The 53,769-nt window shown below is 48.3% G+C and overlaps 2 protein-coding genes across 3 annotated transcripts; both read right to left on the reverse strand.

The window, feature by feature from the left end:
• Positions 1-8,799: 8,799 nt before the first annotated feature.
• RCC1L (RCC1 like) lies at positions 8,800-22,823 on the reverse strand. The gene is made up of 11 exons (XM_072640134.1): positions 22,417-22,823; positions 21,027-21,156; positions 19,599-19,727; positions 18,657-18,723; positions 18,001-18,052; positions 16,716-16,800; positions 16,098-16,279; positions 15,527-15,614; positions 14,700-14,873; positions 12,920-13,005; positions 8,800-9,374 (listed from the first exon to the last, which is right to left on the reverse strand). Exons 1-11 carry the CDS (start codon positions 22,750-22,752, stop codon positions 9,297-9,299), a joined length of 1,407 nt encoding a protein of 468 aa, XP_072496235.1. The 5' UTR covers positions 22,753-22,823; the 3' UTR covers positions 8,800-9,296.
• A 7,979-nt stretch (positions 22,824-30,802) lies between these two features.
• On the reverse strand, positions 30,803-47,277 carry NCF1 (neutrophil cytosolic factor 1). Of its 2 annotated transcripts, none has more exons than XM_072640136.1 (11): positions 47,106-47,274; positions 45,963-46,043; positions 43,913-43,988; positions 41,971-42,136; positions 40,958-41,013; positions 39,516-39,638; positions 37,992-38,099; positions 34,034-34,151; positions 32,973-33,080; positions 32,708-32,853; positions 30,803-31,342 (listed from the first exon to the last, which is right to left on the reverse strand). In XM_072640136.1, the coding sequence occupies exons 1-11, from the start codon at positions 47,175-47,177 to the stop codon at positions 31,224-31,226; spliced, it is 1,173 nt and encodes a 390-aa protein (XP_072496237.1). In that variant the 5' UTR covers positions 47,178-47,274; the 3' UTR covers positions 30,803-31,223. The 2 variants fall into 2 exon arrangements, with proteins under 2 accessions (XP_072496237.1, XP_072496238.1); XM_072640137.1 differs by having other exon boundaries at positions 31,003-31,339; positions 47,106-47,277.
• Positions 47,278-53,769: the final 6,492 nt, after the last annotated feature.

Here is a 53,769-nt window from a genome sequence, read left to right on the forward strand (position 1 = left end):
GAATGGGGCAGTCTGAGCTCAAGAAGGAAGGATCACTCCCTAGCCAAGTGTCTGTAGTCAGACCGTGACATGTAATGGACAGGAAGTTACAGGGGAAAGGGAGAGGGAGGAGCGTGCAGGTGAACACCAAGCTAGGGCCCTCTCTACTTTTCTGCCTTCCAGGAGTCAGTTTCCCCAAGTGGTCCTACCCAATTTCCATGGCTTCTAGGATGTTCGGTATCAGGCCAGAAGCAATGGGATAGGTTAAGAGCTTGTACCTGAGACAGCCTAAGTTCTCCATTGAGGTTCTGGGGATATGATTGACTTGGTGGACTGTCTAGAAAGCCATGGTTCCATAGCCTGGGGTAAAGTTCCAAGACCCTCTGGAAAGGCTCTGTGGGCCAGGTTCTCTTCTCAGCTTGGGGCATGGTGTGGATTGATGACTGGCAGAAAATACCTTGGTTGACAGATGGACTGAGAACTCATTGATCAGAGGGTAGGAAAATTGGTCTTTAAAAAGTAGCGGGATGGGCAGAGGAAAGGAAGAGCCAAAATCTGCCCTCTTGGAATGGGAGGGATGTCAATTTGTTGTCTGAAAGTTAGCAGCAACCAGAGAGGGTCCTCTTGTGAACATTTGCCTTCTGGGAGTAACCAAAATGATGGTTTTCTATCTGAATGGAAGGATGGGTGTGTGTGTGTGTGTGTGTATGTGTGTGTATGTATGTGAAGGTATCTGGATGAAAGTGTGTGGGTGTGTGGAGGTGTCTGGATGGGGGGGTGAAGGTATCTGGATGGATGTGTATGTGTGAGTGTGTAAAGGTATCTGGATGGATGTGTGAGTGTGTGAAGGTATCTGGGTGCGTGTGTGTGTGTGTGAAGGTATCTAATCCACTCAATATTGAGGGACAGACCTGGCTAGATGTTTGCTTATCGGTGCAGTTTACAGAGTGTGTGACCAGTAATGTCATGGACCCCTCTGTCCTTGGGCTCGGAGGCCCCCACCCATCTTGTCTGCCTGCTGCCCCTGGAATGCTCGGTACATTGTGCGTGGCTGTGTGCACCTTCTATCTCTCTGATGGTTGCACTTAGTTTTGTTTGTTTGTTTTCCAAATAAGTACTGTAGCAGGACCAGAAAGGACACAGGAGGGGGACAGAAAGGAAGGGATGCTGAATGTCCTTAGGGGTATCAGCCCTGGCTGGTGGTGTTACCTCATCCCTCTTTCAGATGCCCTCTTTTTAGAGCCTGGGGGCCGTTGTTACTTTGAGCCTGTGGAGAACGGGACACTCTGTCCCCTGCGCCAAGTACGGTGCCTGCCCATCCCCTAAACCCATCCCTCCTCACATGGAGAGCATGGACCTCTTCAAGACTTCCATCCCATCTTTCAGCCCCAAACCAGGCAGAAGACCTTAGCTTCTTCTGGTAGCTCAGGCCAATGAGGTATTTTCTTTTTCTAACGCATCATGTCTCCTCCTACCATATTAAGAGTGCAAAGGGACAAGGGAAGAACATTCTGGAACATCTGGTCTGGGGAAGAGGGAACAACTGATTCCCTTCTATTGTGATATCATTTGGCAGGATTGAGGGCCAGTTGTAACCTGGTCAGCTCCTTACCTTGCCTTGGACCCCAGAAGAGCAGTTCCCCACCCCCTCCCCATAGCCACCACTACCTTCTCCATCTCTCCCTGCTCTGGAATGCTACAGAACCATGGTCCAGGTGTAACCCCAGCAAAACCTTGGACAGGGAAACAGGCATGGCCTGGAGCCCAGAAGTCGCCACCAAACAAGGCCCAGTGGGAATAACATATTTGGGGAAGCTACTGGGCATGGGTAATAACAGTGTAAATTCTCTTATGTGGAAGGCCCTGGGGCCCTCAGAAGGGCTTGGAGGGTTCACAAACACTGCTGCCACCAGAAATGAAGTGATGCAGAGGTGAGGGGTGAGGGGCAGGAGAGCTCACGACTGTTGGGTGACCGGTCGCTCTCTCTCTGTTCTCTGACTGGTGTCCCGTCCATCCCCACCCTATCCCCCCATTCCTAGTTCTTTTATGTGTTGTCCCTCCCTCTTTCTGAAGATGCCGGCCCAGAGCACTTGGCTAGGACCATCCCTGAGTCACCCAACAGCTACACCACCAGCATCAGCCACTCTGGAGCACCTTGGCCTTGTGGTTGGGATGGATGGGAATATTGGTGGGGTGAGGGAGTGGGGGAAGCCACGAGGCTACTTCGGGGTTCCCTCTCCTCCCTCCAGTGTCCTCCCATTTCTTTGGAGGTCTTGGGCAGAAGAGAAACAAAAATCCTGGAGATTCACGTACTGTACAATGGAGAGAGAAAGAGGAAAAAAATACCTAATGTCCCCAAACAAATGACAGTATATTTTGTACTTTGTAAAGTGTTAATTAAAACAGAGAAAAAAAGTTAACCAAACATTGTCTTTTTTGTACAGATCAAACCGATTGAGAGAAAGCAAGGTGTGACAGGGTCTTTCCAAGATGCCCCCTTGCCTCCTTCCCTTTGCCTGCTCTCTAGACCCACCCCACCCCCCAGACAAGGAAATGAATCAGTGCTCTGGGAGACCCAGAATCCGAGGTCTAGACAAAGAAGGGACTTCAGAGCCCCTCTAGTTCAGCTGAGGAAACTGAGACCTAGTGAGCAAAGTGATGTGCCCAAGGTCACACAACGCCACTTAGCAGTAGTCAGGATCCATGTTTCCATCTGCTCCAGTGGGCTTTCTGGGACTTGGAATCTGATGGAAGGAAGAAAAGATTCCTGAATTGTCCCTGCCCTGGGCATCATCTTACCATGCCCTTTGGGGTTCTAGAGCAATGGAAAGATGGACTTCAGAAGTCATCCAGTCCAACCCCATTGCTTTTACAAATGGGAAAACTGAGGTCCAGAATGATTTATCTGAGGTTATTCAAGTAGTAAGTGGCAAAATCAGGAGTTGAACCCAGGCCTACTGTGCTCAGAGTGCTCCTTCCTAACTAAATAACCAGTTCCTCAGGTTTACTTCCTATTATATAAATAGTGACAGAGTGAACTCCCAGTGAGAAAAGGCCTGCCAGGGCAGTCAGCTCTACATATGAAAAGTTGCCTGGGGCACTGAGGGGTTAAGTGACTTGTCTAAGGTCACACAGGCAGCGTGTCAGAGCAGCAGTGATACAGGCATCTGATATCCAGTTTTAAGGTTGATGACAGCCCAGTTGTTTGATTTGTCATTTGGACCTCACAGCAAACATGGAGAGTCAGCAGTATTGTTATTAAACTCAGCAGATTTTAAGGTTAGGAGTAAGCATGCTGTCCAAGGCCATGTACTCTGTCCTCCTGGGCCTACTTTTATAGAGAAGAAAAGGGGCTCGGGGAGGTGGTGACCAGGTGACCAGATCATGGACCATGGTCACAAAGCTCTGCATTAGAGGTGGCAAATAACTCAGCCTCTCTCCTGATTCTGAACCTACATCGTGATGCTGGGGAGATGAAGACATCCTCTTACCCATCCTCAAGCGACTTTATTCACCTACCAGATCTGAATTCTCAAATCAACAAGTATTTGGTTCAACACAGTAAGACTTTTGAGACACCCAATGGTAATACTCCAATGGCCCTGCCAGGTCCTAGGGATAGAGGGAAATATACCTTGTGTTCTATTGGGGAAAGCAATATGTACATAGAAAAACATATACCAAATAAATGCCAGGTAAATAAGGAAGGAGAGAAATAGAGACCAAGAGGGAGGGAGAAGAAATCAGTGCTGATGGAATCCCCGAGAATTCTGTAGTTAGATCAGTCTAGAGCAGTGACTGCAGGCTTGGAGTCCTCACACGTCAAATCTTTTCACAACAATACCAAGACATTTTCATTTCTAATATGATAAATAGTGCTAGCTCTGAGTTGTGATAAAAGTTCTTGGGTAGGAGGTCCTCAACATTTAAGAGTGTGAAGGGCTCCTGTGACCAAAGAGATGGAGAAATTCTGGTCTGAAGGAAGGAGGGGAAGTAGAAACCAGAACAAGTTGGGACAGATTTTGGAGGAGTCTCTTTCTCAGGGGAGTGCAGCAATATTTAAGGAAGGGAAAGCCAATCCCTGAGTGCAGGATGGACATGGAGGAAGGCAAAGAGGCCAGCCACGATGCCATAGGAAGGAGAACAAGGTGAGAGCCTCCCAGCCGCACACTGAAACCTCAAGAATCTAGCAGTGGATGAAATGAACACCCAAGGCCTTTTCATAATTCAGTGCTTTTGGGAAGATGAGAAAATCAATGAGGGGTTTTAGGTGGATCTTCTTCCTAGATAGTCAAATCAGAGAATGATAGATCTGGAAAGGAGGTACATGAGGCCCAAATGACATGCCCATGTCACTTAGCCAGAGAGCATCAGGCTTCTCCCTCAGGCGTGGTCCATGGCTGAAGCTGGCTTATTCCCATCTCAGGGCAGTCACTAGATGTCATGAATGCCGTGTTATCCTATGCATCATGCCCCAGCTATAAGGCAGTTCTCCAAGCTGTCATTTCTAAAGCTGAGTGATTTCATCCCTTCTCTTGCAAGCCCTGCCTCAGGGGTGTCAAACAGAAAGCTCTCTGCCATGTGGCAGAATCAGATTAAAATGCAATTGGGGTAACTGGGGACTATTAAATAAAATAAAAATACAATAGGACATAGATAATGTTAGTATGTGATTTTCTAAGTCAATATGCAGCAGCCAGGATTCCTTACCTGAGTGGGTTTACAGAGGAAGTAAATTGTTAAGGTTAGGGGTGGGAGGAGGAAGAGGGATTGGAAACTGTAGGATCCAACTATGTAGAGTGAAGGCAGAACTGGGAGGACGTATAGATGACTTCTGGCTCTGAATCCAAGGTCTTTTTCGCAGTACAATGCTGCCCATTAAACACACTCTTTAGGCCCTCTTTCCCAATTCATAAGACCACTGGTTGGTTGGGCCCTGGCTATAAACTATTCCCAGGATTCCAAGGGAAACCCTGTTGGGGACTGTCCTCCAAAACATTAGCTCATTAGCCCCAACCAGTGTGCCAGTAGAATCAGATCTTTAGTAAAAGCATTTATTCAAATGTCACTACAGTAATTATAAATGACACACACAGCCCTCCAACAGGAGGGTTACACTCCCACAAATACACCCAGAGTCCAAGAAGAATGGACCAAGGGGCATGTATAGGGAACATGACACCGACAAACTTTTCTATCCTACAAAATTCCTTTTCTTGTGATAGGAAGTGGTGTGTGTGTGTGTACAATCAACAAAATAATCAAACCCTGATTTATAATGCCTGCAGATTTCTAAAGTGTAAATGTTGACTGAAAATCTAGCAACAGACTCTTTAAAATAGATTCCAGCACACCCCTGGAAAGACACATACATACACACATGCATATGTGCGTGTAAATAAACATAGCCCTTGCCTTTGTGGAGTTTTCAAGCTTGTAGGCTTACAGCATAGATGATTGGATGGATGGATGGATGGATGGATGGATGGATGGATGGATGGATGGATGGATGGAAGGATGTGTGTGTTTGTCCTTCGTTGCCAAAGAAGACCATGCCATCAGAGAAGTAATGACATGACTTGCACTTGACTTTGTTTTGAGTGAGGGAGGGCTGTGCAGGTCACCAGCTTCACTTCTCCTCCAGAGCCATCTGAATCCAGTGACCAGGTATTCATCAGGATGACTGGAGATGACTCAAGATGAGGCAATTGTGGTTAAGTGACTTGCCCAAGGTCACACAGCTAGTGAGTGTCAAGTGTCTGAGAGGAGATTTGAACTCAGGTCCTCCTGACTCCTGCACTGCACCACTAAGCTGCCCCATAGATGGAAAGATGGATGGATGGATTTACATATATGTATGTGTATATATATATATACACAATTAAAATAAGACATGGTTCCTTGCCTTTGGAATTTTCAAGCCACCAGGCTTTACTCAGCACACAGACAAAATGTGTCTTGGATGATGCTCCTGGTGAGTGAAGCAAACAAGTGAGAATTTAACAGTCAGCAGCAGCAAACTCCCACTTAGCACACACTAAGTGCTTAATAAATGCTCTATCTCTATAGTCTGTCCAACTATAGTTCTGCCATGGAACATGTACCAGAAGCTGGCGGGTCTATTAAAGTGGCACAGTACAGGAGATGCACTGATAGTTCATGGCACTCTATGCCCATTTAGATGGATCCAGTCCCTTTTAGATTGGGGTTCAATTTAGATTGAGGGGTGTCATAGATCCCCCTTAGCTGTCCAGTGAAGCCAAGGAGTGCCCCCTTCTCAAAATGTTTTACATGCATAAAATAAAATACACAGTATTACAAAGGAAAACAATTATAGTGAAATTTGGTTATTTCCAAGTTCACAGGCTTTCACAATCTCTGCTCTAAATGAAGGCCAAGGCACAAATTCGGATGCCCTCCTCTCCTGTAACCTGTCCCTACTCCCCCAACCAGGCTTTGTTGGCAGTTTGTAGACAGAACAGGAATGAGGTTGTCAAGCGATCTGGGTGTTTCTCCATCTTTTGTCTGTGCTGTTCATTGGACTTGCTGTGTGAAGGCTACTATAAATCACCTGATAGGCCACAGGCTGCCAGCTGGGGCTGGATATAAACTGATTATGAGTGGCATGGGTGGAAGTGCCCATATAACCCAGGAGGTACTGAGCACACTTCATGAAGTTTTAACTCAGACATCGACTGTTTCACCAATGGAAACTTGTAGCCCACAGATACAGGATGGCTTTTTTTTTTCACCACAAAAATTAAAGTGGGTCAAGGGGCCAGACTGGCTTCTACATAAGCGATGACTTAAAAAAAAAAACAAAAATCTAAGAAAAGACATGTTGGAAGTTTCAGGTACTTTTCAGAGTAAAAGAAGGTGTTTTATGAAGTGTGATGAACTTTTGAGAGTCAAAGATCACAGAAAAGTCAGAGCTATCGATAAACATTGAGCACCTACTATGTGCATTGTGCTAAATGCTCAGGTTACAAACACAGATAGAAACTGATAGGTCTTGCCCTCAAGAAGCTTATAATCTAACAAAAGCCAAGACTCAAAAGGAAGCTGCAAAGAGGGGTTGGCAGGGGCAGGGGAGATGCCCAAACACAAGGGCATGAGAGAGGTCCAAAGAAGCCCTAAATCAAGGTAGCTGGTGGTAAATGGGGGAAGACTGTGAAGACTCTTAGAGGCCTTGAAACCCATGGCCCTGCTCCCCAGCCAGAGCTGGAGAAAATCTGAGGGATCATCAGCCAGTTCTCCCCTTGGCTACTTGTATAACCCTGGGCAAGTCATTGAATTTCCCCAGGCCTCAGTTGATTTATCTTTAAGACTAGATAGCCTTTGAGGTCCTGTCCTGCTCTAAATCCTGAGATCCTGGCCCAAAGGAGGAAATACAACACAAAGTCATACAGGTGTTTGGAGAGCTTTAGACTCCTTGCCATAAGAAATTTATTGAAGTTCATTTGGAAGATACCAGCAGATTCTTTGGGTCTCCAGTTCCCTGCACAGCGTAGGTGCTTAATAAATGCTTACACATAGGCTGTAAGCTCCTTGAGTCTTTGTCTACCCATTGCCCAGTTTAAGCCTGACACACAGTAGGTACTGAATAAAAGCTTGTTGACTGATTGTAAACTGAGGGTAGGGACTGCCCCCTTTTCGTCTGTACCTCCAGGATCTGGCACCCAGTAAAGGCTAATGGATCCATGGACTCGTGGCTAGAACCCTCACCCTCTCACACAGCTCTGCCCAGCCCATGGCCATGGGCAGCATCTTGGAGCAAACTCGGATTTCCATCTTACTGCAGGTTCAGCCCCTCACAGAACAAAGAAAAGGAGAGGCAGGCTTTGGTTTGTGTTTCCCGTTTCAGGTTAACGCTCTGCAGAGGGAACAACGTCCCTGGTGATGAGGGGTTGATCGCATGTGGCTAGTGGAGATGACCTGTTAACAAATCAAAATGAGGAGACCCCGCTGGCCGGAGCGTGGGGGCTCCCTAAGTGGCATCATTCTCTTTCCTGCCATTAACCTCTGCCAGGGTTGCAACACAGACCTTCAGAGGGGGCTATTCAACTTGGCAGACTGAACTGTAAAATGTTTTTTATTTTTCTTTCATTATAATCCCAAATTTGTGCCTCTGTTTCCAGAGTTTAACATTTCATGGCCAGTTTCCAAATGGCCAGGTGAATCAAAGCTCTCTGCTGGTGGCTAGAATTCCAGTCCCTTGTCCCAGTGAACATTTCCTTGTTTTCCATAAGCAACTAACAAATGACACATTTTGCTTTATTCAAAAAGTAAGAGAAAAGGCTTCCTTACAGGCACAGTTAGTGAAATTCTTTCCATAAAGTTACACTTGTGGGTTGAATTTTTTTCTCCCAAGCAAAGCTCACTTGAAGGGGATTTGGTGGGGGGCTCATGCCCTGCTGCTTGTCCTGGGGGCAGGGGGTGGAGGGTGGGGAGAGACATTTAACTGAGCTCCTGGGCTCAGACAGCAGCAGGGAACCCTAAGAGCATCATCAAGACATTCCCAAGAGAGCAGGGTCTGAAACAGTCTGTCCCTCCCTCCCTCCCTCCGCAGAACAAGGACGCACAGGAGGGGTCTAGTCTGTCTACCCACAGCTAGGTCTGGGCCGGCCTCAGGGATGCCAGGTCAGACACAAATGAAGTAATCGCCGAGAACATGAGGCTCTGGCAGCCTCACCAGGGGCCATGGAAACCCCAAGTCAACTGTGAATTCTGCGGGGTCATCTCTTCCTGATCAAACACACTCAGCAGGGCCCAAGGCCAGTTTCTGCTCCACCGGCCAGAACACCAGAAAGTACTGCTGTGTCCATAGAAAGCTGTCATTTTATTTGCTTGATAAAAGTTGAAACATATGAATGGGGAGATCTGGCGCCAGCGGCCCTGCCTCCCTCTCCACTGCTGCAGGGCTGTTGTTGGTGCAGTCCGCCCAGCACCCTGCTGCCAGGGAGGGCCACAAAGAGCCCCAAACTGGGAGTCTGTACATATGACCCTTGGCATGGAAGGAGTTTGCCGTAAATGTGACCCTGAGAGAAAGGAAGGTGGGGGCTGCATCCTCACCCCCACCACACAAGCATGTGCACACACTGGCCTAACAGACTCCACCCAGAGGGATTCCCCTGATCTAGTCACTGGCTGGAGCACAGAAGCATGATCCAGGGGCCCAAACCCACCAAGTCCGACTGACTAGGTGATGGGATGCAGCTCAGAGAAGGCAGAAGCTCAAGGAGAGAGGGGCTGGCTTGTCTCCGAGAGCACCGAGGGCCAGGGGGCTGTGCTTCTGGAACCCAGGGGAGGTGGCAGGCTTAGATGAATGACTTCGCCAGAGTCACCATGTGATCCACCCCACAGGCCACTTGTACTGGCTCCCCTGGCATCGTCACCTAGAAAACAAGACCCAAAGTAGGGGTGAGGCTGGCTGGGAAATCAGACCTGGGAGGGCCCTTGAGCTCATCTCACCCTCCCCCCCCCCCCGCCCCCCCCCCCCCAGCCACTCACCCATTTTACTGATGACAAAAGGGATATCTAGGGAAGCAATTTGCCCATAGGCCACCCAGAGGTCAGAGCCAGGATTTGACCCTGGGTCTTCTGACTCCCCATTCTGGACTCCTAGCACAGCTCCACAGCTCCACTCAGCCTTGTTCCCCTTGAGCTCCTAAGCTAAGCTACTATGAACAAGACAATGTGTGAAAGGGCTAGGTTCCAAGCTGTGAGCCTGTGTTTGCTCCCCTCACCCCAAAGCACATGCTCCCTGGACACCTGGACACTCATGCCAACAAAGCTCCCCTTACTCAGAACCATCCTCACACAAATCAGCAAAACCCTCACAACCATCAGCCTCAGTATGGTAGAGTCACCCTCTCAACCATAGCCCCAGAAGCCATCTATCACCCGGCTTCAGAAACAACCTGCCTCCCTCCAGCACAAAGAGCTGCCCCCAGGGAGGCTTAAAGGCTCTGAGCCCCCCTCCCCAAAGCAGCCCCCAGGGTACTCCTGACACTAGACCTTCAATGCTCTGCCCCCACCCCAATCAAGCCCAGATTCAATGGAGGCCAGCATCCTTGCCAAGAGGATGCTTCTGACAAATGGAGACACAGTCCACCTCCAAAGCCTCTCACCCCCGGTTACAGCTCTCACTCCATCTCACTCTGGTCTTTAAGCAGCTACCATAGGAATCTGTAGCATTTTACAGAAATGATAAGGCTTTGTTGAGCCAGGGGGAAACCTCTGACACAGGATGCTCTGTCTGTCCAGGGGCCAGGCCCTCAGATGGGACTCCTTGTACCTCTGGGGATGTGCTGCTAAAGCCAGACTCCATGAAGCTGCTTGGGGCCTCTGGCCATTAAGCAAACAAATCCTGGGAACCGAGACTTGGGCCTCTGAGGGCTTTGTCTTCCTTCCCATAAATGACTGAGAAAAAGTGAGTCAGAAAAGCAATTCCAACACACACACACACACACACCTGCTCTGGTCAATGGGGGACAGTTTTCATATGAACTCTTGGCCACCTCCCCATCACCATCAAAAGAAGCCTTTATTTACCTTCTCGCAGGAAAGCATACTCCTGTCTTTGCTAAGTGGACCCACTAGCTACCTGTGCTAACATCCCAATGCCCTTCACCCCCAAATCTAGAGTCCTGATCATTAACACCCAAAAAGCCTGGTCTGCAAGCAGGATCTCCTTCTCCATGTTGGTCCATCACCGCTCCCCCCCAAAGACAGCCTTAGCTATGAACTCCTCAGTGGGTATGACAAATGAAGGGGTGCCCTTCTAAAAGCCCCTGGCTGGGAAGAAGCTCTGGGTTCACTGGAGATCTGCCAGTCCAAAGTGCCACACATTTTCCATTCCTCTAACAGAGCCTGAACCAAGGTCACCCACACTGGTTTTGTCTTCTCTGATGGCAAGGTCCACTTGTCCAACTTCTCCACTAAACTAAGCTTTACTATGGGTGCTGAAAAGGTTTTACTGAAAAGGGACAGTTCAAAGTCCCAAGTGGCCCTTGTGTGATTGATGTAAAAGTCTGGGTAGAGTTAGCAAGGCTGTTCCCTGACTCACAATTACAAAGACAAACTCCTGACTGGAGAGCAGCTCCATCACTAAGGAGCCAGAGCCCAGGGCCAGGCACCCAGGGGGATTTCCAATCTTGGCCACCCCTTGACATATGGACCCCCGCTCCACCACACTCCTTCCTTCCTACAAAGGAGCCCCTGAAAGGCAACACCAACTGGGAGTCATGATCACTTTTCAACAGGCACCTACATCCTGGCTGATCAGTGCAATCCAAAGGTCTGGGCTGTAGGGACACCCATAAAAGGAAGAGGGGAAAAGGAGGGTTCAGAGGAAAGAAAACCAGGCGATCTCCGTATTTATCCTTCTAAAATTTAAGTGCTCAAATCTTAAATCAGTAAGAGAGGGATTTGCCCCCAAATCTTATAACCATCAGAAACACCAAAGTTAAAAAAAAAGAGACCAGATGTTTGAAAGTCTTCAGTTTTCCCTCCATGTAAGTCAGTAAATGACATTTTTCAAAAATTCATACCTAAAGTTGGATTTCTGATCAGACTCCAGTTTTGAGAAGATAATCATATTTCACAGTTCCAAAGGGCACAGCAAAAAGCTGTCTTAGGAAAGAAACCGTTTCTTAATTTAATTAGGTGCCAACACAGTTGGACTTAAAAGCCCATGTGACAGTGAGCTTCATTTTACTCCCAAGAAAATGAGTGAAGGGAACTGCAAAGGTCACACTGTAGATGTGAGGGAGGCCCAAGCGTTCTGCCTGCAGCTCCAAGAGACTTCCCACTATGCCCCACAATTATCAAGGCTTATCTGTCCTCCAGGGAGGGGCTATGTGTGTGTGTATGTGTGTGTGTCTGTGTGTGTGTTTGCGCCTGTGTGTGTGTCTGTGTATGTGCGTGTCTGTGTGTGTGTCTGTGTCTCTTTCAAAGAAAAATAAAACTAACCCATCCATGTTTTTTGCACTCTTCTGCACTGGGGCCCCCGTAGCTTTGGACAAATGAGTCGGGCCCTGCTGGGTTTTCCAGGCGTTGTGACAAACACTGAGTAAGAACAGAAACCTAAGTTCCCTTTGCCCTCCCATGAGCTGATGCCTCCAGACACTGGAGAGTGGTGTTCTTCTGAAAGGGAAATCTGTATCTCGGGCCCCTTAAGAGCCACATTCTCCTATGCCTCTGCATGTTCATTTTTTACACCCTATATATTCACAGAAGCCTTTCCCATTTTTCACACAGCCCAACTTGAAGTAGAGCCCCCATCCACCAAAAGCTCCAAGGACAATGTCAAGATCCCTTCTCCCAAGGACCATCCCACACCTAAGAGAGGCCCTGAGGATCTCCGGCTTTGCACATATCACATACCCCCGTCTCCTTAAATAACCTTACAAAGATCCCCCCCACAAGCCTGGCCCTGGCCAGCCAGCTCCAGAGCTGCCCCACTTTCCCCTTTGAAGCTAAGGTCTGCTTTTATTCCCTTCTGTGTGCTTCTCTAGCCAGACTCTGCCCAGGCTTTGTCTGCCCTGCTCCTGGAGTATAGGCTGGAAGAATGGGATGCCTGGGCAAAGGCCATTTCTTCCAACTGAGCACCCAGAGACCAGCCAGTGAGCCACAGAAATTAAGGACAATGGGACAGGCGCCAGTCCTCAGGCGGGTGTCCTTGGGCGGGGCTGTTGAGAACAAGGGAGCAGGACGCCAGGTGGGGTTAGCACCATCTGCCAATGGGCCTTCATCCACCTCTGCCTTGACTGTCTCCCTGTCAGCATCTTAGCAATCCTGGGGGCTCACTGTGAACTGAAGGTCAGAAAAGGCCTGGCACAAACTGGCTCACGGGGCCCATGGGGTCTGGAGGTTGCTACTGCTGCTCTCTCAGTGACCTGCCCCCCGCCCTCCACCACCAAGGGCAGGCCAGGCTTACCCTCCATGGGAAGTACTGATCTTCCAGGCGGCCAATTCCCAGGCAACCTCGGATGTTCTTACCCCACACAAACAGCTCTCCTTTGTCTGCAAAGAAAAGATACCATTGGCTTGGGGTGGCCCCAAGAGCTGGCCTCGGAGCACAGAACTGGGGACAGAAGGCTTTCCAGAACCAGCACAATTCAAGCAGACTCAAGTCTAAAGAGGCCTCAGGACAGAAGGAATCTTAAATACCAGTTTTTACAGGCCACGATTGTTTCTTCCCACAACAGTCCCCTTTAATGGAAAAGCCTCACAGAATGCTCCTTCACACGAAAAGAAACAAGAACACAAACCCTCTTCAAGACCAGGGTTTACACTGAGGGCCGAAGGAACGGGCCAGCTGACGACCTGGGTGGCATTGGCATCATCTCCAACTGGCAGAGGGGTTGCTCTGCAGCATCACAAACACCCAGCATCCCACACATTCCACTCCCCAAACTAAGTCTAAGACCCTGGGTCCTAGCTCCTCCATGGTCTCTCTTGGCCCAGCCTCCTCGATGAGAGTCTCCAGAAAGCTCGCTGCCCGTTTTATCTGCATCTCTGAGGACCCTCCTCTGCATAAGGCTGGAGGGCTGGCAAAGCCCTGGTGGGTAGATACTCAAGCAGCCTCCCTGCCTCTGCGGCCTCAACAAAAACCTTCATAGCCCAGCCTGGCATGCGCAGAGACAGTGATTCAGGGGGGCTGGCAGCCCCCAAAACAAGGCCACGAGAAAGGAAGGGCCTTGACCTTGGCCCCGCCACCCTGGTGCCTGGATGCTACTTCTCAAGCCTCTGGGAGCCCAGCCCAGAGCTGGTAGGGACATTAGAGGCTGGCTGATCTACACCTGACAGGAGAAGATACTGAGGGACCTGCCCAGATTTAGTAGATGTCTGAGTCAGGATTCAAACCCACATTTTTCTAACTCCAATGGTACTCTCTACAAACAGAAGAAGCCAGGGCCCCCAAGCACAAACACTGTTAACCATACAAGCTGTGCAGTGTGTCCTGCGCATTCTAGGCCAGAGGAAGGCTACTCCAAAATAGGATTTCACTTGCCAAGAGACCCAAATCAGGAAACACCTAACCAGAAGTGATGGCAGGGGCAGCAGACAGGGCATGGTGGGGCTCTGCCTCTCTAAGCCTCCATTTCCTCATCTGTAAAATGAAGGGGCTAATTAGCCCCACTGATCTCTAAAGCTCCTGTCAGTGCTGAATCTGAGGATCTCGGGGATCCAAGTGATTTTTTAAAAATCCTTTACACACACGAAGGTAAAGCCTTGACTTTCCAGCCTTTGCTTCTGTCATTGTGTTTTCTGGTCCATACTTCTACATAAACGTGAACGTCCACCTCGCTGGGCCCAAAGGGCTCCCCTTTCTTCGTGGTGTCAGCTTCGGATGAAGCAGTTCAGTCTGACCAAACCACTTCTCTACTGCCCCCCCAGGGTCGATTCTTGGTGAATCTGTGTGTCTGGGAGAGCCATCCCCAGGCCACTGGATGTTGGAGCCATCCCCGCCCTGGGATACACATGCAGACACACAAAGCCATTTTTACATGAACCTAAGTAAACTAAAGCCCTTTTTGGAGAAAAACATGTTGTGACCCAAAGCTAAGTGGCGATGACTTCTGGGTATGCCCCTCAATCAGGTGGACCACAGCTTCCCACCTATTGAGGGCTCAGAAATCTGAGACCTGGCTCTCAGGCTAGAGGGAGACACCAAAGAGGGCACTGGTCTCATTTGGCTTTGCTTCATCACTTACTGGTAAGTGCAGCAAACTGGCTAAGTCCACAGCGAATGTGGGAGACCCGGACATCTGGGCTGAAATCCGACAAGCCAAAGAGGGTGGGTGGGATCATTTCAGGGAGTGCAGTTTCCATGAGGTTTGGCCCTTTCCCAAGAATCCCGTATCCCCAGACAAAAACATTTCCTTCATCTACATCACAACAAAAAGAACAGGCAGTTAATTTCACTGGCCCTCCCTCCCTCCCTCTCTTTAGAAAACACAGACACTTTCACAGAAATGGGTCACTCCTTCCGCATGGCAAGGGTGCAGGGGCCACTGCCCACATGATGCCACCCCACTCTGCTGTAGCTCCAGCCAAGGACGGAGCTTGGGAGAATCATCTGGCTCAGACCAATCTATCCACCTCAGGGAAGAGCAGGAGGACTTTCTAGCTGTACACTATCTGGACAAGGCCAAACATATAAATGCTTAACAAACTCGAGGCCTGCTCTTAAAAAGATTTAGTTTGCTTTTAACGAAGCTGGTTCTCCTAAAAGTCCTAGGTCCACAATGTTTGATCCTAGGGGTCAAATCTCCCAGAACCCCTGCCTGTGGCTCATCAGACTTCCTGGCATATTGTCTCTGAACAGGGAAACAGAGCCAGAAGCAAAGGTCTGCTTTGGGGGCAGTGGTTCCTTCTTCCCTCCAGGGGGATCATCAAGGAATCAGCTTTTCCTGCTGTTATCCAAGAATCACTGGGAGATCCTTTCACCTGCAAAACTTGACAGTCCCCCTGAGAGAGACTGGAGTGGTAGGGCAGTGCCCAAGCCACCCCCAGCAGCTTTGGACCAAGGGGCTCTTACCGTTTAAGACTGCGCTGCCAGTACCACCACAGGCTGCCTCCTTGACCTTCCCAATCCCAGAAAAGGGCAAGTGCATGGGGACATTCACCTGTGGGTGTACAAGAGACAACCAGGGAAACGAGCTCAAGAAATCTGAGGAGCCTTTTGGCTTGGGTTATGGGTAACTCTGGGCTTTTCAGAAGAAATACTCCAGCAGTCTTTGGGCTGAGGCAGCTTAAGTGGCTGAGGGGCTGGCCAGGGCAGGGAGGAGGCGGGGTTTCTTCTCCTTCTTCCCTGACTATATAAAGTGCAGGGGGCTAAGTCAAGTGGAGCTTCCTCAAAAGTAAGATCAGACTTCCTGACTGCCAGGCCAAGGCTGCCCCTACCCAGAATGGAAAACGTGGAGTTTTGCTTCCATGCTTTTGCTCCTAGTCCCCCTCATAGAGATGCCAAGCAGCCAAGAGAGATAGCCTCAAAGCAGGCTGGGTTTTTTTTTTTTTTTAGGGAGTAACAAGCCTCAAGAAGCATCTCCTGAAGCACCTGAACCCCTCCAGAACACACCAACATCTTCTCAGAAATCCTGCCCCAGTACCTGGGTGGCCTCCGTGACGGAAGCCAGCTGCAGGTATTCCGAGTTGCCCCAGCCAAAGAGGTCTCCATCAGCAGACACAGCAAGACAGGAGTCTCCGTAGGTGGCAACCTGAACTATATTGACTCCAGCAATGCCGCCACCGACCTTGGTGGGCTTACTGGTGATGTTGTAGTGACCCAGACCTGCCTCGGGGCAAAGCAGGGCATCAGAAAACCTCCACATCCCTCAGAAGGCCACCAGGATGTTCTGGGGAAAGGAGGTGACTGCAGGGAGAACATCTGAGGAGCCTCCCACCAGTCCAGGTAAGAAGCGCAGGATTCTGTGGTCCAGCCACTGAAACCATGCAGTGCCTCTCTCGTTCATTAGTCACTGTGACAAACTTTGACAAGAATCAAGCTGCCTAACTCAAGTTCCAGTGATGGCTGCTTTGGGGTGGGACACCAGGGTCCTTGGGCCAGCTCTATGGTCAAAGCGAGAGGTCTGGCGGAAGAGCGACTATGAAATGACTCTCAGGAGAGGTGGGTCCTGAAGTAAGGGCCATGAACAGTAACTCCCAACTCTAACATACGGACCCCTCACCATCCCAGCCCCCAGCAGAGAAGACTGAACATATGCTACCTGTTTGCCCATCTGCCCCCCATCCACACGAGTAGACCTCGCCTTTATCTGTCAGGAAGAGGCTGTGGTCTTGGCCACAGACAACCTGCAAGTAGAGGTGGGAACAGAGAATCAACATGCTGGGGGTGCTAAAGACACACAGTGACCCCCAAGAGTCCCTGAGCATGGGACCTCAGAGCTGGAAGAGGTCCCTCCAGGGCTGAGGGTCCATCCCTGCCAGGGCAAGACTCGCAAGCCCAAAAAGCAGTTAATTATCCAGCTCGGCTCCATCCAATCTGATTCAACAAGCACTCATCTGTGTGGAAGTAGCTGAGCTAGGTTAGGCAGAGAAAACCCTCCCAGCCTTCAGAGAGCTCGCATCTGACAAGAGAACAACACATGTGTGGATAAGTCAAGCCTCCTCATACACAAAGTGACTTTTGAGAGGGAGGTGGGAACACTAAGCTTTGGGGGAATCAGGCAAGGACTGGAGCCTCGAAGGTAGCACGGAGTCCCAAAGGGTAGACAGGAGGAAGGACATTCCAGGCAAAGGCAGGGAGGCCGTAGACAACACACCATGGATTGGGCCAGTCTGGCCAGAACACAGAATACAGATAGAGAACAAAGTGACCCGAATCTGGAAAGGCCAGTGGGAATTGGATTGTGAGGTCCTGGAAACTCCCACAGGGGAGTCTGGCCTTTATGGAGAGGCTTCCTAGTCTGGGGCTGGCAGACAAAGACGTGGATGGAGGAGGATCGACTGGCAGGCCCTGCATCGTTCCTTGGCTCACTGGCCAAGGTGGGACGCTCTGGACTCCCCTGGACACCTCCACGTCCTCTCCTCCCTCCATCACCCCTCATTCCTCTTCTCAATGAATTCGTACCTGACTCAGAGTTTCTCCTCCTTCCTAACTCCTGTCCTCATGCTAGGGGACTCCCTCAGACACCCTCACGTGATTCCAAGCCCCAATAACGTGCCCCTGGACCCTGCCAGGACAGTTGTGCTCCCTCTTCCAAATGACAGCCTTCTCAAACCCTTCTCAACTGTCCTCATGGCTACATGAGGCCTTTCCTTGCCCAGGTTCATTACTGTGACCCATCCTGGATGGGGAAGTCCCCCATCCCCTCAGCCTCCCTCCAAGGCCCTGAGCTCTTCTGCTCTCTGCAGGTGTCAAGGAGGGCAGGCATTCCACTCAAATGTGATTTGTCCAGAAAAAGGGTCCCATGGCAATGCTGTGGGGACCAGTGCCTCACATTCCAGATTCTCCTTCCTTAAAACCCAATGTGGAAATGCTCACTGTCCTACCTGCACCACCCGTCCATCAAAGTCCTGCATTCTGTGCACTTTGTGACTCTCACTGCATGCAGAGAAAAGGAGAGAGATGTAAGGATGAGTGGCCACCCCTCCATGGGCACCCTCTGCCCTCTCCATACACGTCACCCTCCCTATGCTGATTCAGATCCACGTCCGCAAAAACAGCCTGACCCCGACTGGCCCTGGGATTGTGCCGGGGGGAGTGTCCATCCACAGATGCAGAAAGAGCTGCCTGGGCATGGAAAAGTCGAGTCACTTGCCCAGAGTCACACAGGGGGTTTCAGAGGTGGGAAAAGTGGTCGGAATTTTGCTGCCAATCCCATGCTGCCTGCTTCTGGGGCACCTGGCTCTGCCAACGCCTCTGAGTGGCTGCTGTTCTCAAATGAAAGACAATCCTATTCTGTTGTGCCCACTGGGGAACCAGACAAGGAAGAATTATTCACTTCTCAAGACATCCTTAAAAATACGAACTAAAACTTTCTAGACCATCTAGTGATTCCTCATCCACCTTTTAATCTGGTATGATGGAATGGCTGAGCAAGTGAATCTTAAGGTAGCTTATTTGTTCAGTGACATCATCTCCTGGAATGTAGGACCTAGCAGGCAAAGCACCCTGACCTTAGGGCAAGGGGTCCCCAAGGGCTCACCTGTAAACCTCGTCTGCAACCATGGCTCTTCCACACTGCCCGTACGAGTTGTTGCCCATGCTGAAGACTGGAAAATCCACCATGAAATGAATCCGTTAAAGCACTAAGTGAGCACAGCGCCCAGCACACAGTAGGTGCTATATAAAAGCTCTCTCTCCCAACCAGCAGCACCTCACGTCTCCAAAGTGTGGCAGGAGTACAGGGTACAGGAGGAAACTCTCATTCTGACAGACACTCCCTGCATGGGAGGAGAGGAGCCCCAGCTAAGTGCCAGGCCCCATGTTAAGGCCTTTGTACAAACATTACCTCATTTGATCCTCACACCAACCATGTGAGGTAGGTACCATTATTCCCATTTTACAAATGAAGAAACTGAGGCAAACAGGTTTAGGTGACTAGTCCAGGGTCACACAGATAGTAAGTGTCTGAGGCCAGATTAGAACTCAGGTCTGTCTGACTCCAGGCCAGGCACTCTGTGCACTACGGCACCACCTAGCTGCCTCTAATGTCCACAGAGGACATTTGGGCTGGTGTCCAAAGTAGGCCAGAAGTGACCCAACCAGGGGGAAAGGACTGTACCTATCAAAAGTTGGACAAAGCCAAAGCCTTTGTAAGCAGGGCTCCTTCAGCCCCCAACAGTCTACAGACACAAGCTGTGCTTGGGGACTGAACCTGGGCACCCCACGGGCTGTGGGCCTGCTCAGTCATAGGATAGTTCACAGAAGACTCTTACACCAGAGCCCCAGGCCACACTTTCCATGTCTACGGGAGGCAGAGGGCCGAGAAAAGCCTGTGAGAGGGTTAGCACATCAGAATTCATCCTTCCTGTTGCCACGTTTGGTAAATGCCGAGAGCCGGACACGCTCGATTTAACTTGGCCCAAGGCAAGGACAGGGCCCTGCTGCTCCTGGGTACCCTGCACGCAGCCACAAACAAGCTTACCTCCTTCCTTGTCCGTCAGGACTAGTGAGTGGGCTCTTCCACAGGCCACCTGCAGAACCCGGGTCTCCTGCGGTTTGTCCAGAGGCAACGGCACTGGCGATGGCTCCAAGACGTACTCATACCCCCTGCCTGCGACATCCAGCCAACAAAGGCTTGTCATTCTCCCTGAGCCAGGCCATGACTAAGAATCTCATTCCCTCAAGACATGCAGAACACATCCTCTCATGACGCCCCCACCCCCTGCCCACCTCCTTGAATTCCCCCAACATTAGGCATTCTGTCACTCCACCACCCACTCACCTCTCCTACACATGAGATCAGCATTAATGCTTGAAGGAGCTTGGATACCAACCTGACCAATCCCCTTATTTTATGCAGGAGGAAACTGAGGCCCAGGAAGGGTACAGGAGCTGGCACTAAACCAGGTGGGCTGACTGCTGGCGACCACTTTCTGCCGTCCAACAAAGCAGGGACCTGACTGGGCCACTGTCACCCCCTTATGTCTAACTTATATGAAAAATTCTTACCTTCTCAGCTGTTTTCTAACATGATAGTACTGAACAGCAGCACACAGAATGATCCTTCCCCCAGCCTTGTAAAATTAATATACCTTTTTGTTTGCCATTTGAACACAAGCCAAGGCAACTCAACTATGACTTAAGTGGACCACAGAGGCTGCCCAACGCTGCAGAATACTGGCATGTAAACCTGGCTTTGAATTCCATCTCAGCCAGAGGCTGCCTGGCTGGGGGACCCAGGACAAGTCAGATATCTTCTCTGGGCCTCATCTGTAAAATGAGAGGGTCAGACTCCACAGCCTCAGGCCCCTTGCAGCTCTAGGTCTGTATTCCTTGACAATGACCAAAGGAAAGCAGTGCATCCAGTCACATTCGTCTAATGTTTTAACATAAACAACACTTCCTTCACAACAGAGAGATCTGAAGGGCCAGCACCGTGTAACGGCTCTTTTCATTCAGTTATGTCTCACGGGAGCCTCACGATCAAACCTCTGAGGCACATGCTACAAGCACAGTCCCATTTTACAGATAAGCAAGTCTCAGAAAACTTGGAGAGACTGGTCTGTGGTGGAATCTGAACTCAGGTCTCTCCTGACTCAAAGTACAGATAAATATTTAAGTACCTACTATGTGCCAGGCACTGAGCTAAATGCTGGGGATACAAAGAGAGGCAAAAACCAGTTCCTGTTCTCAAGGAGAAGGAAGGCACTGGAATCAAGAGGGATTGGGCTGCAGTCACTACAGACAGGATCTGTAAATTGCACTTGGAGGCAGGTGGATTCCTCTCCTCTTGCCCTCACTTCATTCCAGGCTGCCTGTCTCATCTACACTGACCATTTTCTATTTCTTCCAGGAACCAAAACAGAATCCAGTAGGAGGAGCTTTGTGATGGGAGCACAAAGACACTCACTCTTATCTCTCTGGCTCCTGTGAAACCCAAGCTGAGAATCCTTGTTGAGGCCCATGCCCCAGACCTTGGTGATGTCCTGGGTCTGAGATGACAGCAGCGTGAATCCATAGCCACAGGCAGCAGATGAAATCTGAAAGGCAACCCCCTCACAGTAAGGACCAGCATCTTGTTCACTTACTATAAGTCACAGAAAGGGCTCAGCAGCTCATCAGATGTGCTCGTTAAGGATGAGAGTCAAGGATAAGATGGACAGCGAGGATGAACCCAAAGATCCTAATCCTAGGAAGAGATAAGTCTGGAGGAGAAATTGTGTGTGAGATGTCAGTAGGCCTGGACCAAAGGAGGGAGGCAGGGGCTGCTATGACACGGGATAACATCCAAGGAGACCAGGAGCATGGAGATAAGAAGCCAAGAGAACAAAGACAGCTGATTAGGGAACCAAGATGGTGGAGTACGTGGGGACTGAGGGAGAAGAGAGAGATGATGGTGCACAATGTTGAATGCACTAGGGAATCCAGGAGGAGGAGGCAAGGGGACTGGGATTTGGCTACTGGGTAATCCTTGGCCTAAGAAAAGATACCTTCAAGAGCCGGGTGAGCAAGACAGAGAAGGAAGGGAAGGAGGCAATGGAACTGGAAGCCCTGGGTTCAAGCCCCAGTTCTTGCCACTGACTCAATGAAACAAATCACCTCCCTCCTGAGGGTCCGGCTCCATGAGGCTGCCAGGAAAGGACGGTGCTGAGCACAGAGCACAGCCCAGAGATGAGGGAGGGTTTGGTGTGTTTGTTGTGTCTTTCCCAGGATGATGATGAAACCTGGGGTGGCTGGAGAAGGTGGGGCTGCTCTACATGAGGGAGACCCAACAGAGAAGGGAAAGGAAGACAGGGGAGACCATGGATGGGAGGTGGGGGTGAGGCCCAGCAGGGGTATAACTAGCAGCCCGAAGGCTGGAGAGAGAGTGAACGTGAGCCTGTCAGCAAGGGGCCAAGAATTCATCTTTCACTGGGTCCTGTCCAACACTTTGTGACTCTATTTGGGGTTTTCCTGGCAGAAATACTGGGGTAGTTGGCCATTTCCTTCTCCATTTTACAGATGAGGAAACTTGCCCAGGGTCACACAGATAAGAAGTGTCTGAGGCTGGATTCGAACTCCTCCTCCCTCCATGGCACCCATAAGCTCCTCCCTCAATTGGTCCTGCCTACGATTCCCATCCCACATTTGGCTCCGCCCCTCACGTGTCATTCCCGTCAGCTCCGCCACTCATAGGTCCTCGGCCTGTCCTGGGCCCCGCCCCCAGCTCGGCCCTCATTGGTCCCGGCCTGCCCTTGGCCCCGCCCCCAGCTCGGCCCTCATTGGTCCCGGCCCTCCCCGGCCTCGCCCCCTCGTCTCACCCGGGCATCCAGCTCCAGGCGGTAGGGCACCGGCTGGATGGCGCGGGGCTTGCGGCCTGCGGCGCGCCCGTCGGCGCCGGGCTTCACGAAGGTGGGCACGCCCAGCGCGCCCGTGTACGAGAAACCCCACGTGAAGATGCGGTCCGCGCGCCGCGCATGCTCGCCCACGTACTGGAAGACGGGAACCTCAGCCTCGGCCTCGGCTGCCTCCCGCGGGCTCCGAGACTTCCCAGCTGCCGTCCAGCGCGTCCTTAGCAACGGGCCCGCGCGCCCTGGCAACGGCGGCCCCGCGCGCCGCGCCCACGCGCGCACTCCCCTCCACGTAGCTCCGGCCATTGGCGTACTCGAAGGCCTCCTGCCTAAGGCGCCGCCATCTTGAGGAGCCTTTGACTTTCCTTCCTCTGGAGCCCGCCCCTTCCGTTTCCGGGGCGGGAAGCCCTTTCGGCCATGTTGAATGTGGACTGAAGTGGGCGTGGCGTCATTGTAGGAATTTCACGCGATACCCTTATCGGCGGTCCCAGCCAATCAGCGCAGACCAGGAGGACGGTTCCTCCTCCCCCCCCCCCCCTACTCCCTGCGCAGGGCAAAGAACGGAGACTGCGCTTCGCCCCACCCATCTCCATGGCGCATGCTCAGAGCAGACAGTGCCGGAGGAGCGGGGGGAGGGCGTTGTGGTGAGAGAGTTCGAAACCCAGCTCCGACCCCTGAAGACCCAGGACTAATCCCTCTCTGTAAAGGAGGGGCAACAGACCCTGTGGACGCCACGCCCCGGCCCTTTCAGCCTCCCATTTATCCGGGCTTCTCCATTACAATGTACCCTGAGGGCAAGGGCTGTCTGTAATCCCAGCACTTAGCACACACTAGGCGCCTAATAAATGCGCCTTGCCTTAATGAGGGACCTAGAAAAGTTAGGGGCAGGTATGAGTTCGGGGGTAGACGATGAGTCTGAGATCCCAGTGGAACCTTGAACCCAGTGGAAATGGGGGACAAGAGTTGGAGGAAGGTCATTGGTCTCCTCTGACCCTCGGTGTCTTCATCTGTGACAGGAGAGGATTCGAACCCATGATCCCCAAGGACCTTCCCAGCTCAGCAGCTGCTCCAAAAGGAAGTGCTCCTTTGACACTCACTGCAGCCATCTCTGGGCCTCAGTTTCCCCCTCTGTAAAATGAGAGTATTGGACTTCCCGGCCCCTGAGGGCTCTTCCTGCTCTTTGCTGTCAAGGACCTGGGCGGTGACCACCCCCTGTCAGTGCTGGCCCCCCCAGCCCCAGCCCAGGCTGCTCCCAGGCTGGAAGTCAGAGAACGTGGCCGGGAGGGAAGGAGGAGTGGGACAATCCCCAAGGAATGGAATCCTGGGTCATCACAAAGAGCTGCTGTCAGTGTGTTTGTACCCATGAGTCCCTTTGCTCTGGTCAGAGTGTAGACCCAGCGGTGTATCACAGAGGCAAAGGCTGCGTACCCACAGTTCACAACTCCACCAACAATGCACAAGTGCCCCTGTTTTCCGTTGGCTGCGTTCCTCTTTTGTCAGCCTGAGAGGTGCCAGGGGAAACCTCAAAGTTGCTCTAATTTGAATTTCTCTAGTTATTAGTGGTTTAAAGTTTGGAGTTTTGGGGGTTTTTTTGGTAATATTATTAAGAGGTTGGATTTTTTCCTTTCAGGTCCCCTGGCCTGACAGTGGCTATTTTGTATCTGGCCACACTGACATGGTTTTCTTTTATACCCTATGAATAAGTCAGTTTTAATAAATTATTTTGTGCTTATATTAATCTTTCCCCAAGGAGCTTAAATGCTTTACAGCATTTACACCCTGTGAGGTGGGTAAGGAAGAGGCAGGGGGCTATTGGTACCCTTTTACGGACAGAGAATAAAGAAAGCACAGAGGTTGTTCCGGCCTGCCCAAAGGCAGCCAGTTAATTCACTGTTAAGCTACTCTTTTCATGGCAGCCAAAAACTGGAAATTAAAGCACTGACCTCCTATTGGGGAACAGTTAAAGAAATCATGGTTATGGTGGTAATGAACTATTATTGGGCCATGGGTATGAATGAGAGGAACCATTGTTCCATCCATGCCTCTCAGAAAGATTTCAGGTTTTCACTTTGGCTCTTGGCCATGGGGTGTCAGCAGTGAGACATCACGAGGGACGGGCAGAGCTTGGCCTCAAGAAGGCACAGAATCATGGGGGTTGAGATCAGCTTTGGAGGCTTAGGGTTAGAAGGGGCAGGAGTAAGAGATGTCTCCAGCCCATCCCTCCGTCCTGACAGATCATCCTTCAAAGCTCCAATCCCACCTCCTCCAGAAAGCCTTCCCTGACCACCGCCACTGGAAATGATGCAGTAGCATTTACCACTTAGGTCATGTTTAGGCACAGCCTAAATCCAAGTTAGGTTTCCATGTGGACTGGACTGAAAGTTCCTTGTGTCTTTGGTTTTTATCTCCAATGCTTAGCACAATACCTGGCACATAGTAGGTACTTAACAACTGTTCTATTTATCCATCTGTATTTCTATCTGCCTATTTCTCACCAATCTGTCTTTCCATTGATCCGTCAATCTATCATATATTTCTGTCTTTGTATCTATGACCTATTTTTCCATCTACTTGTCTTTCTATCCACCTATCTGCCCATCTTTCTCTCCTACCTAGATTTGTCTCTTCATTAATCTATGTATTGATTTCTCTCTCACTTCATACATATATATATATTTCTATCTATCTTTGTACCTTTCAAACTATCTATCCATCAATCTATATTTCTATTTTTCTACTGACATATAAATCTGCATATATATATATCAGGGGCAGCTAGGTGGTGCAGTGGATAGAGCACCAGTGCAGGAATCAGGAGGACCTGAGTTCAAATCTCACCTCAGACACTTGACACTCACTAGCTGTGTGACCTTGGACAAGTCACTTAACCCCAATTGCCTCATCCTGGGTCATCTCCAGTCATCCTGATGAATATCTGGTCACTGGATTCAGATGGCTCTGGAGGAGAAGTGAGGCTGGCGACCTGCACAGCTCTCCCTCACTCAAAACAAAGTCAAATGCAAGTCGTGATTATTTCTGTGATGGCATGGTTTTCTTTGGCAACGAAGGACAAACACACACACAAACACACACACATTTCTATCTATTGATCTATTCATCTAGCTTTATATATATCAATCTATCTGTTGATCTGTTCTGTTGACCGATTGATCAATCTATCTACCTAACCATCCCCTGCAGTGGCTTCCTTTGTACGTACTTGTTGTTCAGAGACCTTTCTCACAGACTCTGAGGATGAAGTGGAAAAGTTGTACAAGCATGGGCAGTCCACTACTCTCTGGCTGCTGGTGGTCGAGGAGGAAGTTGGGTGAAGGGAAACTCGCAGGGGTTTCCTGAGGACTGATTTATTGTAAGAGGGAAACCAAGCAGAGCATAGTCTGGAGCTCTAACCAAGTGGCCTCTGAGGGGTCAGAAGGCTCTGACTGTTTGGCCAGAATAGACAGCAGCCCTTGGCAGTCCTTTCCTCACTCCTCCGGCTGGACAGGAAGTCACAGCAGGCCGCTCCTCTGAGTATGTGGGTGCAGGTCACCAGTTCCGTGTCAACCTATTGCTCAGAAAACTGAAGGAATGGCGAGCCAGTTGAAAGAGAATGACCATTTACATAGCACCTACTACATAGCACTGCACCAGGCACTTTCACAAATTTCTCATTTGATCCTCATGACTCTGGGAAGTTGGTGCTATTGTGGTCAGTCCCCTTTTTACAGGTGAGGAAACTGGGGCAGATAGGCATTAAGTGAGTTACCCTTGGTCACCTACTTAATACATGTCTGAGGCTGGTTTTGAACTTTCTGACTCCAGGGTCACTGGCCTCTGCCATTCCTTTACTTCTCTCTCCCTACCTTTATCTCTCTATCTACAGGACACTGTCCAACCTAACTGCCTCAGGAAGACACCAGATTTCCCTCACCAATCTGGCCACATGTTTCCTTCCTAGTGAAACAAGGACGTTAAAATAGGTAACCCCTAAGCTCCTCTTGGGCCTCTGCATCCTACAAGTCTATGAGAAGATGGACTCCAAGGTCCCTTCCAGCTCTGACTTTTCTGTGGTTCTATGATCCATGTGGGTGAGAAGGTAGAGAATGCCAGGAGGTGAGGACCCTAGTCCAGGAAAGGGCCCTTGGTCTCCCACTAAGGCAGAGGAATGTGGGTGACATGAGTGAAGGAGGTACAAAGGTGAATTCTTCATCTCTCCAAGACAGTGCAATCAGAGAGCTGGACCTCAGTCATCCCAGCCTGGGGTCCCATCTTGCCTCTGACTCAGCCTGGCTGAGTGACCCTGTGCAAGTCATCCTCTCAGCACTCAAGGCAACTCTCTCAGACTCTAAGATGCAGTTTGGGGTCTGACCTACATTAATGGAGAGAGTTTCTTTATCTGGGAGTTCCCAACAGCAATGAAATCACAAGTCTGGGTCCACACCCAAAAATAAAACACAAAAGCAGCTTGAAATAGTGGAAAGGGCTGGAAACTCTGGGTCTGGTGTTCATCCATCTCTGAAACAGCTCTTCCTCCCGGCTGCCTATTTATGGTGAGAGCATGAGGTTCTTAATCTCAGAACCATAACTGACTCTTGGCTTTCCCTCACCTCCCACATCCAATTAGTCATTAGTACTTCCTTTACATCTGTTGCATTGGTCTGTCCCCTCAGGCCTCCATTTCTTCTCATTCTTACAAGAGCCCCCTCACTGGTCTCCCTGACTCCAGTCTGCCATTTCCTGCCTCTAGCCTTTGCCTATGATGTTCCCACCAAAAGGAATTCCATCCCTTTCACCACACTCCACTTTGACCCAACTCAATTCAAGACCTCATAAGCACATAGGATCTCATAGGCCACAAGTGAGTTGTTTGTCCTCTAGATTCTCCTTTATGGGGAGTCTTCTTATACCTTCCCTCCCCACCCACCCCTGCCCATGTACTCTAGGGCCACTGACCTTGGCCATTCCTTACACATGACGTTCCATCTTCCATCACCACACTTTCTCATTGGTGTCCCCCCATACCTAGAGTTCTCTCCCTCCTCTTCTATACCTCCTGGCTTCCTTCAAGTCTCAGCTAAATGCTTATTATCCTCTGCAAGAACCCTTTTCCAGGCCTCCTTAACCACAGTGCCTTTCCTCTGGGACTACCCCCATTTGTCCTTTAAATATTTCATTTGTACATTATTGTTTGCATGTTCTCTCTCCATTAGAGTATAGGCAAGGAGTGTCCTTTGCTCTATTTTGTATCCCTGGGACTTAGCACCATACTTGGCACATGGTAGACCCTTAATAAATGCTTGTTGACTTGACTGAATTTGACTTGCTTATCACACTCTACCTCATTACCTGCTCAAGCTGTGCCTGGAGAGCACTCTCCTCATCCCCTGCTCTCAGACTTCTTCCTTTCCTTCAAGGCTCAGGAGGGTTATCTACTCCAGGAAACCTTCCCTGATTTCCCCCTCACTTGCAAGAGTTCTCTCTTGCCCTAGTTCTCCGGGTCTTATGCCTATCTATGTACTTGTATCCTCTCTCTCCTTCCCCCACCAATGTGATCTCTGTGAGGCAGTGTGGTAGAGTGGATAGGATACTGAATTTAGAGTCAGGTACAGGTGGGTTCAAATTCCACCTCCAATTCCACTTACTAATATCTGTGTGACCCAGGACTAGTTACTAAACCTTTCTGTGCCTCAGTTTCCTCATCAGTAAAACCAGGAGGTTGGACCTCATGGTCTCTGATGGCTCTTCTTATCCACTTCTACAATCCTACGATTTTCTAGGTTGCTTCAATGCTTTTGGATTCAAACCTCTTCTGGCTCTAATTCTATGATCCAAGGAAGGGTTGTTTGACCCATCAGACCTCAGCTCACTCACTGGTAAAATGACTAGATGACCCTTAAGGGACTTACAAGCTCTAAATGCCTGTCTTCTAAAATCACAGTCCAAAGACACAGCCAGAAGCAAAACCTGGCCAGATTCCATGCCCACTGTGCAGAAAAGCTTCATTCCTTACAGAGGCATCAGGGCTCCCAGTCCTTCTCTTTACCCATTGTCATTAGTGTACATGCTCTGTAGAGACCAGGGTCTGCAGAAAGCAAATCCAACTCAACCTGGGAGGAACATTCCTTAAATATGGACTCTCTCCAAAGTCCTGCCTCTTCTAGGCAATGATTGACCCACTCATGAAATAGTCCTTCTCTTCAGAAGTGATTGAAGTGATGCTGAGAAGGGGGTCCTGGGAGAGCTGCTCACTCATGTATCTGCCTGTGCACCATGAAAGGTCCGGTCTGCTGTTGGCAGATTTTGGGGCAGAGATCTGGGGGGGTGATACGCAGTGTGGATAAGGAGGACCTTGCCCTTCTCTCAGGAGCAACTGGTAGGGGATTGCAACAAGCCCTGAGCAAGCTCTGTGAGGTCTTCTGGACAGAAAATGTCCAGGTGCTAGTCTCAGCTCTGCTTTAAGGATCCACTTTCTCAGACTGTAAAAGGAGGGCGTTGGATCCAATGACCTCTGGGGTTCTAGCAGTCCAGACTAGGCTGGGGCATCTTCTTTGGACAAACTCCAAGGGCACCTCCCCTAGGAAGCCTTGCCTGGTTCCCCCAGTTGTGAACACCTTCTCCCCACTCCTCCTAGTTCACCAGCTCCTAGATCCAGAGCTGGGGGGGGGGACCTCAGAGGCCACAGATCCAACTCCCTCATTTTACAAATGAGAAAACTGAGGCCCATGGGGATCATAAAACTTGCCCAGGATCACACTCAGTCTGTAATGATAATAAAGGTAACATTTTCTATAGCACTTACAAGGTGCCAGGCACTGTGCTAAGCACTTTACAGTTATTATCTCATTTGAGGTCACCTCCGTCCCAGGACTGTAGTGAACATCAACTGAGATAACAATAGAAAGCGCTTAGCACAGTGCCTGGCACCTTGTAAGTGCTGTAGAAAATGTCATTTTCATTTTACAAATGAAGAAACTGAGGCAAAAAGGGGTTAAATGACTCGCCCAGGGTCACATAGCTAGTGAGTATCTGAGGTCAAATCTGAACTCAAGTCAACCTGATTCAAGGTCTGCTGCTCTATCCACTGGACCACCCAGCTGCCCTATCTATTACGGGCAGAGGAAGAAACCAGTCCTGTCATAGCACCTTGGGAGCTGGAAGGGATCTTTGAGGCAATGGGGTCCAGGCTCCTCCATTTCTAGATGAGAAAACTGGGACCCAGAAAGGGGAAGTAATTTGGGCAAGATCGCCCCAAGTAGCAAATGGCAGAATCCCTTAATAGATGTGTCAGGGCAGAGGAGGGGCCCGTGGACCTGACAGTGACGTGGTGATGGAAGAAGCTGATTGGAGGTTGGCTTGTCTTGGAAAAGGGAAAGGCTCCAAGGAACAGTCCTGTGGGGGATTACCCAGACAGGCCAGCTTCCTTCTTGGAAGCAGATCAGCCAGTCAGAACTGAATGACCAGGACACACCCTTTCCCCCAGGCCAAGCAAAGAACCAGGGCTAAGTGACATGCGGTCTGGGGGGACCCCAAAGAGGCTTTATGGAAGGAAGCTGAGCAGGTTTGGGAAACGCCCCCAGGACATGCATACCTCACACTGCAGTTAGCTCAGAGACCACCCTGGCCACCTTCACTGTAAGGCAGAGGGAACCACCCCAAAGCTAAGTGACCCTGTACAAGGGAGAAGGCAGCAGAGTGAGAATTTGAACTCATATCCTGTGACTTTGAGTTCAGCTCTCCAAATGGGCACTTGCCACCCACGGGTACACAGACATGCCCCCCTTCCCATGCTCAGAGCCATTGCTTATCAGACACTCTCACATTCACACCAGATCTCACACCACACAAGATCTCACATGACTAGCTGTGGGCACTCTGGGGTTATCACCAGGAGAATCAGAGCTGGACCAAGAGCATCCCACAGATCTAGAAGGGACCTTGGACACCCTTTAGTCCAGCCCCATTGTTTACAAATCAGGAAGCACAGGTGGCTGGAGATTCCAAGGATGGCTCTCTGAGGTCAGGGCTCTTTGCCTACCATCAGGAGCTCCAAGCCTTGTGGTGCCCAGCCTCTGTGCCTTCATCCCAGGACCTCAGAGGGAGGCTTGATGGGGGAGGTGAACTGAAGTAAGGGGGAAGGAGGGAGGCTGCCCAGCCATGAACATGTCCTGGGCAGACCAGCTCAAGGAGGAAGTGCCTTTTTGCAGTACAGCCTTTCACAAGCCTGTTCTTGGCCAAGACTGTGTGCAATGGGCCCCTCTCCAGTCCCCAATGCCTGCAACTTCCCCCTCTGACAGATCCCCAGACTGGGGAGCAGAGGGGGTGCCAGGGGTGCCAGGAACCCAGGGAGGGCTGCTGATGTGGTCTCCTTTGTCCTCCTCAACCAACGTTTATTGAGGGCCAGCTGCCAAGAGACTAGACTGTACAGAGAGAACTCCAAGGGGCAGGGAGCAACCACCTTCAGAGCTCACAGCCTGGCAAGGAGAAAATAAAAGCAAGCAGTTCCCAAGGATTATACACATATGTACAGAGCAGCACAGAGGAGGGGAGGAGGGACCAGCTGGGATCAGGGATGACTTCCTGGAGGAGGAGGAAGGCCAAGGCAGAACGAGGAATAGAGGAGCTCCCAAAGTGGGCTGGTCAACACTGGAGGGGCAGATGGAGGTGAGGGGACAGCAGGAACAGGGCTGTGTCGGGTCCCTGCAGGCCCTGGGACTTGGTGCTGCTATCCAGAGTCCCCCCCATACCATGCCAGCCGGACTTGGTGGGGCGGCTTGGCATCAGACTGATGTCACCAGCTTTCTTCTGGTGCTCTCACTGCAGCGGTCAAGAATGAGGTCCTGGCTGGGCCGAGGAGGCACAGCTGGCTGGGGCTTCATGGGTGGCTTCGAGGACTCTTCTGGTGGGGAAGATTGAGAGAGACAGAGACAGAGAGATGGAGAGAAAAAAGAGAGAAAGAAAGAGAGAAGGAGAGAAAGTAGAGAGATAGAAAGAGAAATAGAGAGATGGAGAAAAAGACAGAGAGAGATAGAAACAGGGACAGAGAGAGAGATAGAGAAAGAGGAGAGAAGTGGAGAGGGAGGGGGAATGGAGGAGGAGGAGGAGAGAGGGGGAGAGAGAGAGAGAGAGAGAGGGAGGGAGAGAGAGGGAAAGAGAGAGGGAAAAACAGAGGGAGGGAGAGAGAGGGAGGGAGAGAGAGAGAGGGAGAGAGTCAAATGCCCTGTTCACCTCTGTGAGGCCTTGAGCAATCTTTTCTGGGGACCACCCTTGTCCTCAGGAGGCCAGGTCACTACTATACACACAGCAAACCCAATGCAAACCAGGCAGTGGGTAACAAAGAAATAGCATCTCTTCTTCCTTTCTTTTTCCTTCCTTCTCTCATACCCATGATCCTTTGCCAGGGGGTAGAGCAACCTCAAGCTTGCTGCCCCAGGGCTGTCCCTCAGCAAACTGAAAGTGGGATTTGTGTCCTTCACCCTGCCCATCCCCAGCCCCACTAATTCAGACCCAGACCCTCTTTCTTCCTGGTTCTTTCCTGTGCTGGAGAATGGACAGTTCTTGCCAATAGGAATTGTTTGTACTTGCATCCCCACCGTGTACCTGGCACACAGTAGGTGCTTAATAAATACGTGTTCATTGACTGACTGATCAGCGCAGTCCCACTGTTAGGGACTGAATGTGGAGCTGCTTAAACTGGGAGTCCCAGAAGCGACACTATGATGGTAGAATTGTCTACATCGTTGGGAAGGACTTTAAGGAACTTTCCCATTCAGGCAAATATCACCAGCTGGGCAGCCACCTGCTCTACCTGTAGATGAGGCTAGGCCTGGCTGCCAATGATCCCTGCATCCCGAGGAATGAGAAACAGGCAGAGGGATGAGGGCAGACGGGAAGTGGGGTTCACAAAAGGGAAAGGAAGGAGTAAGCAATAAGAATTGGGAAGGGCTAAGGATGGGGGTGAAGAGGAAAGGGGCTTGAAAGGGAGAGGGGAGGGAGGACACTAAGGGGCCAGATCATAGGGAAGACTGCCTTGCCCAGTGTTCATTCTCTGGGTCTCTTAGGTGCTCCTAGACCTAGAAGAGGATTTGAACCTGGGTTCTTGGATCCTGATCTCGGGCTTCTCCCACTGACACATTGCCTCTGCCCCCATTCCAGTGGGCCACCTTGATCCCCAAGCCTCTTTCCTAGCACCAGAGGCCCCACCCCCACCCCCAGCAGCAGGGCAGGGAAGCCAGGTCCCCAGGCAGGCAGGGTGGAGACTCACGAGGCTGGCTCTCCTCTTTCTGGGCACTGAGCTGTCTTGTCTTTCTCTGCTGCTGGATGAATTTGACACTGTTTCTCCGGTAGGAATCTTGGCTGATGCGCTTCCGGGCTAGCTTGTGCATGCTCTGGGCATTGCGGATGGAGGACCTTGGGGGTGGGGAGCGTGTTGGTATCAAGCCTTCCTCCCCCAGGAGGTCTTCTCAGATAATTTCCCAAAAGCTCCTATCCCATCCCCCCAAACAAAGGGTCCCCCGGAAGAGTCTCACCTGCGGGGAGGAGCCCCCCTCCTCTTGATGAGGTTCTTGGCTTGGGTGTTGTCCTGCCCAGATTTCTGTAGGTACATGGATGGGTAGTAGCCAGTGATGTCATCTTTCCTATAATCATACAGCCCCCATGAGATACTCCCCAGCCAGGACCCCCTGGGATGGGCAGCATCTCCAAGAGGATGAATAGGAGGTCCTTAGCAGAGGGATCTCTTCCTTTAAATGTAGGCAGGGTTTAATTATGCCTCTTTGACAGATGAGAAAACAGAGGCCCAGAGAGGTTGAGAATTTGCCCAAAGTTACCCAACAAGTTAGGAACATAGTCATAAAATGGTGGAGCTGGAGAGGATCCTACATCTAGAATTTGAGGGGGCTTTAGAGGACACTTGGGTCAACCCCCTCATTTTATACATGAGGCAACTGAGAGACTCTCCCAGGGACATGTGGAGGAGAGATTTGAATTCAGGTCATCTGAATCCAGAATAACTATTAAACTGCTCCACACAAATTATTTAGTCCAACAGAAAAGATGTGATTTGCCTAAGGTCCCACAGTGAATTAGTAGCAGAGGCAGAAATTAGAACCCGGGTCTCCTGATGCCAAATTGGGTCTAGGTCTCTAAATCCCCAGTGACTCATACAGTACCTGGCACATAGGAGGCACTTAATAAATTCTGGTTGATTGATTGGATCAAAGGATTATAGATTTGCAACTAGAAGGGACTACTGAGTCCAACTCCCTCATTTTATAAAGAGGAAACAGAAGCACAGACAAGTAAAATGACTTACCCAGGGTTATACAACTGCTAAGTATATGAAACAGGATTTGACCTTGGGTAGTCCAGTCTCCAAGCCAGTACTCTACCAACTTCCTAACTAGCTGACTGATTAACTGGTTGATTAAGTCTATGTCATGTTGCTTTCCCAATTGGTGACTCCATCTTGAGAGTCTTTCCCAGGAAAATAATAATGGTCTGAGTCCCTAACAAGCCTTACCTAGGATTTGACTAGGCTTGTCCCCTGCATCCCTTACCCTTGCTCCTCAAACTGAACCTCTTCTCTTACCTGACAACCCACCAGCCATCCAGCAGTTTGTGAATAACCTCAATGGTTTCCCCTTCGTTCAATGTCATCTCATCCTCCTCCACAGCAGTGTAAGCTTTGATGGTGATGTAAGGTTCACCTAGGATAGTCATATGGGTTCTGAGTTCAGAGCCCTATCCCTCCCTTCTGTTCCACCACCACCATCCTTCCCCCTCCCCTCCCTTGACCCCAGGCTGACCTAGACCTAGGTGGTTTTCACCCTCCTTGGTGGTTCTCACTGGGTGTTTGTGACATGACCTACTCCTTGTCTCCTCCTACATCTCCCACCATTCCTCTTTCTTCTTTGCCTATCCCTCTTCCCTTCTGAGTGTTCCCCAAGGTTTTATTTTAGGCCCTCTTTTCTCTCTATCCTCCCTCTCTTGGTGAATTTATTCAAACCCATGGCTTTACAAGAGAGACATTGTGGCTCAGTGGATAGGACAGTCAACTTGGGGTTGGGAAAAGAGGTTCCAATTGATGGTCAAAATGGCTACTCAAGTTCTGACCAAGATGGCAGCTCAATTTTTGATCCAAGCTGGCTCCATATGTCTAGTCTAGCAAAGTTCTAAAGTTCAAACCAGTTCAAACTCTAAAGTTCAAAATGATCAATAAATCCAAAGAGAAGTTATAGTAAGTAACTACCACCAGAACTGCCCAAAAGATTAGCCAGAAGCAATAAGAATGAGGGTAGCCAGTAAAGCCCGTGACCACACAGGGTAGATTCCCAGTGAGACCAGAGATAGCCCAAGAGGTCTAATGGCAGCAAGAGCTGAGGAACCCTTGACAAAGCACCAGCATGGGGACCTTGGGTAGCTCTATAATGCTAAGCTCAGACCAGGATAGCCAAGGGGCAAGGTCTTCAAGGTCCCTAAGGTTTCTAAGTTGCTAGAGAGAGCCCTCAAGATCCAGTGCTCAGAACCTCTAAAATCCAAGAGGGTCTGTCTAACACCAAGAGATGGAAGAAAGTGCAGGAACCCAAGGGAAAGAGTGGCACAGTTTCCCAATTCAGTTTCTAAAGTTGAAGAGATGAGTAGATCAAAGAAAACACCAACCTATATAAGAAATGTTGCAAAAGTATAGGCTTTCCCTGAAGTTTGAGGGAGTAATCCTATAAAAACTGTGAGAAGAGATTCAAATTAGAGATTTAGAGATTAGATTAGCTTAGAGATTCAAAAACAGATTTCCTACAAGGACCACATGAATACCTAGAAGAAATGGGATATCTTTTTTTTAATGAAATGAAAACTCTTGAAGAAAGAATTTGAAAGTAAATAAATAGGTTAGAAGGGAAAGTGGTAAACTTTGTTCAAGAAATGTAATTTCTAAAAACTAGAAGAGATGAAACAGAAATCAGTGATTCCATGAGATAGCGAGAAATATTAGAACAAAATCATAAAATCTAAAAAAATGAAATTAAAGATATCTGATATCAAAATTTACTGGAAAATAGGTCAGAAAGGAAGAATTTAAGAATCATTAGAATTTCTGAAAATTATGACTTTTTTTTAAAAGTCCAAACTCTATATTCCAATCAATTATAAATTAAAACTCTATCTTATTAGAATCATAAGGCAAAATAAAGAAGGAATCTCCCTTTCATTTCCTAAAAAGAAGACAAAAAAAAAAAGAAAAGTCCCAGGAATATCATAACCAAAATCCAGAGCTCCCATGTAAACAAACCAAAAACCTCAACATACTGCAAGAAACCAGAAAAAATCAGCTTATGTACCATGGAACCAAAGTCAGGATCACACAAGACCTTGCAGTTTCTTCTACAAATGACATGAGATCTTGTAATACAAGATTTTAAAAGATGAAAAATACAGACTTGCAATCAAGAATAATTTACTCTGTTAAGTGTCATCCTACAGAGGGAAAAAAATGGATTTTAACTGAATAGAGGACTTTGAAGCATTTCTGATGAAAAGACTAGAATTGAGTAGAAACTTTGAAATACAAACACGAGTCCAGTGACACCTAGAAAGTGTGAGGTTGATTTGAGGAACTGGAAGATGTATGTTGATCTAGTGCTAACAGTCTAAAGGAGGAAAAGAAAATGTCCCTTCAGAACTTTCTTATCTTCAAAGAGTATTAAGGGAGTTAACTAAGAAAAAGCAAGAGACCTGGGGGTGGATTAGTTTTGTTCCAAGGTTTTAAAAAAGGGAAAAGAGAAAGGAGGGTAAAAGGAGGAATATACTGATGTAGAAAGGAAAAAAGGGGGAGAAACTTGGTTATTTCTCATAATTAGGGCACAAGAGAGGAAAAGTATACAAACATGGAGGGAGAAGTTGGAAGAGACGATATCAGATGAACCTCACACTTATTCAGAAGAGACAAAGGTAATTTGAATGCACGCAACAGTTTGGTATAGATATACACCAAACTCCACTGGGGAACCTGTGGAAATAGGGAGGGAGGAGATGGTAAGGAGGGAAAATAATACTGGGGAGGAATACTGACATATAAAATGAATGTGCTGATTTGAAAAAGAGATTGAAGTGGGAGAGGGGAGAGAAGGAAGAGAAAAGATCTAAAATCTATGGGAGTGCCTTACACAATTGGAGCTCACTGAACAAATTGTAGTAAATTAATGTAATGGAATATTATCACACCATAAGAAATGATAAAGGAAATGATTTCAGAAAATCAGAGTTAGTTTGAAGTGATGCAGAGTGAAACAAGCAGAACCTGGAGAACAGTTTATTCAAAAATAGAAACATTGTAAAAATATATATATAACTTTGAAAGACTTAAGAATTCTTATCAATTCAATGACTTCCCATATCTCCAAAAGGCCAGAGATGCAGCACATTACCCCACCTCCTGACAAAGTGATGGACATAAGGTACATAAAAAGACATGTCTGGACTTTATTGCGTGGATCTGTTCTGTTTGACTATGCTTACTTGTTACAAGAGTTTGTTTTTCTTTCTCTTGGTTGTTAATTGGAGAGGATAGGATTAAGGGAAAGACAAGTTAGTAGCTATGATGCCCAAACTTTGTAACAATTTTTTAAAATGCAGAGGTGAGAACAAAAGGAAATTCAGAAGCAAACATAGACAAGCAGGACAGTTTTGAAAGTAAGATGCAGAATGTATCAAACACTTTTTTAAAAGCAGGAAATATGAAATGGAGATTCATGGTTTCATATCAAATTTTGTTTTGCTGCCTGTAGGGAAATACTCTGGATTTTTTTAATTCACAGAATTTTTAAAAAAGGTAACAGACAAATAGGATAGCTTTGAAAGTCACATGTTATATTCTTGGAGAGAAAAATTAGCTGGATGTGATGAAAATCTTTGTTTTCATGGACAATTTTCTTTTTCTGATCTGTTCTATATATGGAAATTATCTTTTTTTATGTTTGTTGAATTCAGAATTAATTTTTTTTTAAAAAACCTAGATTCAAATTCTTATCTCCTTTTACTTAAGCAACTTGAGGGTGGGGATCTTCTTTATCTCTTGCACCATAGATCACAGGCTCTAGAGCTGGAAGGAACCTAAGCAATTATCCTGTTCAATCTATAGATGAGGCAAGTGAGGCCCAGAGAAGAGAAGTCACCCAAGATCAGACTAGAACCTGGTTCCTCCAACTCCAGATCTGGTGTTCTTGTCACTGCAGCACATTGTCTCACTTTCACTTAGTACAGAGCTCAGGTTAGGTGCTTAATGATATCATTGTCTGATTGATTAAATTAATGAATAGATAAATGGATGGATGGATGGATGGATGGATGGATGGATGGATGGATGGATGGATGGAAAAATGAATGAATGAGTCCCTCTGGGGAGAAATCACTGGATAGAAAAAACTCTTCCCCTCTCTTCAACCTTCTGCATCTTGTCTGGTTTGAATGGAGAGGTGCACCTTGGTGTATAATGTCCCCCATACAAGGCAGAGGAGGGGAAGGGTGTCTTTGGGAAGGGGAAGGAGAGGTACCTTCATAATTGGGCTCCTGTTCTTCAGACTCATCTGGACTGTCTATGGGCTCCAGGTAAGAAGCTGGTACCCAGCCACGTTTCTCCTTTGTTTGGCAAAACCACCAACCTGTGTTCAAAGCCACAAGGCAGTGTGAGGGCCATGTGCCTCCTTATGGCTTTCCAGACCTCTGTGGGCTGTTGGAGGCAACCACTGAGACACCCAAACATATAGGCATGCCCATGGAGACAGGCATTCAGTTATTCAGCACACATTTATTGAAAGCAGGTTACAATGTCCTATGCTAGATATTCAGCCCACAAGCCCACCGCTCTTTCATAAGCATGTGCAAAAGCACATGAGCAAAGAGGTACATACAGACACCCGGATATAGACTCACTTCCAAGCCCTTTTGCTCGAAAGCATAATCCTTACACACCTGCAAACCCACACCCTCCCCCACATACATACACACACACACACACACACATATAATGAGAGGTTATTGTGGGATTGACCCCTCGCTATATGAACAGAAAATAAACACATAAAGGTGTCCTTGGCTATATGTGATAATAATAAATAGATGGTTGGAAAAGAAATAAATACATTTTATCCTCACCACAGCCCTGGGAGGCAGGTGCTATTATTATTCCCATTTGTCAGATGAGGAAACTCAGGTACAGGGAGGGTAACTTGCACCCAAGTCCAAGTCCAGCACTCTAACTCCTGCATCACCTAACTGCCAAACATATCATCTTCACTATCAAACAGCTCACATTTCCATAGAGCTTCTGAACAACTCTGTGAAAAAGTAACACAGTTTCCCATACACCCATTTCACAGATAGGGACACTGAAGCGAAATCAAATGTCTTAATCACACAGCTAATAAGTGTTATCGTGATTTGAACTCAGGTCCCTTGATTCAAAGTCCAGAGTTCTGTTGGGTTTCCCACCCAACGTATCTTTGTGATCCTGTGAAATGGATGTTGTAACAGCAACCTGCCTCGAAGGGTTCTTGTGAGGATCAAGTAAGATAATATTTGTAAAGCACTTGCCACAGTGCCTGGAACCTATTAGGTGCTTAAGAAATGCTTGTTCCCTTCTCCCTTCCCCCACAGAGACACATGTCCATATGCATATAGCTAGACATACATGCACAGGTATCATAGCCGTGTCTCACATACAGACATACCCACACACTCACAGAGAGATCATCCTTCCCCTCTCCCACCCTCAACCCCCAAAGCCTCTAAGACAAGACCACCATATTGCCTTGATTCTCGGGGAAACAAAAAAGGACTCCTTCCTATACCTTGGCATCCTCCCCACTCCCCTTTGGACCCACCAACTTCATAAGTAAAAATAAAAGCATTCAATGATTGATAAGGCACCAAAGAATCTCAGAGAAGCCAGAAAAAAAGGGGGACCCAGCCTGCCTGTCCCAGGACAGAACTCTTCCAGGTTGGGGGTTGGGGAGGGGAGAGGGGGAGGAAAAGAGGAAGGAAGAAGAAAGCAGAAGGAGGGGGGAGGGGGGACTGACCACTTTGTCCTTTCTCCACCACATCCACCAAGTCACCCAACTTCAGGGTCATCTCCGTATTGGAGCTTTTCTCATAGTCTGCAATTGCCCGGTAGGTCTGCAAGATGATGGGGCCGGTGATGTCTGCAGACAGTAGAGAAGACAGTTGAGAAGGAAAGCATCCAGGTGTGGGGCAAAGTGGGGAGCGAGGGAAGCAGATTCTCTGTTGGGTCTCTGCCACCTCACACCTCTACCTCCACTCACACCAGGTATCAAAAAAGATGGAGGAAAGGGGACCAGCCTTCATGTTCCACCTCCTCCCCCCAACACATTCTATTATTTCTGCCACCCTTCCCCTCCTCTTCTTTCTATTAGGGGACAGAAAGAGGATCTGTTTGTTCTCAGATGAAGCCAAATAAGCAAGAGTTGGAAAGGTCCTGAGGTCATCTAGCACAGTCTTTTCATTGTGCTGAAGAGGAAGCTGAGGCATGGAAAGATTACGTGATTTGTACAAGGTCACACTGGTCAATGACCTGACAGCTCATCTACCAGGCTTTCTTAACCTGAACTCTATGAACTTGTTGGTTTTTTGTTTTTAGTATCTTCATAACTATTTCAATATTCAATTTTTCAATCAATATACTATAATACAATTCAATATTTACAATAAATACAATTCAATATTTCAATTGCAATATTCAATTCAATATTTCAATATTCCTTTGGAATCCTAGGCAACAAAAGACATTATTCTGAGACAGGGGTCTACAGGCTTCACCGGACTGCCAAAGGGGTCCATGGCAAAAAGGTGAAGAACTCCTGAATCCTAATCCAACCTCTTAATTTTACTGAATAGGAAACAGAAGTCAAGGTCACACAGATAAGCAAATAGAAAGGGCCTCTGACTCCAGAGATCATTTCACTACCCTCCAAAGCCTTCCAGAAAATCAAGCTCAATTCGAGGCATGTAACCATAGCTCAGTGCAAAGACCATTGGCTCTGGAGTCCAAGGACTTGGGTTCATATTCTGAGCTCATCAGACACTTACTGATTGTATGACCTTTGGCCCCTCGCTTCCTTTACAGTTAGTCCTCCATAAAATATTGAAACAGATAGGTGGGGTGAGTGGGTGTTGGGTTAAAGACTTTCTGAGGCCCCTTCCCATTTGACATATTGAAGATTTTATAATCCTCCTTAAGCCTGAGTTTCCTTTTCTGTAAAATGAGGGATGGACCAAAGGTAGACACTAAGATGCCTTCTTGCTCCAAATGGATGATCCTAGGGTGCTCTGGAATTCATTCTTTCAGTGAAGGCTTTTGGAGTGCTGGCAATGGACACAAGGCTAAATGCCCATTCCTGATGGGAGACTCTCCCCCACTTTGAGTTCTGATGACTTCCTCTGGGATGGTCCTTCCTTTCTTTGCCATTCCCTGATCCCCTGAGGAGCCCCCTGCGTGTCTCACCAGAAACATTGTTCCTGGAATCTTTGGGCATCAGATAGGTCTCTGGCTTCTTCGCCCTGTAAGGAAGAGAGGTCTTGTCTCATGCCCGTGTCCTCTGCCACATGCCTGGCTCCACGTTCACTATGGCAGGTAGTCTCGAGATATACCCAAGGAAAAACTCCCAAACAACCAGGAACATGTGTCTGATTGGAACAAGAACAAGGAGGAAGACGGATGGGCCTTTCCTCTAGGTCTGGGGCTTTTTAACTCATTTGTTTCACGGACCGTTGGGCAATGTCTCCTGAAGCCCAAGGAACCCTTCGCAGAATCATGCTTTTAAATGCACCCAAAAAAATACACAGGGACAGCTAGGTGGCCCAGTGGATAGAGCACCAAGAGCCCTAGAGTCAGGAGGACCTGAGTCCAAATTCAGCCTCAGACGCTTACTAACCATGTGACCCTGGCAAGTCACTTAAACCTGACTGCCTCAAAAAAAAAAAAAAAAAAAAAAAGGAAAATACATAGAAACTAATTGTGTTGAAGTATATTTATGAAAACATGTAAAAAACAAATTCACAGACATTTAGTTAAAACAACCCTTACTCTAGATTGGATTACCCACCCCAGAAGTATCTTTTTTAAATAAAATTTTATGAGTTTCTTTTGGTTTTACATCACCTGTGTTTTCCACCATATTCCTTTTTTTTTTTTTTTTGATTAGTCATGTCCAACTCTTCATGACACTATTTGGGGTTTTCTTGACAAAGATACTGGAGTGGTTTGCCATTTCCTTCTCCAGTTCATTTTACATATGAGGAAACTGAGATCAATAGGGTTAAGTCACTTGCCCAGGGTAACCGTCTGAGGCAGGATTCAAATTCAGGTCCTCCAACTCCAGGAGCAATGGGTCACCTAGCTGTCCTTAGTATTGATTTTTTAAAAACCTACTGGTGCCCCAGCGGTCCACTCTGTGGCCTTCCATCCCTCCCCCAGCAGGGAATGGGGTAGGAAAGGAAAGATGGGCTAGTACTCACTGGTTGTCCGAGGGGAGCTTCAGGTCATCAGGCCTTACTTTGAAGAAATCCAGAACATGGGAGCAGCGGGAGATCTTAGTGGGCAGGTTCATCAAGGTGTTACAGTATTCAGTCAGTGTGCCTTGGCGGTTCTCTGTGGTCCGCTGCCCATCAAACCATCGAGGGGCTAGGTGGTCAAGCGGACAAGGACAGCGAGCAGAAAGGTGAGTCATGGAAGAAGATCAAGGTATGAAAACAGACTGGAGGCAGAGGGCCTGGGTTCATATCCAACCTCAGCTGATCACTGCCTGTGTGGCCTTGGGCGACAATTGTAACTTCTCTAGATGTCTGTTTGCTTATTTAGAAAGTGAGGGCATTAAACTAGATGGATTCTGGGTCTGCCTTTTCGCCCTGGATCTATAAAGGGAAGGGAAGGAGCATCTATGCAGCACCTATTGTATGCCAGGCATGATGCTAAGCAATTTACAAACGTTGTCTCACTTGATCCTGACAACAATCCTGGGAGGTGGGTACTGTCATTATCTCCATCCTACAGTTGAGGAAACTGAGGCAAACAAGGTGAAGTGACTTGCCCAGGGTCACATAGCTAGTAAGTATCTGAGGCTGGATTTGAACTCAGGTCTTCCTTAGATCCAATGTTTAACCTAACTGCTAAGAATCTGTGATGCTGGTGTTCCTGAGACAAACCAGGACATGGGATGGGCAGTCTTGGACCCTGGCCTTGACTTTACTGTGAAGTTGGCCAAGGTCCTCCCTGCCTCAGTCTCAAGCCAACAGGCTAAGAAAGTGCTTGCCTGGCTTCCTGTCCCATGAATGTCCACCTCCCTGTGGGTTTCAAGTGGCTTTGCTATTTTTTTCTCTTCCTCTTTGTTCTTTACCCAGCCAATCTGTCATGCAGAGGAGCTGGAGCCCCACAAACGGCACATGAGACCCGGGCAGAGAAAGACACACGCAGTAAGGGATAGGGGAGTGGGGGCTGCCTGTGGGGGGACCTCACCTGGGCACAGCCCACAGGACCAGGCTACAAGCCATCTGGCACCTTCCTGTTTCCAATCACCATTGTTGCTGAGAACTGAGCCCAATAGTTCTTTATCGGTATTACGCTGCGTGCCTCTGATTTGTGGGTGGGGGTGGGGGTGGGGGGTTGGCTTGAGCTCTGGCGGGAATTGAAACTTTAGACAGCAAAAGACAACTGGAGGCTGTTCTCTTTGAATCTGGGGTTTGCCCAAGGTAGCTAGCTTACCCCAAGAAACCCTTGTCAAAATCCAAAGTTCAGTTCAAGCCCCGAGGAAAGAACCCACCAGGGACAAAGCCTCCCTCCCAATAAAGCAGGGGATCAGAGATTAATGCCAGCCCTGAGCAGCTCCTGACCTCCCTGTCGTCCCAGGGCATGGACACATTTGGACTTGTCTCTTCCTTTTCAGATGATTCTATGTGCATCCCACATCCCTAATAATAACAGCATCATGGATTTAGACCCAGGAAGGACTCTGGAGGTCTAGTTCAATCCCTTCACACCCATTTTGCCAACGAGGGACATGAACCACAAAGACCACAAATGATTTTCAGGGTCACCCAAGAAGTGAGTGCCAGGTGCAGAATGAGATCCTAGGTCCTTCTGACTCTAGAGTCAGCGCCCCATCCACAAGCCCAGCCTGCCCAGCCTGCTGGCCAGCCCCTGTAGAACGCTGCACATTTTTACAAGTATGTCCACACACAGGATCCCATTTCATCCTCACTGCCACTCTCTGCCACATAGGCAGGACAAGAAGTATTCACCTATTTTACAGAAGAAGAAACTGAGAATTAAAGAACTGCTGTTCAGGATGCAGAGACTCCTCCCTCCAACCAAGAGGTACCTAAATTCAGTGGGGGTGAGGGGGAGAAGTGAGAGAATCGCAAAGATTTCACTTTCCTATCTCTTGCCCTCAATGGAGCCTACCTGGGAGATGGGGGATAATTCTGTTCTCTGAGCTGATTTGTCCAGATTCAATGGGAAACATTTCTTTTAACAGTTTCTAGAAGGAGAGAAAATAGGAAAGGTCAAGTCATTTCTTCGCTGTTTCCCACATGATGGAGGGGAATGTAGTCTGCACCCGCTCTCAGCCTTCCAGTATCCTGGGTTCGTCCCCTCAGACTCATGCTCAACTCACTCATCTCCCCACATCCATCACTCACTAAGTTTTGACTTCTCTCCTGTTTCAACCTTTCTCACTCTCTCTGCTCCCACAGCTCCCATGGTCTTGGTAAGTGCTGACATGGTGCCTGGTGTGGAGTAAAGCCTTTATAAAAAAAACTTGTTGCTTGACTGATAGGCACTTAATTAGTGCTTGTTGATGGCTTCATTAGATGTAAGCTCCTGGAGGGCAGGAATTGTTCCATTGTTCTCTCCAGGCCCAGTAGGGTACCTGCAATAGGTGCTTAATGAATGCTTGCTGGTTGATCATATTCAATGCGAAAAACATTTATTAAGCACTTACTGTGTACAGAATATCATCTCTATAAAGTAGTAGGAGAGATAAGATGCTTGAATAACAAAGTATAACAGAAAAGAAGATACAAATGTAAAAGATGCTCTGAAAGTATATAGGAGGAAAAAAATCACTTTTATTGGGGAGGAGTCTCCACAGAAGAATCAGTGTTTGGATCAATAGTACTTCATAGATAGAGAGAAGGGAGGGCATTCCGGGCACAAGAAAGAGCCTAAAGAAATGCCCAGGTGGGAAAGTGATGGATATGTAGGTGGAGCAGGTAGGTGGCACAGTGACCTGAGATCAAATCTAGTCTCAGACACTTAGTAGCTGTGTGACCCTGGGCAAGTCACTTCACCCAGGTGGCCTCACTTCCTCATCTGTAAAATGGAAGGAAAAGGCAAACCACTCCACTATCTTAGCAAAGAAAATTCCAAATGGGGTCATGGAGAGTTGGATACAAGTCAACATGCATGTCGAATAATCCTTTTTAGGTCTTATTAGCACGTCAAAGGGAAGTTACTGCTTTTTTAAAACCTTAACTGTAAGTCCACCCAAAAAGCAAAGGGTAACAACACACTGATCACAACTTTTTGATAAAAATAAAGATTGATGTGTTAACAGAACCTAAAGACGACAGCAATCATCAATTTAACGGAACCCATGTGGCACCTGTGCCTAGTTGGTCAAACTGTTAAATAGTGACAGTCATATAGACCTTCCTCAATTATCCGAAGGGGTGGAGCAGTACTACACACTTTGCGTCTGATCTGTCACAACCATTTAACCCTGAACAAGTTTCTTCTGTTCCCCAGAATGCTTCTTAATGGCTTTACCCTGGCTCTCAGTCTACACATGACAAACTTACTTTACTGGGGTCTCAAACCAAAGATACTAATAATAGCTAACATTTACATAGCCCTTTGAGATGGGTAAGGCACTTTACGAATATGATCTCATTTCACTCTCACAACAAGTCACAAGCTCTTCTTCAGAGATGAGAAAACAGAGGTTAAATGACTTGGCCAGGAAGACCCTGGGATTGGATTTGAATTCAGGTCTCCCTGACTCAAGGTGCAGCACTCTGTCCATTGTACTACTGAGGAAGGTCAGTCTGCTGCACCTCAAATCAGAAAAAGCTTTTCAAAGGGATCAAAGGGATGATTTGGGGCTTGGTTGAAGATGACTATTATTCTGTGTTGGAGACTTATCTGTTAGTTTGGATTATCTGGATCAAATTAGCACAGTTCTTTGAATATTTTAAACATTTGACGAATCTTTAACATTATCTTTTACAATATCTTTAACAATATCTTCATTCATTATTTCACTCATTCATTCACAGTAAGAGGTGGGAACCTCCCTTGGCTCACTGAGAATTGGCTCTGTAATGGATAAAGCTCAGGTCTTTTCTTCCAGTCAGTGGCCAGATGGGGATAGAGCTCCTTAGGATCTTAGGATCTCCCTCTTTCCCCTCCCTCCATGCTGATTTCCCATGGACCCCCTTGGGCTCACACTCACATGGAACTCGTAGATCTCTGTGAAACGACGGTAGACCACCTTCTCTGAGAGGTCCTGCCATTTCACCAGGAACATGTAGACCTGGAGAATAGAGAGGGGCACAACCAAGTTTTACATCCATAATTAGGGCAAGGTTACTGCAAGAAGTGCAATGGGAGTGGAGAATGTAGCTGTAGCTTTCTAGCTTCCTCTTACAGGGTGACTTCAACCATAAATAGGAGAATCTGGGCAAAAGTAGAGGGATGCAGTGGAGTTAGGGAAAGGGGAAAGGAGGCAAGTAGATCATTTTCATCAGGTCTCTGGCTACTGAGTGCTCCAATGGGCATAAAAATGGGGAGAAAGAACAGTTTATGCTCTCTAGGAGCTCAGTAGAGGGAACAAGACATACAGGAAGGAAAAGACAAGCAAAGTCAGAAGTGGGGGCAGTATACGGCAAGGCAGAATTGGGTCACCCAGGTCTCTTGTTTTGTAGTCTCCTGCCTCCCCTCTCAGTGGCTCCTCTGGCCCCTTTCTCTCTCTTCCAGACATATAACCCTACCAGGCACTGGTGAGCTGTCTCTGATTCATAGCATTCAAGGCTGGAAGAACCTCACGGGTCATCCAGTCTAAACCCATGACAGAAAGGGAAACTGAGGCTCACAGATCTTCAGCAACTTGTCTTAAGTCACACAGTTGGTGACAAATGTGGATGACTGGTAATGATTTAAACTATGAGAAACAAAACAGTGATTTCACCCAATTCAATTAAATTCAAGACAAGAAGAAATAGTTATTAAGTATCTACTAAGTGCTAAGTGAGGGAAATGGGGGGAAATGGGAAGTCTAAGGAGACAAAGTTGGACAGTGGAGAGCACAGACTCTGAAGTCGGGAGAGCTAGGTTAAAATGTAACCTCTGGTAATGACCCCTCTGTGGGATGGTAGGAAAGTCACTGAAACATTGTGGGAAATGGTTGGACTGGAGGTGCTAAGGATCCTTCCAGCTTGAGAAGATCCCATGACCCCAGAAAAGACACCAATGATCCCTAGGTGAAATGGCAGCCTTGTGATGGGACAGATGGCTGGAGGCTCCCCTTCATCAGACCACGGGGCATTTGCTGGGCTGATCTGCCCATAGGGCAAGGCTAGCCATGGATGGTACTCACATAGTGCTGACTGGGAGAAAAACGCTTCTCGAAGCCTAGGAGGACGATGTGCCTGATGAAAGGGTCCCCCATCACTGCAATCCCCTTCTCAAGCGGGTCAGGACTCCCTGAGGTCTGAGGGATGAAGGCTGATGGAGGAGCTGTGACTGGAAAGGCTTGGGGCACCCCCATGGCCTTTTATGTGCTGGGAAAAGAGGAAGTCACCGGCAGGAGAATTTGTTTGTGTCCAGAGGAGGAAGGGACCCCAGCTGTCAGGGAGGGGCAGGTGTCCGGATGACTTTGGGTTTTTCTTTCAGTTTCTCATCATTTCTTCTCTCTGTTGTTTCAATTTATAATCATTCTAACAATTCTGTATGTGTACATGTGTGTGCACATGTATGTGTGCATGCATGAGAGAGAGCGAAAGAGGAAAGAGAGATGGAGGGAGAAAGAAAGAAAGAAAGAAAGAAAGAAAGAAAGAAAGAAAGAAAGAAAGAAAGAAAGAAAGAAAGAAAGGAGGGAGGAAGGAGGGAGGAAGGAGGGAAGGAAGAAAGGAGGGAAGGAAGGAGGGAAGGAAGGAAAAGAAACAGAGAAAGAGAGGGGGGAGAAATGAAGAGAGAAAGTTAAGACAGAGAAAGTAAAAGAAAGAGAGAAGGGGAAGGAAAGATGGGGAAAGAGAAAAATACAAAGAGAAAAAGAGAGGGAGGGAGAAATGGAGAGATAAAGAGAGTGAAAGAAAGAGGGAGAAGGAGAGATGGGGAAAGAAAGATAGAGAGAAAGAGAGGGAGGGAAGGAGAAATGGAGAGAGAGAAAAAAGAGTGAGGCAGAGAGAGAGAAAAAGAGAGGAGAAGGGAGACATGGAGAAAGAGACACAGAGGGATAGGGAGCAAAAGAGAGAGGGAGGGAGAGAGAGAAAGAGAGAAGGGAAGGGAAGGGAGAGGTAAAGAGAGAAAGAGATGGAAACAGAGAGAGGGAGGGAGAAATAGAGTAAGGGGGGAGGAAGGGAGGGAAAGAGACAAAGAAGAGACAGAGACAGAGAGAGAAGGGAGAGGATTTCTATTTATTACAGACACCTGTGGGCTCCATGCATGTGCTCAGGGCAGGAGATACCTGGCTGGACCAGAAGACCGAAGGCCCGGGCTTTGACCCGCCTCTATTTCTTCATTTGTCAAAGAGCTCTTGCTTCTCACCCCTCCCACCCCCTCACTCCCCTTCCCAGGGCTGTTGGGAAGGTCCATTGAGAGAATGACTTAGAAGTCATAGATCCTGGACCAAGAGCTGGAGGGTATTTCAGAGACCATCTAGTCCAACCTCCCTCATTTTACAGATGAGAAAACTGCATCCTGGAGTGGTGACTTACCCAAGGTCACATAGAACCCAGGAATATTTTTCTCCCTACACCAAGTGTCCTTTACAAACCAGAGGGTGCTGTGGGTGGGGCTTTTGAATGGCTTTGTTTGAGTCCAGAGGGGTAGGAATGTCAAGGGATGGGAAGCCAAACTTACTAAGAGCACCTCCCCATGCCACAACCTCCAGAGATTTTGGCCGCCTGGGTGGGGAGCTCGCAGGTTCTGAGTTCTAATCCAAACAGTGACATGGAAGCAGGAGGGGTGAAGGTGGGGCCTTGGGAAAGCAGGCAGAAACCTCCCTCTTGAATGTCCAGCTCTGCTGGTCAGGCTCCAGCCACCCAATGGCTGAGCTGCTGTGACAGTAGCCTTGACTCTGTGCCTGGTTCAGCTATTGAGACCTTCTTACCCCCAAGAGGCCCTTGGCTTGGGCTGGGTCCCAAAGCCAGATGTCCTCAGCGCCCAGGGAAGCATCTGGGCTTGTGATAGAGACACTGGCGGCAATGGGAAAGTGAGGTTGCCCAGCTGCAGCCCCAGGTTCCAACCCCAGGGGATTTTCTCTTCTCATACAAGCCCTCCCCACTCCTTCCCCCCTGCTCAGCTCTATCTCTAGGAGAGAAACCTAGAAACCAGTTGAAAAGGAGACCAGCAGTAACTTCATGGGCTCTCCTCTTGTTACCCCAAGGTGCCCTGCTCTGGGCCCCCAGAGCTGCCTATCAGTGATGGGAGGCTTTCTCCAAAATCTCTTCCATCCTCTAAGGATGGAGATCTGTAACCACTGAGGAGGCTCAGAAACCATCTCCAGAGAAGAGGCCCTGAAGGCTGTCACCAGAGGAGGTTCTGAAGACTTTCCCTAGAGTAGAATTCTGCAGAATTACAGCATCCATGGAATAAATGTGCAGCTCCCTGACGTGACCATTTTGTGTGACTGGTCCCAAGATCAGCCTCATTTCTTATGTGGGGGGTGTACATACAAGCTTCAGGGAATCACGTCCTCTCCTATCATGTGGGGTTACATGTCATATGTGTGTTGTCCTGTGTTTACGTGTGTCCTGGATGCATGGAGGGTGTGTGGCAATCTTTCAAATAGTCTTAAAATCCATACACACACCAAGTGCCGCCATTTTGGTTTTTAGCCTTCTATAGTCTGGACGAATAATACATCTGGCCCTTACCACTCCATGGTACTCTGTGGCTCTGTGGCTCTGCTGATGATACAGAGATTAGCAAAATGCAAATTCATTGAAAAGCATCGTTAGGTCATCAGTCAGTGGATGCCCATAGTACATTGTGTTGTAGAGGGAAGAAAGGTTTACACAATTTTTTCATCTTGAAAATGATGCTTATAGGGAGGTGGGGCACTACTGGGACTGACTAGCATATATATATATTATCCGATGAAGTTTCTGTATCCAGTATTTTTGCTTGATTGCTTTCTGTTGTCACAAGTAGGATTTGGTTTGGAAGTGGTTGGGAAATGAATGGCAAAATGGCAGCAATCAAGTTAATTTTTAAAAGATAAAAGGATCCTTGTATTTCCCCCCATCATGTTGGAAACCAACACTCCAGGCCATTCTAGAATATTCCGGGAGCTTCTGGGATGACAGGTTTGGCTAAGAGAGGGATGAAGGAAGAGGGATGAGGACTTCTCTCTGCCAGTGCAGATTGGAACCTTCTCTGTAATTTACAGTCTTAGGGAAACTGAGACTTTTAAGTGAATTCATCAGTCTTGCAGCCACAGCCTGTGGCAAAGGTAGGACTTGAACCCAGATCTTCCTGGCTCAAAGGCCAGCCCCCTTCCTAAATAACCTGATAACCAAGTGTAAAGAGGTAAGTGGAGGAGCTCCCCCACCCGAACCTCCAGTCATCTACTTTACATGGTAAACACCCGATGATTGTTACTTAAATGAACTCCAAAAATTAGGCATTTGGACCCTGAGACTCAAAACAGTGGAGAATGGTGCCTGCCTTTTGGGCACCAGGAGACAAGAATTTTCAGAATAGGAGAGTCCCCTGACTCACCCCAGGTAGGTAGCTACCTTGTCCAGCTTCTAGATGATAGGATCACACATCCAGAACTTGGAGGATCAGCTCTAGAACTGGAATGCACTGCCCATCCAATACTCATTATTTTACAGGTGAGGAAACTGAGGCCCAGAGAGGTCAAGCTATTTGCCCAAGGGCACATATGTAGAAAGTGGGGGAGGGAGGATTTGATCTGAAGTCCTAGAATCTTAGGGTCAGACATCCAGAGCCGGAAGGGACCTCAGAGATTACCCAGTCCAGTCCCCTCTCTTGAGAAAGATCTGGCCCTCTCTAAAACTGGACATGGAATTTCCTCTGGTGTCTCTCTCAGGGATCGATGTAGCCGACCCTGTGGGAGATTGAGTTTCAAATTCTCTTAACTGACAAACCACTGGGAAATTCCCCAGGTCAGACAGATGATGGAGGGGGAGGTGAGGGAGCAGAGAGAGAGCCTGAGGTCAGCTTGGGGACCAGCCATGTGAACAGGAAGAGAGAGCCCCGACTTTTGAAAGCTCAGAGCCTTGGGAACCTAGGGGCCAGCCAACTCAGCCTTGGACCCTCTGGGAGAGAGGGGGCCTTAGCCTAGTCCTGTGGTCCCGGCCTGAGGAGCTCTCTACAGAACAAGCCCATGCCCCTCTCTCTCAAGCCATATTCCTTCCCTCCTTCAAGCCTCGTTGAGTGAACCATTTGCCTTGATGCCCCTCTCCCTCCCACCCAGCTCCTTCCACCTCACCCTTTGAAAGCCTGTCTCATTTACTCGATGCTTCAGTAAATGCAAAGAGGTGGAAAGACTGGTCCAAGTACGCTGAGAGGGAGGATGCAGTGGGGCCGAGAGCTGGGCTGAATCAATCTGTCAAATCAACAAGTATTTATTAAGCATCTACTATATGTCAGACACCATAATAGGTGTTGGGAGAATCAAAGACAAAAATCAAACAATTCCTACTCTCAGGGAGTTTACATTCTGCCTATGAATAGCATGGGCAGCTGGGCGTGCAGTAGATAGAAGACTGGGCCTGGAGTCAGGAAGACCTGAGTTCAAATGTGAGCTCAGACACTTCCTAACTGTGTGACCCTGGACAAATCACTTCACCCTGTTTGCCTCAGTTTCCTCATCTGTCAAATGAGTTGGAGAAGGAACTCACATACCTCTTCTAGTATATTTGCCAAGAGAACCTCAAATGGGGTCATGAAGAGTCAGACATGACTGAAACAACTGAACAACAACATGAAAGGGGCGGAGGAGAAGATAGGGGACAGAGAGAAATGGGGGCAAGAAGGAATTTGGGTCTAGGGTTTAGATGACAGGAATGAAGGAGATAAGAACTGAGGAATTAACCTGAAGACATATATTAGCCACAGGGGAAGGGGCTAAGCAGACAGATGGCAAAATGCTGGACCTAGTCCCCAGTCATCATGGAGTCCACCCCAACATCAACGCTTCTCTGCTTCATTTCCTGGGGTGGGCTGGGAAGTGGAGGAGGATTTGAGGATGTGGGTCTGTTGGATGTATCCTCAACTATTCAAAGCCCCCTTAAGGAAAGTGCTGCCATCTTGTTTCTGTAAGTGATCTTTCTGCAGCCAGCCTAGGGAATGTGTGTGTGTGTGTGCGTGTGTGTGTATGTGTGCAGGCTGAGGACTTACCCCCACAACCTAGCTCCCCTTTTCCCCTACATAAAATCCTTGTGCTTGCTTCCCTAGCAGGGCAAACGTTCAGGTCTCTCTTCTCCAACAGAAATGCTGCATTTATCGGTTATTCATCTGGAGGCCCTCAATAACCTTCAACAGAAGAGGACTCCCCAGCCTCCTGTTGCTTCTCCAATTGGCCAACTCAGTTGTTTTTACTGGCATCTTCTACTCTTACATCACTATCATTTCTCAATATATTCCTGCCCAACCCACCGAACCATCCCCTTGTAACAAAGGACAAGAACCAATTGAACCTTAGCAAAGCTAAGTTAACACATCAGTTGAATCTGACAATATATACAATATTCCACACCCATAGTCCCCCACCTCTGCAAAGAAGACAGAAAAGCACATTTTCTGTTGGTTGCCCAGGTATTTGCCTAAGAGCCCTGAGGATTATATGTTTAGAGCTAGAGACCACCAAGGCTGGTTAGTCTAATGCTTTCATTTTCCATTTGAGGAAACTGTCTACCTGGGAAGTGAAGTGATTTGTCTGAGCTCACTTAGGAAGCAAACATCAAAGGTAAGATTTGAACTCAAGTCCCACCACTTCAGAGTCAATGATCTCTTGTGTGTCCTTAGTTGCCTTTTCAAACTCAACTAGAGAGAAGCATTATGGAGGAAAGTCAGTTATTCTATATCCCTTTGCTCATTCTCTCCAGTGTAATGTCTGGTTTGGTAATGAACCACCTTTCCTGTTTGTAGCCAGTAGAGGAGATTGGGCTTTGCTCAGAGAGGAAGGAATATTGCCAGTCTGGTCTTACTAAATCAGGCTTCTTTCAGTCAAAGTCGGTTTTCCCCTCCAACTGTCTGCTCTGTGGCAGCCCATGCGGAGAGACCTGGTGTCTGAATGCCCTGAAGGACTTGTTCCTAGCTGGATCACTCAGATTGGTCTCACATCACGCACATGTATCTCTTGTTTCTTCTGGACATCAGTGTCTCCAGAGCTTAGCACACATAGCAAGTGCTTTATCAGTGTTTCCATTCACTCCCTCCATTTATTTATTCTTCCTGCATTATACTAGATACTCAACTGTACTGGTCTTAACAGAACTAAGTGGACAGTTTTTTCTCTTCCTTTTCAAATTAAAGTGGGGGCACAGAGTATAGATCATTGGACCTGGAGTCAGGAACACCTGAGCTCAAATTTCACTTTAGACACTTATTAGTTGAGTAACCCTGGGCAAGTCACTTAACCTCAGTCTGCCTCAGTTTCCTCATCTGGAAAATGGAGACAAGAAGAGTACCTACTTCCCAGGATTGTTCTGAGGGGCAAATGAGGTAACAGTGCTTTGTAAACATATGCCTTCAAGGGTCACATAAACACTAATTATTATAATATGTGCCATCTCCAGGAGAATGTATGTGTCTTCCCCTACCCCCCACCTTGTGCTTTCTGTTCCTGGCAAAATGCTATATTTAAAATAAAGGCACAAAGTGACCTAGAAATCCAAATCCTGGTCTCAGGTGCCAGCTGTTCAGTCCCCTCCCTCTGCTGAATTCTTTAATGTCAATCAGCAGAGACACGAAAACAACAGCGGCCCTCCAAACTCCATCCTCTCCCCCTGCCCCTGCCTACAACCTGACACTCTTTAGCAAAGCAGCAAAGCCCTCAAGCTTCCTTC

This window comes from Notamacropus eugenii, chromosome 2 (assembly GCF_028372415.1).
Source record: "Notamacropus eugenii isolate mMacEug1 chromosome 2, mMacEug1.pri_v2, whole genome shotgun sequence".
Taxonomy (NCBI): Eukaryota; Metazoa; Chordata; class Mammalia; order Diprotodontia; family Macropodidae; genus Notamacropus; species Notamacropus eugenii.

Bases quoted from the DNA above. Each gene is read 5' to 3' on its own strand.
- NCF1 (XM_072640137.1), bottom strand. From the start codon at position 47,276: ATGGGGGTGCCCCAAGCCTTTCCAGTCACAGCTCCTCCATCAGCCTTC. The intron at 33,081-34,033 runs GTAAGAGAAGAG...GTATGATTATAG, and splicing joins GATGGCTGGTGGGTTGTCAG to GAAAGATGACATCACTGGCT. The intron at 31,340-32,707 runs GTGAGTCTCCAC...CCCCACCAGAAG, and splicing joins GAAAGAGGAGAGCCAGCCTC to AGTCCTCGAAGCCACCCATG.
- RCC1L (XM_072640134.1), bottom strand. From the start codon at position 22,752: ATGGCCGGAGCTACGTGGAGGGGAGTGCGCGCGTGGGCGCGGCGCGCG. The intron at 18,724-19,598 runs GTAAGCTTGTTT...TGGATTTTCCAG, and splicing joins CCTGACGGACAAGGAAGGAG to TCTTCAGCATGGGCAACAAC. The intron at 16,801-18,000 runs GTAGGACAGTGA...CTCTACTTGCAG, and splicing joins TTGATGGACGGGTGGTGCAG to GTTGTCTGTGGCCAAGACCA.